Source organism: Mchenga conophoros, linkage group LG3 (genome assembly GCF_057382185.1).
Source record: "Mchenga conophoros isolate Kocher_MC1m ecotype Shallow Benthic linkage group LG3, M_conophoros_male_GT1.1, whole genome shotgun sequence".
Classification (NCBI taxonomy): Eukaryota; Metazoa; Chordata; class Actinopteri; order Cichliformes; family Cichlidae; genus Mchenga; species Mchenga conophoros.
In genome coordinates, this window is record NC_140528.1 from 14,369,268 (window position 1) to 14,431,804 (window position 62,537).

A 62,537-nucleotide genomic window follows, 5' to 3' on the forward strand; every position below is an offset into this window, starting at 1 on the left:
ACATTAACACAAAACTATTGTTTCACCAGAGAAACACACATGAAGAGAGAGAGAGAGACAATAACAGCTACCAAACAGTCGTCATAATTTGTCACACAATGAGAAAAGGACAAATCAACAAGTAACAATGACTAATTAATATTAAAATCTGTAACATAATGTATTGTTTGGAGTTTAGTCTGATTGGTTCAGGATGACCTGCCATTATCCAATCACACGTCTGCTTACCTGCATCTTTTCTCTTTTTTCTAACCTGAGCACCTGATGGCTTTGAACTTTTGTTGTCCATCTTCCATTGGTTTGAATTTTGTGCTCCAGTACAAACACAAATCCCCCAACCCGAGGATCAGCACAATTAACCTAACAGACCTACACCTTAGTTCACAGATTCACTTTGTCTAAGGTTGATTTCTGGGATTTCACACAACCCAGGATTCAGATCGTGAATCCATGATGGGCTTGGATTTACATCATTATAAATGAAATGTGCTCTACTTGGAAGCAGCCGGCCCCGCCCCTTTTGACGGGTTGTGTGAGACTTTAAATCATCAAACTGTAAATTATAAATTAAATTGTTATTGATCCTTTACCCCGAGTCCTAAAGTGTAGATTTATTTTCTTACTCTTCTTATATTTATTGTTTGTTTACTTGCACCGCTGTAACTGCAGCCTCGTCGTCTCGTCTCTCTATATGCTGGACTGTCTGTAGCGGAGATGACAATAAAGTTTACTTTGACTTCAGCAGCGCGCAGGCGCACCGAGGGCTCTCGCGCTCACTTTATAGAATTTAGAAAAAACATCGGTGCAGATTATAAGTCTGTATCATAATATCTGTTTGTTGTGTTGTTTTTATTTTCTTTTGCGAGTTGGTTATTAGATGCCGCTCCAGCCAGCCAGAGACTCCCCGCCGCCCCGCCCTCTCCTCCCTGTGCCGCCAGCAGCAGGCGCACCTCGCAAACGGAGGGCGCCCTTACTCCCAGCAAATGGCTGATAGAAAACCGATCGGTGCCTACGAATTTCCCAATATGCGCTGGCATGACGTCGGGGAAGCATGGGTACGACCGATTCTTTTATTTTTTTCTTGCCAATGCCCGTGATGCCCCCCCCACCACGATGCATTCTATTGGTTTGCACACTTACACACACCCAGCTGTGGTTTCCTGTTTTGCTGGACTCTGGAGAGCCCCGCCTTTAACGCTCTTCTCTCACAGAGAGCAACAGAAAACTTGGAAAAACTCCAGATTGACTGAACTCAGTTCAAAGTTACCTTGACACCTTTAGATGTGAGACGTAGTGATGGTCCGCTTGAAGCTGACGCTCCGGTGCGTGTGTCAGAAAGATCAACGCGCTGCTTCAGAAGCACCGTGTCGAGGCTTGATTCGTTTGGCCAGAGTCACGTGATCAGTGACGTCTGAAGCTTCGTTTAGAACGTACCTTTTTTTAAATCGAACTTTATTGAAACACAATGAGTATACAACATACAAACAGATGAAGTTTACAAAAGAACAGAACATGAACATACAGAACCAGGAGTAAAAAAATGATGATATGAGTAGGCGAAAAAAATCAACATATAAATATTGTTCTGAGAGGCTTTTTGTTGGTTGAGTCTGAAATTGATTGTATGTACAATTCATATCCTTATAAAAAGGCAGAAATATGGTGTTTTATTAATAAACTTACATTCATGGATATAAAATAGCTAAAAGTATTAACAATTTTTTTATAAAAAAACATTTATCATTCTTCCTGGGGACCTTAAAGAAAAGGAATAAAACATTTTCCCATCGTAAAGAAAACTCCCTTAAAATATGGACAATAACAAAACTGCTAAATTCTTCCAGAATCTCTGTGTAGAGGAACCAAAAGAGATGTGCCACAGTTTCTGGATGATCCCCACAGAAAGTTCAATTAGTATTTATGTCTCTTTTAAATGTTACCATATAGTGACTGGCTGGGTCACATTTATGAAGAATTTTATATGAGATTTCCTTCACCTTGTTCACAATTAGATATTTATGGGATCATCCAGACTGTCTTCCAGGTGATATCTGGAACATGTCGGTTCCAGTAAGATATTCTATATATGGGAGAGACATGATATCTTCTTGGAATAAACTACGTATTCTCTTATTGCTGTTACCAAGTTCCTGTGAAAAGCAGATTTTTCCCACTGCTGACTCAGCTGGATCAGGGAGAGTGACTGAGGCAGATATTGAGCTGTCAGTGTTTTTATATAACATTAAAGTCCCTGAGGGTATGGCACCAAGCACCATTGAGAATTCCCCAACACTGACGGGAAAATTATATAGTGTAAGGAATTCATTGTAAGTAAGTAGTGCTCCTTCGTTAAATTTTAAAACTTAGTAGCGGCCGCCATTGTTGGCAGCTGAAATTTGGCTGGGCCGCGCTATGAATTCTGGGATATGGTGGGCCACGAAGGACACACCCGACCCATCCTTCAAACTCGGGGGAATGAAGGACGCATTTGAAGGAGTCGAGGAATCGGGACAGCCTTCGTCGCCTGGCTGTGACGTCATCGGCCTTCAAATGCGGCCTCCGGAGGATGCAGCCGACGTTTTGGGACACAGCTTGTGTCTTTGTTGGTCATGTGACCTCCCAGGGACTACACATGGAAACGAGCAGTTTAGCTCAAATCTGGCAGGTTTCCATCGTCTGTTTTTGTCCTGATGTCCATGAACATGAACACTGTCCCTGTCAAACACGTCCAGATAATCTGATCCAGTGTTGTTCTTCTTCTGTGGTGTTTGTGATGGAGCAGCAGCTGCTGATCCTGATGTCCTCCACCAGGGGGGCAGCAAATTCAGCTGACTGTCATCATTTATTAAAAAGATGTAACAATGTGACATAATGCAATATAATAGTGTCAGTTACACATTGTGGGTTGCACTGTGGCCAGAATGGACATTACCTCCTGCCTAATGGAAGCTGTCAGCCATCCTGCAACCATGAATTAGATAAGCAGAAGTGAAGGGATTGTTAACAACAATTTAATAATAAAATGTAATGTGATAGTTGCACTTTATTAGCTCCCCACAATCGTATGAATAATAACCATGAATGCACTGCATGCTCATAGCAAGTTCTTTAGGTTTAAAGTGAGATCCTGCTTTAAAGGGCGCTTCATCTGCTGGGAATGACATGTTTCTTCTAGTATGTAAGGCTCAGCCCATCTTACTGGGACTTACTTTTGTAGATCCACATGCTCTAAACCTGCTGCTCCATGATTGGTGCAGAAGCTTTAAGCTACTATTAACAAATAATGACCATGGACTTAGTTGTTACTACAATAACTTATCATTGAGCAACTTGTATATTTAATTTTACTTGTAAAACTATGCAAGTAGAATTGAATGGGGCACAGTGAGCTGAGCACAGGCCCACTCTGTGACACTCAGAGGTTTGTGGATATCATACTGAGAGTATTGGACACAGTGCAGCCAGCTTGCAGCCACTTTCCCACCACTTTAGCACAATGTTTACATGAGACTCAGCCACACTAATGTTCCTGGGCAGACATGTGGTGCAGCATGGCTGATGGCACTGTACCTGCAGCTGTCATGGACAAGAACCACTCAATACCTCACCCAAGCCAAGCCTGTGCTGATGTTGTGATCTGAGACCGAGACACTAACCCAGGATCATGATATGATGTTGTGAGAGTTTCACTAAGAATCAGCTCTGATTACAAGATTTCAATCTATCGTAACTCTAATTTGTATTTACTTCAGTTTGTTCATCTTGGAGCTGTGTGCAGCTGAGGACAGTCTTATTATTACCAGGTGAGGATATGTAACAGCCACAGTCTGTAGAGATGATGTCACCATGGAGTGGTGATGTCACTGGAGCTGCCAATATGTGCTCCAGCCAAAGCTACACCAGAGGGTTGTGCTGTGTAATAGGTTGGTGCAGGTGGTGTTATCTACATTTGAACATTAGGCAACAGTCTCATGAAGACACTTTATATTGTTCACTAAAGACCAACAATAACAGAGACAAAGGGAGAGCAGCAGAACTAGTGCTAACAATTAGCACTGCTAGCCTGCCCACCAACACCAGCTAATGTTCTAAAAACGATGATCAATGATTTTGCTGTAACGGCTCCAGCTGTCTGTGTCAGGGACACGTTGGAGATGAAGTGAGTGATCCAGTGACAAAGGTTTGGAAAGCTGCAGTCAGCTGAGACTAAAGGAGTCACCTGACCGAGAGACCAAATGTTTCACTGAGAACGTCCAGATGAACAGAATCAACCTTTGGGATAATCTGTTCCACACATCCATGTTTCACTTACTGCATTATATTTCCTCATTGCTGTGCACACAGGCCTGTGGCTTATAACCAACTCCAAGTTCAGACTCAGAGGCTGCTGAAGCTGTTTTCTGGAACAGAGACGTGTTGGATATAAAACCAACTCTTCTTTATGTGTCAGCACTGAGGAAAGGAGCAGCTTCGTTTCTAAGTGTATGAAGGACTGTAGCAGTGTGTGTGTGAGCTTTATTTCACAGACAGAACCATGTCAAAAACACAACTTCAGGTAAAAACAATACAAAATCAAAGAGTCTGATCAGAAGGATTAAACAGAGGAGTGTGGGACTGTTTTTAACAGACAGCAGGTTAAGCCAGGCTGGAGGAGTAAACTGAGCCTCGGTGTGAGCAGCAGTGTGTTTGACAGGAAGCTGAGATAAACAGTCTGGAGCCCATTTAGTGCTTCATATGAAAGTGTGAGGATTTGAAAGCAAATCTAAAATCAAGCAGGAGTCAGTGTGAGAATGATTTGTGCTTTTCCTCAGTCAGATGCTGGGAGTTTCAGTTCATCCATGTTCAGCGTGCTGTGCTTTGTGTAACAGGAGAATATGACAGTATAAATCAAGTCTTCATGTCACTGAAAGCCTCCACAGTCTGCTATGGAGGTGCATCAGTTTGGATTTACAAGAAGAACATTTCTTAAACCTGCCACAAGATGGCGCTCCAACAGAAGGGATGTCCACAGTGTAACACAGACACACACATACTGTGTGAATGTGTGAGTGAATGGGCTTTCAACACAAGGCTTCTGCTGCTACCTTTAATGACATAATTAGCTAACAAGAACAAACTGTTAATTACCACCAAAGAACGGCTCCAGATTTTAGCTGCTGACCATTTTGTGAAACGTTGATTACATCAGCTTATTGTTGATTTTTCAACCTTAATATCAGCTGCTTTAAAGGAGCCTGGTTCTCTGGCAGTAACACTTTTCTTCACTAGATGCAGTGCAGGCACAGTCTGTGTTTCTAAACTACACACTAATGTTCATTGTTGTGCAGCTAAATCCTCCCTCTGGATGGGAAGAATCCCTGTCAGGCTTCAAACACCTGGCTTGGTGTTCTGGAGCTAATGTGTCACCTGTGAGGACTCTGAGATGAACACACAGCAGACACTTCAGTTCTCCGTCTGTGTGTCCTCAGTTTCCCAGCATGCCTTGGCTGTGGTGGTGGAGGTGAATGAGGGGGAACATGCTGCTCTGTCAGCACTCAGGTTTCATACCTGGTGATCTCAGAGGACAAAGCGGCGTTACAGCAGCGCACGTTGATGAGACCTGATGCTCTGAACAGTTCAGACTTCAGCCTCACTCTGAGAAAACAAACGACTGACTGTCAGCAGCAACTACACCTGCTCCATCAGTGACGGAGAGAAGAACTGAGACTGAGAGACATACAGCTGCAGGTCAAAGGTCAGAAACGCCCGCTCTTTGTACGGGTCAGGAGTTAGTACTGCAGAGGTCAGAGGTCAGCTTGCTGACAAACCATTTGAAACAGTTTGGAGCTAAAAGCACAACAGCAGAGGAAAGAAGAGACACTGCAGAGATGATGCAAAATATTGTGTTTTGTTCTCAGCTGTCAAAAAGTGTAACACACGTGTTCCAGCACAGCCTTTGTGTACTTTCACTTCTCCATACTGTCCATTGGAAATCCTGTTTGTTACTTTTTGATTTCAGTCCATGTGTCCAAAGCAAACTTCTGTCCCACACTTTCTCTGCTGACTCTTCACCGATGCTCAGATGATCTCAGATGATTTCACCAGAACTCATCAAAATTCGGGCTCCACAGAAACCCAGACGTCACTAAACAAGCGTAACAAGCAAAGTGAAAACTGGTCGTTCAGCTTTATTGACCAAAGATAAGCTCACATGTCACCTCATGACACAGACACTTATTTCCACAGCATGCACGAGGACTGACAATAAGTGTCTATAAAGCCACTTCTATCTGCCACACCTGTGCTTCTGTCATGGTTGCTCTCCTCTCACTCTGTCATTTATCCACAGTCTGCCTCCCTCTGCTCCGTCAGCTGACGTCCTCTCTACACCACCTGCTGTGTTTTATCCTGCAAAAACACATTTAAGAAGCGTTGCACCGAGTAACGGGAGGAACTGCTATAAAATACATTTAAAGGAGGTGGTGCTGAGTGCTGTGACTGGGGTCCCACCACTGACATCACGGGTGGAGGACATGTTGGAAAACTGCTACAAAGTGCTGTGCAGCCAGCAGAGCTTACAGTCTGTCCTGTGTGTCATACAGGCTCTCACACTTAGTGTTTCTGTGACACATTGAAGAGAAGTTTGTGTTGTTCACAGTTGTGCTTGTACTGAGTGACAGCTGACATGACCTAACAGGAATAATGTGTCTGTGCTGAATGAGAAGTAACACACAATGAAGTCTTGATGCATCTCAATCATCCAGGAAAGTGAGTCTGTTGCTTCTGTTCATCTGGACGCAGCGTTTTGTGGGAGAAACGTGTCGTCATCATCAGGTGACGTCTTCAGTCTCAGCTGCAGGTTTCAGTCTTACAAACAGGACATTTGCATAAAGACTGAAAGCAGCTGCAGGAACGATGGGCTGGGAGCTCCGTTCCTTCATCTTAATTATGCAGATTCTCAGGACCATTGATCAACAACCACTGATCCATGTCCATGAGTCCCATTCACAGAGATGTGGGAATGGCTGCAGTCACAGCATGTAAGATGGAAATAAATGAGAAGTATTTAGCTGAAGTGGATTTGATTTATGTTAGTTCTTTTCTAACTTGTAGTTCTACATTGGAAGATTATTGTGATATTGAAATATAAAAATACATTTATATTCTATTATTTTCTCAAAATAAGCGTCACACTCGTGGAAGCCGGTGTAGCCGCCGAAACGCCAGCATTTATGGAGACTTTCAGCCCCAGGTAGGCCAGTTATGGATCTTGGATCCACATTATGTCAGCAGCTGTTCTCCACCGTGAACTGTGTTCAAACAAACACGCTCACGCCTCACAGACGACAGCTTACAGTCTGTAGAGATAAAGTGACTTCGTACAGCCCCGTCTTCAGTCTTGTGGAGATGATCTCGACGCTTTGGTGGATGTTACTAGCTCCTGTGCAGTATTTTGTAAAGACATGATTACACCCCGTAAGCGCGTTAAAATTTACGCTAACAATAAGCCATGGGTCACTAAAAGTGTCAAATCCTGTTTAAGGAAAAAGAGACAGGCCTTTAAAGAGGGGCTGTTACCGATTTTCAGACAGCTACCAAGGAAATGAAAATCGAGATCTTGAAAGCAAAACAGACAAAAACCTTCTTGAAAGCAAATTTGCTGCAAAAACTTTTGGGTCTGCCTGGACTTGTATGAAAACCATAGCAGGGTTTCAAAATCCCCAGAGCAGCAGTCAGGTCATTTTAGATGTTTTAATTCAGACAGAGATTTTCAAATGCTTTAAACATGTTTTCTGCTCGTTTTAGTTCTTCTGATTTCAGCGAGGATATTTGGGAACTGAAACAGAAACTGAGAGATACTCAGCACTTTATCATTGAACTCAGCGATGTTAAAAAGGCCTTTCATACAGTCAATGTGAACAAGAGCCAGGGTCCTGATAATATTAGTGGCCGCCTAATTAAATCTGGTGCTGATGAACTCAGTCCTATATTTCAGGTTATTTTTAACAAATCCTTGCAAACACAACATGTGCCCTCTCTTTGCAAAGAAGCAGTCGTGGTTCCTGTCCCTAAATTTAAACGACTTCAGGCCTGTTGCCTCACTTCAGTTGTCATGAAAGTCTTTGAAAAAATCCTCAGAAATGTGATTATGAAGAGACTGAAGGTCAGCTGGATCCAATGCAGTTTGCATACAGGCCCAACAGAGGAGTGGAGGACGCACTTTTGACTTTACTAAATCTGATTCTTAAACATGTAGAGAGTAAAGGGACTTTTGCAAGACTTCTTTTCATTGATTTTTCTTCGGCTTTTAATACAACACAGCCCCATATTTTAATTAAAAGACTTTTAGAACAGTTTGAAATCAGGAAAAACCTGCTGGGCTGGATTTTAGATTTTCTAACTGACAGGTCACAAAGAGTGAGAATAAATGGGGTTCTGTCTGACCCAGTGTTCTCCTCCACAGGTTCTCCTCAAGGCTGCGTCCTATCGCCCTTATTATTCACTCTCTATACAAACATGTGTCAGGGCAGACATGAAAACAGGGTCATTATTAAATATGCAGATGACTCTGTTATTGTCAGCTTACTGAAAGAGGGTGAAACTGACCACGGCCCAGTCATTGATGACTTTGTTCAGTGGTGGGAGGAGTCTTATCTCCAGCTGAACATATCTAAAACAAAAGACATGGTTGTTGATTTTAGGAAACAACAAAATGGGCACGGAGTCACTTTAATTAAAGGTCAGAAAATAGAGCAAGTACAATCATATAAATATCTTGGGACCATAATCAATGAAAAACTGAACTTTGATCAAAATTGCAAATCAGTTTGTAAAAAGGGTCACCAGCACCTTTATTGCCTTAGGAAACTTGTTCATTTCCACATTGACCAAAAAATTTTAACTTTGTTTATCGTTCTTTTATTGAGTCTGTTTTATCCTTTTGTTTGGTGGCATGGTTCGGTCAGACCTCTGTCACAGAGAAAAACTCTCTGAATCAGATAGTGAGATGGTCCAGTCGTCTGATAGGTGAGCCACAGTCTTGTTTAGCCTCCCTGTACTCTGAGCAGGTACAGAGGATGGCTTTATCAATCCTTAAAAATGGTTCCCATCCTCTAAGGGGTGAATTTCAGCTTCTTCCCTCAGGACGGAGGTTTCTATTTCCGAGATGCAGGACAAAGCGTTATAAAAACAGCTTTGTCCCCGTTGCTGTCACTGAATTAAATAAGAACTGTTTTTGATTCGAAATATTAAAGTATGTGTCACAGTGAGCTTTATATATTTACTAGGTATGTGTGTTTTTAAAGGGATGTCAAATGCTGTCATTTGTCTGTAAAGCAAATTTACCTTGCCTTTGGGTATAAATAAAGTTACCTTACCTGCAGACGCTGTGCGCAGAGGTTCAGGAGCAGAAGTCCCGTTGTAAACATATCACGGCAGACCCGACGATGTTTGCATGAACGCGCTTTTTTTAAAAGTCAGGTCAAGGCTCCAAAAGCCCAAAGGCGATATAACAGTTTGTGTTTGCTACATGGATCATTGTAGTTCAGCTTTCCTTTGTTATATTTCTTTAAGAGCTCAAAATGTGTTCATTACATAAATCAAATGTAATTTTCTCTGTAGCACTTCATGGATTTCATAAGCAACACACTGTAGTTGTTCACACAAAGCATAAAGGTAAAAACAATATACACAGTGTTATCTTCATTTTAGATGTCACAAAGTATTTGCGGCTCCCAGTGTTTTCCCGAACCCTGACCCTTTGCGTGGAAACCGGGTCCAAAAGGCTCTTTGGGTGTTAAAGGTTGCTGACCCCTGCACTAGGCCCAACTGACACATATATTTGATTCCAAATACAAAAAATAATGTGTAACCTGCTGGAAGAATGTAGGAGGTTGAGACAGGATCTCAACACTTGGTGTCTGCAACAAAAGACAACAATATGTGGGCCGATCGTGGCTCAAGAGTTGGCAGCTCGTCTTGTAATCGGAAGGTTGCCGGTTCGAGCCCCGGCTTGGACATGTTGTGTCCTTGGGCAAAAAAGCACTTTGGGGTCCTTAGGGACGAGTAAAGCGCTCTACAAATACAGGCCATGTAATGGCAGAAACATTCTCTAGTGTAAATCCTGACTAGTTCATTAACTACAGATCAGTTTCAGTGAACATTATTCACAGAGGGATCTGAGTTCCTTATACCAGACTCTACAGAAACTGTAACACTGTACAGCTCTTCGACTCAACAATATGACAACAATGTAACACACACTAGAATCATCAAATAAAGCCCCACTAACCACTAGAACTAGAACTAACTAACTAGCACTGGACACTTGCATATTAGAGATTTCTACCACCATAGGAGGCGAGATATCATCCTTGAACCAGAGCATCCAGCCCTCAATTTCGGACATAAAAAGCGACGTGGCCAGGCATGATAACACTTTGACTGAACTGCAGGACTGTGCCTCGAACCACTCTGACACCATCGCCACTCTCCAGGCCACTGTGGAGTGTTTGTCTGCGGAGGTAAAGAAGCTAGATGAGAGATGTGGAGCTCTTGAGGCACTCCAGGAGGAATAATTTAAGAACTGCAGGAATACCAGAAGGCACAGAGGGACCCAAGATGACTGAGTTGGTTCACACCTGTTGGCGGAGGCGCTATCTCTCGAGGAGAAGCCACTCATCGATCGAGCACATAGAGTGAATCGCCAGCGTCCCAAACAAAGTCATCTTCCTCGGCCCATCATCTTGAGATTGCACTACTACCACATTGGTGAGGAAATTCTGCTGAAAGCTGCAGAGAACAAGAACCTGATGTATAAGGGTTTTTAAAATAAACATCCTCCCAGATTTCCCTCCCTCTGTTGGAAACGCAGAGCCGCATTTGCAAATATGAGAGGAAGACTACGTGGGATGACCGGCGTCAGGTACAGACTGCTATACCCTGCAAAGCTGTTAGTGACCCATGGTGATGTGAGGAAAAGCTTTACCGATCCCAAAGAGACCGTAGACTACGCGGAGAAGCACCTCTCCCACCCACCTTCAAATGTATTAAAAGCAAGGATATATCTATATGTCTAACACTGACACAGCACTGTGTTTCTTCTTTCCCTTTATATTCCATGTAAAGGTGAATATGGAGCGTTTATGGAGCTCGTTTATTGACCAGCTGTCAGTTAGAAGGTAAGAGTTACTAGGTTAACAGAGGTTAGCAGTAACAGTACGGGGAAGTATATTGTGTTGTTCTTTTGTTGTTTTTATTTTATCGTACTTTACTTTGTTATTTTGATTTTACCTGTTGTGAGTGCTTCCCGTAATTCTCCTTTTTCTTGCGCCGCTGCGGCCAGAGTTCACAACATTACATATTTTTGTATCTATAAACAGGAAGCTGACACTCTCCAGACTTTATCAAAGGTGTGAGCGTCACAGCAGAGGCCTTTGTGTCAACGTAGCTGAAGACAAAACACAGAAACACATGAAGGAGATTTTCCTGGCCTGGATTTTATACAAATATTCTGCAGTACATCAAAAATGAAAGAAAACCATTAGTCAACATATGAACATCACCTCTGAAGTTACAGAGCTTTGATTGGAGACACAGCTGAGCGTTTTGCATTTTGCATAATTAATTACATAATTAATTATGTAACCATAATTAAATGGTTACATCATCTTTAAAGTCCCCAGAGATCAGGAAAAGGGCCTGAGGGTGCTGTGTTTGGAGTCTGCTGGTTACAGTGTGCAGGACCTCACAGGCTGCTGCAGCGTTAGCAGAGGGCGGGACATACACAGCTATCATAATCACGTGTGTAAACTCTCGTGGTAGATAGTACGGTCTCATGCTAACCGCTAGCAGCTCAATGTCCTTACAGCATAGCGTCTCTTTGATAGAGAAATGCCCAGAGTTACACCATCTATCGTTCACAAACACAGCCAGACCCCCTCCTCCCTTCTTACCACTCTCCGCTGTTCTGTCATAAGAGGCTCAGCAGCTAAAGCAGCACACCTGGGTCTCCCAGCCTATTAAAAGCAGCCCTTTGCTTCACCTGCTTCACTAAACATTATTATTTTAAGCAGAGTGGTGTGATTTATGTAGGCATTGCTGTGTGACAGGAGGACTTTTCTTGCACACCCACCAAATGAGGGCGCACATGCTTCCACGCCCACTGGTGACTGCACACATCCTTTCAAGGAAGCATTTCATTCATCCCTAACAAATGGAACAAAACACTGTGCAGCGTGTTCAGGTTTGAACGTGGCCCTGGCCTCTCTCTGCATCCACCTGGCACATGCAACACACATCCACTCCCTGCTGAACTGCTTGTATTTGATGTGTTGAAGTTTTGGTAAAGTTTGAATAAATTCCACTTTATTTATAGGAACATTTCATCTGTGGACTCCTGCTTCCCCTCTCCTTGAGCCAGTTTGTGACGGGAACATGACATAAGAAAAGTAATTTATCCCTTTTTGATTCTGTGTATCTGGCGCTCATCCAGTGAGTTCACACTTGGCAGAAACAGACTGAATTTGTCTGGAGAACTTTGGCTTCAGCCAAGTTAGATAAACACACTGTGTCTCTGTCAAAACAGCAGTGTAGTTGTGGCACCCCTGTGAGGGAATGACCACATGAATATTATTTTGTGTAAAACACTCATGTAACGGGACATTTTTCATTGCTATATGTATTTATTTTCAGTTTCTTTAAGAGGATAGAAAATCCATGTAACAGGGATTCATTTTATGTTAGAAAGCAGTGAGGGCGGAACTTTGGTGCTTGCTCCGGGGTTTCGGGGAGCAGTAAGTGGAGCCCACCTTCCGCTGCTTCCTCAGACACGTTCTGGAGGAAAGCAGAGACGCATCGTGTCTTCCTTACTCTGCTCTTCACCTGCTTTTACAGGTCGGTACACGGTGCTCGCACCGAAAATGTTGTTTATTGTCACCATGGTTACCCACGTTAATGTGAATGGGAGAGTTAAGGCGGTCCGCCAAAGTTATTTATATGTAAACACGGGAGAAAACCAGAGGAGTGTCCCGCGCGACCGCACCGCGAGCCCGCTCGTTAGGTGGAGCGCTCGTGAAGCAGAGTCAGTGCGCTCCTATGCTCTGTGCAAACGTGTTGTAATGCTCCAATCAAATCAGTTCTGTGAGATGTGAATGTTAATAGTTCTGTTAAAGTGACTGAGTAGATTAGCTAGTGTAACACAAGCACTCTGAGCAACTCTGTGTAGCTAACAGAGGCATTCATGGGTTGATTCAACAAGCTGTGTTTCATGATGCACTAAATAGTGATTTTGCCAGTAAATTACTGGAGGGAACAAATGTAATGTATTTACCAATGCTGTTATTGAATAGAACTGTTTAGCCAGTAAGACACTGCAGAAGACAATGTGATGTGTTTATTGATATGATAAAAGGATGTAGCTGTTATGGAAAGAAGTGTGAACTTGAGAAACTGAACCAGTTAAAAAGAGTATATTTCACTGATGTTGTGAAATAAGTAAATGTAATTGATGTGAATGAGGAACCAGCTGAACAGTATATTGAAAGCTCATGTTTAGTGTTTTATAGCATTTATTTGTGTGAAATAAATCAGACTCAGACACGTTCTGGAGGAAAGCAGAGACGCATCGTGTCTTCCTTACTCTGCTCTTCACCTGCTTTTACAGGTAACATATTTGTCATCGAGGTCTTCATCCTTGGGACCCGTAACATAGTAACTTCTTCATTGTTATACTTCTATAGTTTTCCCATTTTGTGAGCTGTGGATGTGGAAAGTGTCTCAGTGACACATCCACATGAAAACGGCGTTACCTTCGTTCATTTGCACGTCAAATGAACGAGCTGTTTGGACTTTAACGTCACAGCTGATGCTTCGATACTCGAACTCAAGAGTTCAGCTTCCACTCAGAGGTACAAGTACACACAGCAAAGATAAACGTGTACACAAGGTGGAACCCACAAGTGCACAGCTCCAACCAGAGATGGGCAGTAATCCGATTACTTTTTTCAAGAAACGAGTAAAGTGAGGGATTACTATTGCAAAAAAGGTAATTAGATTACTGTTACTTTCCCGTAAGCACGCTGCGTTACTGCGTTACTAAAACCGCAGCTGTGTGCAGATGAACAATGGATAATCTATCGAGTGTGGAGAGAGTGTGAGCGTGCAGCGTTTAAAGCGTGGAAGCACTGACCTTACTTTGAGTTTGACTCTGTAAAAAGTGACAAAAACATTAGCATCCGCTGTTCACTGCGTGGGAAGACAACATGCTCACTCACTATGTGTTAATGGGCATGCTTATTTATAACTTTGATAAAATGTCATAAAAATAATTCCATGCCAGCTCACCATTGGTGATCAGGTAGTTTCTGTTCCAGTTCCAGTCCCATAAATCATGAAGCTTGCTGCCAGAAAAGCTTCAAATCTCCTTTGAAAGCTGTTTGTGGTCTTGATTGTGGGAGCTTCAGTTGTCTGACTCCAGCTGCCACACAGTGCTCACTGATATCATTTGCAAAAACCCCAGTGTGACAATATTTATCAGTGAAGCAGAAATCAGGAAGTGACGACTTTTCTTTGAACATTTGCTAAGGCTAAGCTGTGCTTTCTACCACAGTTGGGAATTTCCTGGTTTACAACAAATTATTGTGTCAACACCGCATAAGATTTCAAACTACAGGAAAATCACTGGAGTTATAAGAGGCAGACAACGACACACACACCACATGCATGCTGTTGCTATTTATTGTGGATTAACCTGTCAAGGGCAAGAACAAAATAATTCTGCCTCAAATACAGGAAATCATAGCTTTCCTGTATTTCCTCCATTGTTGGCATGCTGGTTAGTGCTGTTGCTCCACAGTAAGAAGGTCCTGGGCTAAATTATCCATGAATGTAAACGGCTGTGTGTTTCTATCTGATAGACTGGTGAGCTGTCCAGGGTGTACCCTGCCTGGTAACCTATCACTTCAGGGTTATTTCCCAGCCCTGCTGCAACCAGGATAGAGATAGGAGGATGGTAGTTGTTGTAGACCCATTCAATTTCAATTGAAGGATTAAAATGTTCCAGGAGCTCAACTTACTCCATCTGAACATGTTTCAATCGTGTTTTATGAACACAACATGCAGCTTTACTGAATATGAAAAGGTTGTGTTGATTTAACTCAGTTGTTTAAGTTTCTGCCAAAGCAAAACCTTTGTGTGCAACCAGTGTCCACTATTGAATCAAGTAAATCCAACATGTTTTTGTCAGTGCAAAAAGGAGTTACGGTGCCTGTATTCCTGCACAATATTGTCCCGGGAGGGAGGAAAACTTTCTGGTGAAATTTTGGTTGATTTTTGGGTTTTGCTTGACACTAGGTTGATTTTATCAGTGAGGTTTGGATTGTTTTCTTTCTCTAAGAGAGAGAAAGATGGTTTTATGCTTGGACATGTTTGCAATGGGCCCCAGTATTTGTTACTTTATTAGTATTTTATTGGTTGCGTTTGTTTGTGCTTTTGTTACAGTGCACTGAGATAAGAACATCTGAGAGGTGTGATCCACTGCTGGTGATATTTTGGTATTTTGTGAGTTCCCGATTTAACAAATCAGCTCTTTAATCCAGACCTGAGAGGTTGAACTTTAAAGCGCTATAAAATATTCTTACTGGAAACAGTGGCAAAGTGTTTTTCTCCATGATTATAATGGGCTTGGGAGAAATTCACTTATATGGGACATTGATCACATGAGAAGTCCTGAGCCTAAAAGGATTGCAGCGAGTCAATCCAGTCCAAAAACAAGGAGCTGTTTTCCTTTAAAATGATGACGTCATCTTGCTGGTGATGGAGGCTCGAATAGGCTGCGCGTGAAACTCCATTATCAGCAATATCTGGTATGAATGTGTGTGGATGTATGCATGTGACTGGACTGTGACGGACTGACGACTAAAAGTTTAACTGACTTGATACTGAGACAAAAACGGTGCCGACTTTAGGATTAGTGAATGTCCACAACAATTCACCCAGCCTGTAGAAGAAGGGTGGAGGTTTTGTCTTGCTTTGTTTGTGCAGGAGCAGAAGGATGACAGAGACTAAAGGGGGAGGCTGTAGCTTCACATGAGTGTGAGCTGCAGACTGAACCCTTTGGTTGCTAATGTTGAGTCACTGATGTTTGCATTAAGAAAATTGTTTTTTATTAGCTGTGTTTTAATTAAGGTATCACATTATATTGTTGGGAATGTTAAATGCTAAAGTGAAGAAAAGCTTTGATTTCACTCATGACTGAACATGTTATTATTAACCATAGCAGGCCACTGTAAAGAGTCAATTAGCTTTTATAGAGGAAAAAAAGGCCAAAAACTCTGTTAATACCTATGAATAACAGGCAATGATAGACTTGTCACATTCAAAATAGAGATATGTAATAACAAACACAGGTCCGTGTCATTTAGGTTCTCCATTGAAATAGTCAATCATTTAGAAAAGTAGAATATATATATATATGTCTCAACGCTGTTTCTCAATAATATTAAAAACCTAAAAACTATTGTTGTGGAAGATAGAAGTCACTGTGACAGCCCTCTGACTGTGGAGGACGTTTGTAATCCTATTTCTGCACTTAAGGCCAACAAATCTCCCGGCACAGATGGTTTAACTGCAGAGTTTTATGAATCATTTTCTAATCTCCTGGCTCCGTTCTTACTGCAGCTTTTCATAGGAAGTGTAGAGAATAACATCCTCCCTCCTACTCTTACTCAGGGTCTCATAACACTTATTCCAAAGCCAAACAAAGACTTACTTCTTATTGATAATTGGAGACCCATCTGTCTGCTCAATGATGACTATGAGATTATGGCTTTAGTACTTGCTAACAGAATGAAAGAGTTCTTGGACACAATTATCGATGAGACACAATCAGGCTTTATGAGAAACAGACACCTTTCTAAGAACATGAGACTGGTTTTAGATCTACTTGATTACTCTGATTTGGTATCTGACTATAGCTTCATTCTCTTCCTGGATTTTTAAAAGGCTTTTGATACAATTGAACATCAATTTATTTTCCACTCTTTGGAAAAATTTGGCATTTTTCTGTAAAGCTATCAAAACCTTGTACACGAATGGCAATAGCTCAATTAAAATGATTAAGACTCCACCCCGAGATTTGACCTGTTATACAAGGACTCACCACAGCTGATAAGGAGCTCATCATCAGCCAGCTAGCTGATGACACCACACTCTTCTTGAAGAATGCAAATCAAATCCGTCCAGCCCTTAGTGTTATTAGTGATTTCTCTGAGGCATGTTAATACTTTTAGCTATTTTATATCCATAAATGTAAGTTTATTAATAAAACACCATATTTCTGCCTTTTTATAAGGATATGAATTGTACATACAATCAATTTCAGACTCAACCAACAAAAAGCCTCAGAACAATATTTATATTGTAACAGTTGCTATTGTAATGCAGTGTATCACCACATGGCGGCGCCTCCTGTCTCACGACTGGTGTCACCCCCTTTTTGTTCTTCTTTGCACTCCTCCTGTAATGGATGCTCCCGTGTGTACGCTGACTAGTGTGCTCTTTAGTAATGTGTGGTAGAGGTAGCACTTTTATTTTTGATATTGTAAATAAATGAGTACTTTTTGGAAAGTCAGAAGCTGTTGCTCATTCGCTATCCACCTGCACACCTCCGCGGCTGGCTTCATCTCCACTGCACGTTACAATATGTTGATTTTTTTCGCCTACTCATATCATAATTTTTTTACTCCTGGTTCTGTATGTTCATGTTCTGTTCTTTTGTAAACCTCATCTGTTTGTATGTTGTATACTCATTGTGTTTCAATAAAGTTCGATTTAATAAAAGGTACGTTCTAAACGAAGCTTCAGACGTCACTGATCACGTGACTCTGGCCAAACGAATCAAGCCTCGACACGGTGCTTCTGAAGCAGCGCGTTAATCTTTCTGACACACGCACCGGAGCGTCAGCTTCAAGCGGACCATCACTACGTCTCACATCTAAAGGTGTCAAGGTAACTTTGAACTGAGTTCAGTCAATCTGGAGTTTTTCCAAGTTTTCTGTTGCTCTCTGTGAGAGAAGAGCGTTAAAGGCGGGGCTCTCCAGAGTCCAGCAAAACAGGAAACCACAGCTGGGTGTGTGTAAGTGTGCAAACCAATAGAATGCATCGTGGTGGGGGGGGCATCACGGGCAAGAAAAAAATAAAATAATCGGTCGTACCCATGCTTCCCCGACGTCATGCCAGCGCATATTGGGAAATTCGTAGGCACCGATCGGTTTTCTATCAGCCATTTGCTGGGAGTAAGGGCGCCCTCTGTTTGCGAGGTGCGCCTGCTGCTGGCGGCACAGGGAGGAGAGGGCGGGGCGGCGGGGAGTCTCTGGCTGGCTGGAGCGGCATCTAATAACCAACTCGCAAAACAAAATAAAAACAACACAACAAACAGATATTATGATACAGATTTATAATCTGCACTGATGTTTTTTCTAAATTCTATAAAGTGAGCGCGAGAGCCCTCGGTGCGCCTGCGCGCTGCTGAAGTCAAAGTAAACTTTATTGTCATCTCCGCTACAGACAGTCCAGCATATAGAGAGACGAGACGACGAGGCTGCAGTTACAGCGGTGCAAGTAAACAAACAATAAATATAAGAAGAGTAAGAAAATAAATCTACACTTTAGGACTCGGGGTAAAGGATCAATAACAATTTAATTTATAATTTACAGTTTGATGATTTAAAGTCTCACACAAGCCGTCAAAAGGGGCGGGGCCGGCTGCTTCCAAGTAGAGCACATTTCATTTATAATGATGTAAATCCAAGCCCATCATGGATTCACGATCTGAATCCTGGGTTGTGTGAAATCCCAGAAATCAACCTTAGACAAAGTGAATCTGTGAACTAAGGTGTAGGTCTGTTAGGTTAATTGTGCTGATCCTCGGGTTGGGGGATTTGTGTTTGTACTGGAGCGCAAAATTCAAACCAATGGAAGATGGACAACAAAAGTTCAAAGCCATCAGGTGCTCAGGTTAGAAAAAAGAGAAAAGATGCAGGTAAGCAGACGTGTGATTGGATAATGGCAGGTCATCCTGAACCAATCAGACTAAACTCCAAACAATACATTATGTTACAGATTTTTAATATTAATTAGTCATTGTTACTTGTTGATTTGTCCTTTTCTCATTGTGTGACGAATTATGACGACTGTTTGGTAGCTGTTATTGTCTCTCTCTCTCTCTTCATGTTTGTTTCTCTGGTGAAACAATAGTTTTGTGTTAATGTTAGGGCTGCACGATTTTGCATAAAATGAGAATCACGATTTTTTGGCTTAGAATTGAGATCATGATTCTCTCATAACAATAAATAAACATAAAACAACAAATGTCTCACGTTTTGTTGTTGCAGCAAAATGTTGTCCTGCTTGAAATTCCGTCTCCACCGTTGCTCGACGCTGCGTGTACAGAGCAGGTAGTGCAACAATAGAAAAATAGTTGTGGGACGGCACTGTGTAGCGTTTGTCTAGGGTGTTGATCGTTTTCCTAAATCCCTCGTTTTGCACAGTGTTGATGGAGCCATATCTTTGGTCAGGTGATAAGTGATAGCCTCCGTGATGTCTTTGTGCCTGCGGGAGTTCGACGTGTATAGGGAAGCGCTGTATAAGGTTCCCGTTATTAATGTTTGGGTGGTTGACCGGGACGGATTTTCTCCTGTCACTTTCTCGTCATCCCTGACGTGCTCTCCGTTGTTGTTTCCCTGCTAATTTTAGCATCACACGGCACAGCTTCTGTATCACGTGGTATAAGGCTCCGCCCTTGTCATTTGTTGAGCAGGAAGAGTGAGCGCTTGTTTTCATGCAGAGTACGTCCCGGATCAAAATGTGAAGTTTTACAAATCACCACTTCTTTAGTTAATATCATTTCAGTCTCAGACAATCTCGTTTCTCTTAGAGAGGTTGAATGCACCTTCTGCGGATGGCGGTACCACACAGTGTGCGTGGACTTCCCCTGCACAGAAGGCAACTACAAATGCTGTGAATGCTAAATAAACAGAAACAAATGATCCCTGTTGTCTTTGCTTGATGATTGGTTTGAGTCTTGACAATCCACATTGCTGGCGTTGCATCTTTCAATGGCAGCAATGGCAGGTATCAGTGCTCAAACCTTTTGTGTTTGTTTCCAACAAGTTGCCCACCTCGGGAAACAAAAATGTGTTCTTTTACTTGTCAGATGAACATATGAGCCACTTTGACTCTTCAGTGCAGTGTGGAGCCTAACAAAGATCTGTTTTGTGTCCCAGCTGATCAGCAGGAGGAGGAGAGTCTGACGGAGCAGCAGAGGAACATTTTCAGCTACTTGGACTCAGCTCAGCCACTACAGAGGAAACAATGAGCTCAACACAGAAGGTGACAGACAGAGCAGGACCATATGACCAAAGATATTTATCACCATATACATTTGAACATTTGCCATAACGATGTAGCTGACGATAGAATTGACACCAGACAAAATACTTTACAGCTCCACAACTTTATTAAAAACCCATCAATGTATTTTCACTGAAACAAGCAGCTGTTGTTTATGTGCATTAAAGTTATATAAAAATGTAACAGTGCAAATGCAAATTCCTCGCTGACAGTTTAACCAAAAGGCGTTTCCAGTGGAAACTGGCCGACACATCCTGAGCATAACCATGTATAATATCCACTAAACTTCAGAAGAGGTTATACAGTCGTGGCCAAAAGGTTTGAGAATTGCATAAATATTGGAACCTGGAGAAGTTGCTGCTTAAGTTTTTATAATAGCATTTTGCCTGCACTCCAGAATGTTATGAGGAGTGATCAGATGAACTGCATCGTCCTTCTTTGCCATGAAAACGAACTTAATCCCCAAAAAGCCTTACCACTGCATTTCATTGCTGTCATCAAAGGACCTGCTGAGACCATTTCAGTGATCGTCTTTGATAGGTTTTAGAGTATAAACCTATTCGCTGGAACGTTGAAGACAATATAATTACACTGCAAAAGCAAGACACTTGTAGGCAAGCTTCTTCATGTTACTCGTGCACGGGAGAGAACTGGACAACCGCTTGACTCCAGTTGGTCTCGTCCGTCCTCCCATACCACTGTCCTTTTATTGAGGTTACATGAATATGCATAGGTTCATTAACATATGACGTCCACATACACACAAAGAGTACCTTGCCTGTGTGTGTGTGTGTGTGTGTGTGTGTGTGTGTGTGTGTGTGTGTGTGTGTGAGGTACTGCTGATCAAAGGGTCATAAAAGCACACAAGCAAACATCCTTGGTCAGGAAGAGGGTAGACTAGACCCCCCCCCCCCCCCCCCCCCCCCCCGGTAAGGAAGTCCAGCAGGTCATCTGAACAGAAAAGCACTCAGACTAGAACAGACATAGCTACGTTAATCCTACCATAAATCAGCAAGGGAAGATACGATCTCTCCTCTCTTCATGCTACACAGAGTTGTTACAGACCTCTTAGGATGAGACATTCTTTAAATCTACAAATGATTATATACTTCTAAGCATATGTGAGTAAATGTTTCTAAGCATAAATGACAATCAACAATACAACTCTAACAGTCTTCTTAACTCAGGTGAGAATGTTGGCGAGCACGAGGCTGGAGATCATCATGGCTGTATCCCGATTCAGGTTCTGCAGCTTTAAAGTCCTCAAGGGCCGCGTACTCAAAGACCGCTAAGGCCGAAGTGCGAGGCTCGTAGGCTCGTGAAATGGGACGTCTAGCCTCCGTCGCGCTGCCCAGGTTGCCTAGCAACCATGATACTAACAGCTGGAAACGTTTCATACAGCTTTGTTTGACAGAAATGAAGGAGAACATATTTAGTTCATTTGTTTCTACATGAGCTCTGTGTGATTTGATGAGTATCTGAGGCTGAGACCACAGGACTGTGAAACATGATTGTTGGGCTTCATTTCTGTGCTGAACAGTCGTTTAAGATTAGCTGTAAATAACAATTAGCTGATGTTGTTCATGAGACTAAAGTCATCTCACTGTGGTAATGTAAATATAATATGACCAATATTATAGTTATTATATTAATCACTTCACTCACAGACAAGTATCTGTGACAGCGTGTATATAGATGTATCATATATAAGAGACAAATATTGTTCATTTAATATGTTGGTACTAAATTTGGCTCAGTGCTTACATATATGTGTAAAAAGCAAATGTAGGAGCTGTGATAACTGTGTCTGATAGAATGAAGAGTAGACTGATATATGAAATATTCCTTTATTGGGTGAGAAAATCAGACCATGTCATAACTGCTTTAAGTCACACAGAATAGATATCAGAGCCTTAAACAGGCTGACTTCTGCTAAATGGGTCAAACTGGGCAGAAAGTCTACAAACACATAACATCCTTATAGAATATGATGTAACACTATAGATCAACTTAGCTCAGAATATATAAAGCATATAAACAGTTACAGCAATACGTTGGCGATTCTGTTCTCAGACATGTGAAGCTAGAGACACCGGCAACCATAGTCAATTGTCTTCCAGGGGCCAGAGCAGGCGACATTGAAGGAAATTTAAAACTGCTGGCTAAGGGTAAACATAAATTCAGTAAAATCATAATTCACGTCGGCAGTAATGACACCCGGTTACGCCAATCGGAGGTCACTAAAATCAATATTGAATCGGTGTGCAACTTTGCCAAAACAATGTCGGACTCTGTAGTTTTCTCTGGTCCCCTCCCCAATCAGACCAGGAGTGACATGTTTAGCCGCATGTTCTCCTTAAATTGCTGGCTGTCTGAGTGGTGTCCCAGAAACGATGTGGGCTTCATAGATAATTGGCAAACCTTCTGGAGGAAACCTGGTCTTGTTACGAGAGACGGCATCCATCCCACTTTGGATGGAGCAGCTCTCATTTCTAGAAATATGGACAAATTTATTAAACCCCCCCAAAATATGACTATCCAGAGTTGGGACCAGGAAGCAGAGTTGCAGTCTTACACGCTTCTCTGCAGCTTCTCTCCTCCTGCTACCCCCCCCCCCCCAAAAAAAAAAACCCCATCTCCATAGAGACTGTGTCAGCTTCCAAAAAGACAAAAAACAAACTAAAAACCAGCAACAAACAACTTAAACATAAACAATTTCAAAGAAAGAACAATACAGTATCCACATCTGAACCAAAGAGTAAAACAGTGAAATGTGGATTATTAAATATTAGGTCTCTCTCCTCCAAGTCTCTGTTAGTACATGACTTAATAATTGATCAACAAATTGATTTACTCTGCCTTACAGAAACCTGGTTGCAGCAGGATGATTATGTTAGTTTAAATGAATCAACACCCCCGAGTCATTCTAACTACCAGAAATCTCGAAGCACAGGCTGAGGGGGCGGTGTGGCAGCAATTTTTCACACCAGCCTATTAATTAATGAAAGACCAAAACTAGGGATGGGTATTGATAAGATTTTAACGATTCCGATTAGAGCAGGGCGATATGGCCAAAAATATTTATCACGATATATATTTGAAAATTTGCGATAACGATATAACTGACGATATAATTGATGCGAGACAAAATACAACTCCACAACATTACTAGCGCAAAAAGACAACCTTCCATTTATTTTCACTTAAACAAGAAGCTGGTTTTTATGTACATTAAAGCTTTATAAAAATGTAACAGTGCAAATGCAAATTCCTTGCTGAAAGTTTAACCAAAAGGCATTTCCAGTAGAAATGGGCTGACATATCCTGAGCATAACCATGTATAATATCGACTGAAGTTAAAAAGAGGTGCTTTGCAACATTAAACTGCAGTGTGCAGTACGTATTTTTCGGACCATAAGGTGCACGTGATTATAAGGCACATTAAGCGAAACAAAGCAGTCAGATAAATCAAACTTTATTAAACTCATTCTTCTTGCTTCCTCCACTTCTGTACCATTGATTCATTAATGTTGAATTCTCTGGCAGCTGTTCTATTCCCATGTTGTTGCAGTATATTAATGACTAACCTTGTATTGTGGATGGATTATCTCAGTTGTTCTCCTGACTGAAGTTTGGTCCGTTTACAGCATCCTGCCATGCGATTGCATTTGTCTCTAACTATCAGGCACGTTAACTTTTCTAAGTGGAAAAGTGTTGGTGTTCGTCCTCCAGCTTCACTGTTTATGTTATGCTAACATAGCTGTGTTGCTAGCGATCACGTAGCATATCGTTATATACCAGTTAGCCCACCTTCAGTAACCCTACAAACGTCACTGCTGTTTAGTTTCCTGTCTTCATTTATGTTGGAAGTGATAGCAGAGCTGTACGTTTGAATTTTTCCAGAAATCTCTGTCAGAACATGCTATATCATGCTTGGGTATCTAGCAAAACTAGTGAGCTAACTTCCGCTAGCTTCCTGCTAACTTCTAACTCCGTTAAATGTAATAACTTTTGTTTTCATGGATGCCTGGAAGCTAAACTTCATAGTTACACCTGGTAAAGCAGCAATGCTGATCGTTTTATTAAAGATGAAAGAATTTAGACAGTTTTTAAGTCTAGGTGATGCTGCAGTGTTCGTTTGACCTATAGCATACGGAGTTTAGGACCCAGATTACTCCCAGATTTAAGAGCATCTTAGTCCGACAAATACGACAATAACGACGGCCGCTTGCATGTTCTGCAAAAAATGTGCTTTGTGTATCTGACGGACAAACACCAAACCAGTTCCACATCACTGAAGTTGCACCATTTTTACAAACCAATTCTGGTTCATTTGTTTCACTCAACAATCGGCCATGTGCGTATGAAAACAAAGGCACTGCGCATGCGCGTTTTACTCATATTCTATCGCGATATTTCATTTTCCTATCGTTGCCTAACTTTATACCGGTATTACCGTGAACGGTATAATATGGCCCAGCCCTAATTCCGATTCCATTTTCGATTCTGTTTAACGATTCGATTCTTTATCGATTCTCTTATCGATTCTTATTTTTAAAAAAGGAGAACACTGAGGTCGATTAGCTTAGAACTTTATTTTTTATCTTCTCTTTGAACAAGATAGAAATTTAGGAGTAACATGGCCTTACAAACCCAACAGTGAGATCTTAAGAGATCCAGCCTGCGGCTCTTGAATGGGGTGTCACAGGGTCCCCAGGAAAAAAATGTAAATGTAAAATAATAAAATAAATATTCTCCTGTAGCAATAACAAAGTGTAACATAAATTATTCTGTAGCAATTACACAAGAATATCCAGTAATGTCCCTGCCTACAATTAAACACATTCACTTACCAAAGTGAAATCGGGGGCATCTGCTGTGGCAAACGGGTGCAAGCCTTTGACCACAAACTCAGTCACTGCTCGGTGACATTCGTCTATCCTGGCCTGAAAGGAGACGCTACCGGTAGACTGCAGTGAGAACTGCCAGCATCTGAGCCAGCCAGACTCTGTCTGTCTCATCACGGTCCCCTAAATGCACAGTAATGGCAGGTTTGTAATAAGGCAGATCGCGCTAACATAATATGCACTGTTAGTTGATTATTTACCTGCCGCATTAACGGGAGAGGACGTGCAAACGTTACTGCTGCTGCTGGGTTGAGATTCACGAGTCCGGAGCGGAATTAAAAACACGACATTCATTTAAGGTTATCACGTGTTTTGTGAGCAAATGCTTTTGCATATTCGTAGTGTTTCCTCCCTTAAATGAAATATCTACTTTGCAAGTATTGCAAGTTGCCCTGTTGTCATCCGTTCTCGTAAAGTATAACCAAGCTTTTGAGCATTTGAGCCGCTGGCGCCGTGTTTCCTGCCAGGTAAATGACGCTCCGCAACGTGGTGACGTCATTCGGGGCGACTGGAATCGATAAGGGAATCGTTTGCAAAAATGGCAAACGATTCCAAGGAATTGAAACAGTGGGAACCGGTTCTCAACAAGAACCGGGTTTCGATACCCATCCCTAACCAAGACAGACTTTTAATTCATTTGAAAGCCTGATGCTTAACATTGTCCACCCCAGCTGTGAAACTCAGAAACCAGTCTTACTTGTTATCATCTATCGTCCACCTGGGCCTTACACAGAGTTTCTGTCTGATTTCTCAGACTGTATATCTAATTTAGTTCTGAGCTCAGATAAAATAATTATTGTGGGTGATTTTAACATCCATGTAGATGCGAAGAATGACAGCCTCAACATGGCATTTAATCTGTTATTAGACTCAATTGGTTTCTCTCAAAATGTAAAAGAACCCACCCACCACTTTAATCACACTCTAGATCTTGTTTTAACATATGGCATCGAACCTGAACATTTAACAGTGTTTCCTGAAAACCCTCTCCTGTCTGATCATTTCCTGATAACATTTACTTTTACAATAATTGATTACACAGCGGTGGAGAGTAGACTTTATCAAAGTAGATGTCTTTCTGAAAGCACTGTAACTAAGTTTAAGAATATAATCCACCCACTGTTATCATCTCCAATGCCCTGTACCAACACAGAGCAGAGCAGCTATCTGAACGCTACCCCAACAGAGGTCGATTATCTTGTTAATAATTTCACCTCCTCACTACGTACGACTCTGGATACTGTAGCTCCTGTGAAAACTAAGGCCTCAAATCAGAAGTACCTGACTCCGTGGTATAATTCTCAAACACGTACCCTAAAGCAGATGACTCGTAATCTGGAGAGGAAATGGCGTGTCACAAATCTAGAGGATCATCATTTAGCCTGGAGAAATAGTTTGCTGCTTTATAAGAAAGCCCTCCGCAAAGCCAGAACATCTTACTATTCATCACTGATTGAAGAAAATAAGAACAACCCCAGGTTTCTCTTCAGCACTGTAGCCAGGCTGACAAAAAGTCAGAGCTCTTTTGAGCCAACCATCCCTTTAACGTTAACTAGTAATGACTTCATGAACTTCTTCACAAATAAAATTTTTATCATTAGAGAAAAAATTACCAATAATCATCCCACAGATGTAATATTATCTACAGTTACTCTTAGTACCATTGATTTTAAGTTAGACTCTTTTTCTCCAATTGATCTTTCTGAGTTAACTTCAATAATTACTTCCTCCAAACCATCAACGTGTCTTTTAGACCCCATTCCTACAAAACTGCTCAAAGAAGTCCTGCCATTAATTAATTCTTCGATCTTAAATATGATCAACCTATCTCTAATAATCGGCTATGTACCACAGGCCTTCAAGCTGGCTGTAGTTAAACCTTTACTCAAAAAGCCATCTCTAGACCCAGCAGTCTAGCTAATTATAGGCCAATCTCCAACCTTCCTTTCATATCAAAAATCCTTGAAAGAGTAGTTGTCAAACAGCTAACAGATCATCTGCAGAGGAATTGTTTATTTGAAGAGTTTCAGTCAGGTTTCAGAGCTCAGCACAGCACAGAAACAGCTTTAGTGAAGGTTACAAATGATCTTCTTATGGCCTCTGACAGTGGACTCATCTCTGTGCTTGTCCTGCTAGACCTCAGTGCAGCGTTCGATACTGTTGACCATAATATCCTATTAGAGCGATTAGAACATGCTGTAGGTATTACAAGTACTGCGCTGCAGTGGTTTGTATCATATCTATCTAATAGACTCCAATTTGTGCATGTAAATGGAGAGTCCTCTTCACACACTGAGGTTAATTATGGAGTTCCACAGGGTTCAGTGCTAGGACCAATTCTGTTTACATTATACATGCTTCCCTTAGGCAGTATCATTAGAAGACATAGCATACATTTTCACTGCTATGCAGATGACACCCAGCTCTATCTGTCCATGAAGCCAGATAACACACAACAATTAGTTAAACTGCAGGAATGTCTTAAAGACATTGTTGGGGGAAAACTCTGTAAAAGACCCAGGAGAAATAAAGACACAATGAGACAAAGTTACTTTCTTTATCAAACGTGTACACGGGTGAGCTGCTAAGAACAACTCACACCATGCACAGTGGCTTGGTAATTTTTATAGGAAAGACAGTGAGAACAGGATAAGAAAATACAAAACAAATAAAATAAACAACTCCATATGTGGCGCTAGTCTCGTCAGCAGAGAGCTGGGAGAAGGCTGTGAGAGATAAAACAATCTAAAACAATATGTCCCAAAACAGTATGTCTTTGCTGGGAAAGTCTAAAAAGATTATTCTAAACTAACCTAACCATAGGCAAAGGGCAGACAAAAGGCATCTTTGTACATTTAAAAGAAGGTAAAGAAACATAGAATCATTTTTCCTGTAACATTCCCCCCTGTTTAACTTATTTTAAATGTATACAACAATTGTCTATGAAAATCATTTATTAAGTATCTTAGGCAATTTTTAATTTCCAAAATCTTCAAAATGTCAGCATAGCAGAAATGGCAGTCATTTGGTCTAAAGAATAAAACAAAAGAAAATAATAAAAAGAAAAACATAATAAAACAAAAGAAAATAAAAAGAAAAACATAACAAGTGGAAAAAACAAGAAAAAATAATAAAACTACAAAAAATAAAGGATAAAAACCTTATATTTTAAAACGAAAACTTACAAAAAAGAAAAGGATGAAAAGTAAAATGAAAACTTTATAGTTGAAAATGATGAAAACCTAATATGTAAAATGAGAACTTCAAAAAATACAAGGATGAAAACCTTATATTTAAAATGATGCAAACCTTAAATTGAAAACTTTATATGTAAAATAATGAAAACTTCATGTTTAAAATGAAAACTTCAAAGAAAAGAAAAGCATGAAAACCTGCATAAACTACTAATGTTTTAATCAGTGCATGATCACTTGACAAGTCATTTTTAATCACCACGTCATTTATTAGCAGCTAGTACAAGTTCTCCTCTAACAGAATTGCAACGGGATGTTGTTCTTCTTGAGGCACGGCAACATAAGCAGTCATTGTAGTTGTTATCATCTTTGAAATCATTACTCTTAGGCATGGCAACACACACAACACTAATATGAGCAGTGCTATCATGATGAGACCTAGAAGAAAAAATGGCTTTGCTACAGCAGCCATCCATGAACCGCTGAACAGCCAGTCAAGCCAGCCTTGTGCTGTAGCTGCTCCAGGTGTGTGGTCAGTGACATATTTTTGCAGAGCGGTCAAATTCTGCAAAGCTTCATAAATGTCTCCTCCAGTTTCGTATCCATCAGGGATAAAAGTGCAACATGTTTCCCCGATCAGCTTGCAAACTCCTCCTTGTGATGCTGTTAGCAGGTCTAGTGTCAGTCTGTTCTGCAGCACCATCGTTCTGATGGCCTGCTGTTCTCCTGCTAAGGCGGTTCCCAGGGTCTTAGTCAAGTTGATGTGTCGTAGCAGAGCATATCGGTTGATCTCCACGTGATCTCGCACCTCGGCAACTCCAATGCCGGGGATCAAGCTCTGTAAGAATTTCACTCCTCCTCCCCAGATGCGAAACTCTCCCGGCACTCCAGTGTCCACGGTAATGCCGAAAGAATTGGGGGAGGCGATGTCCACTTCACGTCTCTGCCGGCTGCTTGGGTGATGTGCAACACTTTGCATGAAGAAAACATGATCTGATAATTCCACCAGGGCGCACAGACCTCCCCAACCTTCAGGGAGTGACAGATAAGCCTTGTTGCCACATAGGAAGTACCAGTCAGCCAAAACTCTGGTTCCTCTGCTGCTGGGTGCCGTCCGTGCACATCCTGTCTGGTACTGAGTCTTTGTTTGTAGTGGCATTCGGTAGCTGTAGTCAGAGCGACAGTTTAGGCCCATCAGCGTCGTGTCACTGGCACAGGTGGCGTTGATTGAACAGGCCATACACTTCCTCTCGTTCCTTGGTGGGCAGAAAGTGTATATGGACTTACATAGGTGAGTAGGCAGCTCCCCCACTGCCCGCGATCCATTGTTCATCACACATACTGGCAGTTGTGATGCGTTCAGTTTGTTCAGTAGAATTACATCAGGCAGTGGGTCTGAGACTTGGGGCCAGGTAAGTAGGTAGGTCTGTCCGGAACAGTTCACATTTGTGAGTGATGATGACCTCCAGGTTGCTTTTGCTGGGATGCTGTAGTTGGCTTTGGACCAAAGAGTACCGTAGCCTGGATGTGTTGCCAGGCCCAACAGACACCAACTGCGATCTTCAGGTATGCTGTACGGCCACAGGCCAGACGTCTGTGAGGATAGGGGCATATGGGTACATGCATAGCAGTCAGTTTTGTTATTCAAGTGAGCTGTAGTGTTCATAAACTGCCACCAGAAGTTAGTGGCGTAGCCATGGGGAAACTTGGTGTACTTTCCTTTGTCATACAGTGTCTGCCTTTTCTCCATATAGCGTGACTTGTTGTCCCTCATGGAAGCAAAGGTGAGGAGCCCGGCCATGGTCAGGGCCGCTGCAGTTATTAGGAGCCACCACCTCATGACAACAGGACACACCCTCCTGTCGTGAGTAGACCCCCCGGCCAGAAAGGCTGTTCCCTCCACCGGGCGAGATCACAACAATTGGGCGAGCCTGTGTCGGCTGAGTTTAGATGGCTTCACTTACTCGCCTGCAGTGACTCTGATGGATCCAGGATGGTCGTTCCGCAATTTTGCAAGCGGTCGGTGTAGTGAGGAGGACTTGGTATGGCCCCTCCCACCTGGGTGTGCTCCAGTTTTTCCTTTGGAGCACCTTGATCAGAACCCAGTCACCGGGCTTTAGTCTGCAAGACACTGGAGAAACATCATCAGGTTGTTGATTATGTACAACGATCTCTTTGTTTTCTAACAGCTTAGACATCCACTCTGCTAATGTGTTTTCTCTGATTGCTTTGTCTATTGGTTGACTGGTAATAGGCAGTGGAAACGGCCTACCATGAATGATTTCAAATGGAGTTAGTTTATGGGAGCCTTGTGTTAAGCGCATCCACATTTTCACTAAACCCAAACATTCAGGCCACGGCCTTCCTGTTTCTGCCATGCATTTCCTGAGCCTTTGTTTTATAGTGCCGTTAGTTCTCTCTACAAGGCCTGCACTCTGAGGGTGATAAGCACAGTGGTGTTTTATGCTGAAACCGAGTGCTTCAGAGACCTTAGTGATGACATCATTTACAAAATGAGTGCCGTTGTCTGACCGTATCAAAGCTGGGATGCCATATGTGGGTATGAAGTGATTGCACAGGCACTTTGCTACTGAAATTGCATCTGCCTTTTTCACTGGATAGATTTCCGGCCACTTTGAGAACACGTCTATAACCACTAGGGCGTATTTTGACCCTTGACATTCGCTTAGTTCAATAAAATCCATATGAATTGTGTGAAAAGGATGAGGCGGAGTTGGAAAACGGCCTCTTTGTGGTCGCAGGTTACCCTGAGCATTATATTTTTGACACGTCATGCACGTTCTGACAAATTGTTTTGCTGAAGTTTCAAAATTTACAGTGTAAAAATGAGTGTTGACAATACAGGTCATTCCCCCCGATGACAAATGCGTACAGCCATGAGTCACTAATGCCGCCATTTTGTGGAGCGATTCTGGCAACACTGGCTTGCCATAACACATCATTAAATCGTTTGTCAGAACTGCACCGTGTTTTAGCCATTTTGCCTGCTCTGCTGTGCTTGCTGCTTTTTGTTCACTTTGCAACACATCCAGTGGAATCTGATGTGTGTTTACTGCCATCAATGTCATGTTTGTTTTTTGTGCCGCCTGTTTTGCGGCTCTGTCAGCAAAATTGTTGCCTGTAGTAATAAAAGAGCCATCAGTTTTGTGTGCTGCACATTTACACAATGCGAGTTGTTGTGGTAAATGTATTACAGTCAGCAGGCGTTGTAAGAGGCTTGCATGCTGGACTGGTTTACCGGTTGATGTAATCATTCCTCTGTTTTGCCAGAGCTTTGCGAAATGATGCACAGCAGAGAAAACATACTGGCTGTCTGTATGTATGTTTATTAGTTTGTCTTTGTGTATTTAGCTTTCGCGTATTACAGCTATCAGCTCAGCGCTCTGTGCAGAACATGAAGAAGAAAATGGTTTTGCTTCTATTATTTTACTATCTGTGGTTACTGCGTAACCTACACAATTTCGGCCTGTGCTGTAAAGTCAAATGCTGTTCTCCTAGCTTCCACACTTGCTGATCATAAGGTGGATCTGGGCCTGGAGTTTGTTTAAATCTCAGAATGTTGTGATACTCGGTCGGTTTCTGGCACTCAGGTGTAATACCAGAAAAGAATGGCATGACTGCTATCTTAAGTTTTGTCAGAGCGTCTCTACCTAGCAAATTTACTGGACACAACGGGTCATATATGCATTTAATAAAGCACCTGCGGCCACTTGCTGTGTGTACTAGTTCTAAAAGGGCAGTTAATTGTTGTACAGTTGTGTGGCCTGAAGCTGACTTTACAACTAATTTGTCCTCTACTCCTACAATCTCGTGGGAAGTGACCTTCCTCTCCACGGTTCTAGCAGGCGTTGTCTCTATGTTATCTGCTGTTTCTGCGTGGCTGTCTGCAGCCTTAGTGTTTGTGACTTTGCTCGCCTCTCTGTTCCTGATAGCCACCTGTGGATTAGTGTTTTAGTCTATTGTCAACAGTCAGCCTTATTTTGAAGTTACAGAAAGCTTCTTCTTTTTTGTTCGTCTTGGTTTGGGAGAATAGATGCAACACTACATTTTCACTTAAGGCAGTTTTGAATAATTTCTAGTTTTTCAAACAATTCATGGATCTCACACATTTCAAACTTTCAAGTTAGGGTTGTTTCCCATTTATACATATATATATTTAACTTTGCATTGCTCACAGCTCATAGCTCACAGCTCTAAACCTAGGCATTTTTCAATCATATGCCTAATCACTATGTGTCACTGTTATTCTCAAGTATTGTCACAAGTTCGTTTAAATTCGTTTCCAAAACCAACAAAATAATCAAACAAAAACAAAAAACATAAACGTGTCAGGACACAAAAGAAAAAAGAAAAATGCTGCCACCCGAACAAGGCAGAAGTCTGCATATGTTGGCTTGTAATAGCATGCAGCTTGTAACATGGTAGACTAATGTGCCTGTGTTAATTCAGCTCCATATTATTGGGTGAAGTTGCACTGGGTTGGGAGTGGTTTTGTGTGTGTCACATTTTTGGTGAGCCAATGGCTGGAATGAGGTTGGACTAATTAGAGGCAGGTGTACTTGATTGCACTGATACACTGGTCTACATATAGCCCACACTACAAACACTGCTGTTTTGTTTTGTCTCTCTGTGCAGGTATGTAATGTGATGAAATCAGATATGATTGGGATGGATTGGTTTTGCGCTATGAATTTTATATTAAGTGTGTCGTTTTGTCTCTCTGTGCAGTCCAGGACCTATTATATGCCACAGCCTAAAGGCAGCAGAGTTGCAGAGGCTTGAGTGACCACTGACTATATGCTTGCAGGGTGGTGGGTCTCCAAGGACAACTTCTAACCCTGTTAAAGGCAACATGTGGGGTGCAACTTGGCTGTGTGGCATAGCTGGCTCTGGCCTTGGGACTGTGTGTTTTTATACAATTCTTAAGTGGGACACTGGACTGTTTTATCTTTTATCTCTTGATATAGTTTTTGTCAATAAATTATCTTTTAGAATTTTATTGACTGACATCTTTTTGCCCACGACTGAGACGGTTGGTCAGACCTAGAGTCTTTCTTTGGGTGTGTTACAGCAGCTTCTGCTCTAAAAGAAACAAATAAATAAAAAGAAAAGAAAATGTGGAACATGTTCATCAGCTTAGCAGTGTCTACATATTTAATTCAGCTTCTCAATCCTGTAGTTTTAGCTGTTGTCTACAGGGTTTTGCTTATTGGTTGTTATTATAGGTGTGCTCTATATCTCAGCAATGTGTCATTCTAGGATGATAGGTTTCAAGCTGGTCAAGTGCCTCTATGCACTTCATTAGTTTAGTTATTCTCCGTATTGTCTTCATCTCACATGTCATTACACTGAGTTTCAGCAAACCTTAAGCTTGATGCAGACTACTGCTTAACAATTATTCACCTCACATCATAACAGATTAAGGTGCCTCTTCATATTAATATTGTCATTGTTAATATTATCCTCTTTGTCTTATATGACAGCAATGGTATATTATAATATTTTATCAGTGTGTACCACTATACTACTACTGAGCCAATTTGATAGTTAGGATCATCTTATTCAGCAAACAGATAATTTTGAATTCATCCAATCTGCAGTCACATTTGTTCTCTCTGTTGCATGGCGGACCAGGCAGTTCTATTATAATATATTATTTATATTTTATTTTGTATCCATCAAGGGCTTCAGATGACCTGCAGAATCATCCTTTTCCCAAGGTGGAGACAGTTACCTTTTCACACACTGTCCTTGGCTGAACAGTGACACAGCCTTAATATACCTTATTTATTTTATTAAAATATTTTCGTGTGAATTATTTGCTTTATATTCATTTTATACATGCTGGGCATGGTCATCATGCCAACTGTGTTTCATTGATAATATCACTTTACAGGTTGTTACCCTTGCTATTATTAATTTCAAATACTCTAAAGATAATTTCTACTGTAATTTTCCCTTCATCTTTATTTCGTACTTTTTATATTTATATCTACTCAGTGGGGTCTGTTTTCAACCCTTTTAAACTACAAAACTACTGTGATCTCTAGTTTTCACTTAATAAGGGATTATTATGTTCTTCCTGATATGGGTGGTGCTGCAGATGCGGCTGCAGGAGTGAGTGATGGTTTACTAAAAGGATTGTGGGAACTGCACAGTGTCTCGTCTTCTGGTTTTACTAAACTGGCAGTTGAGTTCTGTTCTTCTGACTGTTTATATTTTGTTTTCTTAAATCTCTCAGTTTACAGACACTGTTTTTGTCCGGCGTCTGGGCTTTTCTTTTCTCACCACTGCTCGTCAGCAGGAGTGAGTTTTAATTTCACTTGCGTGATTACCCATCTTATTTATGTATTTACTTATTTTTGTTTAAGTAATATATACACAATACAGCTGCTATCACCTTCGCTGGTATTAGAGACGAGAGTGGTTGCTCACACGCCCTTCTACTTTCGGACTATTTCCAAAAGCGGTGTGAACTTTACGAGACGGAACTCGACCGTTCTCTCAACTCACCAGCACGTCAGTGAATAGCAGTAAAAGAAAAACACAGTAGGAGCAGCTCAGTCTCTTATTGGACCGTGAAAATTCAGCTTGCTCCGTTAATTAAAACAATACACACACACACACATTCACATTCACAGCTTCGACGCGCGCGACCGGAACCCTTATAATAAGGGGAGCTCCCAGAGCTACTTACTCCCTAGACCCAGTCTAGACCCAGCTGGGGGAGCTACCCAGAGCTCCAAAGCTACCAGTCGACGAGCTTCCAAAGCTTCCAGTCGACGAGCTACGCTACCAGTCGACGAGCTCCCAGAGCTACCAGTCGACGAGCTACTTCCGCTATTTTAAATTCCCTGAATTCAAAATGCGCTTTTACGCAAGATTGTGTCAGTGTGTCTGTATCTACCTGGTCAGTGTCGCCGGGTCTGGTCCACCTCGATCGGGTCCCACCACCGTGGGTCGCTTTCTAAGACGTTGGCCAAGACCCGAATTTAACGCTCTTGGTCTTTTTCCACACACCTGGTGTGTGGGCTGTCGACAGGCGAACAACGTGGACTGGTCACGGAGATGGGACACGATGGAGGTGATCCGGCTGTCGAAGGACCAAGAAATGTTGGGGGAAAACTCTGTAAAAGACCCAGGAGAAATAAAGACACAATGAGACAAAGTTACTTTCTTTATCAAACGTGTACACGGGTGAGCTGCTAAGAACAACTCACACCATGCACAGTGGCTTGGTAATTTTTATAGGAAAGACAGTGAGAACAGGATAAGAAAATACAAAACAAATAAAATAAACAACTCCATATGTGGCGCTAGTCTCGTCAGCAGAGAGCTGGGAGAAGGCTGTGAGAGATAAAACAATCTAAAACAATATGTCCCAAAACAGTATGTCTTTGCTGGGAAAGTCTAAAAAGATTATTCTAAACTAATCTAACCATAGGCAAAGGGCAGACAAAAGGCATCTTTGTACATTTAAAAGAAGGTAAAGAAACATAGAATCATTTTTCCTGTAACAGACATAAAGACCTGGATGGCCGCTAACCTTCTGCTTCTTAATTCAGATAAAACTGAGGTTATTGTACTCGGCCCTGAAAATCTTAGAAATATGGTATCTAACCAGATTCTTACTCTGGATGGCATTACCTTGGCCTCCAGTAACGCGGTGAGGAACCTTGGAGTCATTTTTGACCAGGACATGTCCTTCAACGCACATATTAAACAAATATGTAAGACTGCTTTCTTCCATTTGTGCAACATCTCTAAAATTAGAAATATCCTGTCTCAGAGCGATGCTGAAAAACTAGTTCATGCATTTATTACTTCCAGGCTGGACGACTGTAATTCATTATTATCAGGATGTCCAAAAAACTCACTGAAAAGCCTTCAGCTAATCCAAAATGCTGCAGCAAGAGTACTGACAGGGACTAGAAAGAGAGAGCATATTTCTCCTGTTTTGGCTTCCCTTCATTGGCTTCCTGTTAAATCCAGAATTGAATTCAAAATCCTGCTCCTCACATACAAGGTCTTAAATAATCAGGCCCCATCTTATCTTAATGACCTTGTAGTACCATATCACCCTATTAGAGCGCTCCGCTCTCGCTCTGCAGGCCTACTTGTTGTTCCTAGAGTATTTAAGAGTAGAATGGGAGGGAGAGCCTTCAGTTTTCAGGCCCCTCTTCTGTGGAACCAGCTTCCAGTTTGGATTCGGGAGACAGACACTATCTCTACTTTCAAGATTAGGCTTCAAACTTTCCTTTTTGCTAAAGCATATAGTTAGGGCTGGACCAGGTGACCCTGAATCCTCCCTTAGTTATGCTGCAATAGATGTAGGCTGCCGGGCGATTCCCATGATGCATTGAGTTTTTCCTTTCCAGTCACCTTTCTCACTCACTATGTATTAATAGACCTCTCTGCATTGAATCATATCTGTTATTAACCTCTGTCTCTCTTCCACAGCATGTCTTTATCCTGTCTTCCTTCTCTCACCCCAACCGGTCGCAGCAGATGGCCGCCCCTCCCTGAGCCTGGTTCTGCCGGAGGTTTCTTCCTGTTAAAAGGGAGTTTTTCCTTCCCACTGTCGCCAAAGTGCTTGCTCATAGGGGGTCATATGATTGTTGGGTTTTTTCTCTGTATCTATGAAGCGCCTTGAGGCGACTTTTGTTGTGATTTGGCGCTATATAAATAAAATTGAATTGATTTAAATTGAATTGATGCAACAAACACAGCAGCTACTGATCCAAAATACTCAAAGCTTCATAGAACTGAAACCAACATTTATTTTTAGCTCCATTCTGCTGCTGATACAGACTTTAGGTTTCTGAACATTAAACTTGTTGCTGCCTTTTATAGTGTGTAACTTGAAGGCCCTGAGTACTTTCTCCCACACTGGAAACACTGGGATGATCACATTATTTGAACATTACCTAATAAGACTCAGGACAGACAGTTATGTTAAACTTTCCTAGCAGTCCTTCACAAACAGGGAACAGTCTGTCTATTCTCTCCATCTGTCAGCTGCTGCTGGCTCTTCCTCCTCCTCTTCCTCAGACACTGCTGAGTTTGTCCTGGTGGATCATCAGGGCTGCAAAGCCTCACAGATGATGTGCAGCAGTGGCTCCCTCAGTCTGTCCTCACTCTGGACACTTGCAGTCGTCACACATGGAAATCAAATGTGTGATGAGCTGCAGGATTCAAACACAAGTGTAACTTATAAACACATGTTCATACTTTTATTCCACAATCAGAGAAAAAGAAACAGAGAGAGAGTGCAGGACAGACAGGTGACAGTCTCAGGTGTACACACTGCTACACAACAGCACCAGAGAAGCAGGATTTAGTGTTTGTGTTATTACGAGTGTAAACAAGAAGAGTTCCAGATGGTGCAGTGGACACATGTGTGACTGCTGTGATTAAAGCATCTTTCTTTCAGCTTAACGAGTGAACCGTCAGCTCGTTCAAACACACGTTAAAGTGCGTTTGGCTCGACACCAGCGAACAGAGGCAGCAATATAACACAGCTAACATTAACAGTGCAGTGGATCCTGCTTGTGCCGTGATGTTCAGGACTGCAAACCGAGCAGCATCACTGACTTTCTGCTTGTTGTGTTTGTGGATATATGACTGACTTTAATTATCCACAAAATCATCACATTCTCTGTCAGATTAAGGTCGACTATTGAACGGCGTATATTTTAAAGGCTTTAAAACCAAGTTAACGCTGAAAGTACAAACATCACTAATGTCACATAACTCTGCCGACAAGGCATAGCTATGGCTATGAAATGCTCTTTGTGTATCACTTCTTCATTATGAAAGATGTCATTAATGCACTAGTAATGTCTCATCTGGAGTATTGTTCAATCATTTGGTCAGCAGCTAATAAGACAGATCTTAACAGACTTCAGTTAGTCCAGAATAAGGCGTCCAGATTAGTGTGAAGATGTTCATACTATACTAATATTGATAAAATGCATAATAACCTTTCTTGGCTTCCTGTACAGGCTAAAATATTCTATGGCTTACTTGTAGTTCTAAAAAAAAGCAATTCTATTAAACACACCACATTTATTCTGCTCAGCTGCAGTATCCAGATAAAATACATCATCATATTTTTTTTTTTTGTCCCGTTTGGATCTATAGCCATCAGAATTGTTGTCTTAAGGCCAAGAAAGATGCCAAGCGGATTTATTTTACCAAGTGGATCATCATGACCTTGCCATATTGGTCCATTTGATTGACCTTTATTATAATTATGAATTTATTTTATTTTCAGTTGCTACAAACGGGACAGACATGACTGTGCGATAGGACAGGGGGAAAGAATGAAAGAAAGAGAGGGAGAGAAAGAAAGAAAACCAAAGGGGAGAAGAGACTGTGAGAAGGGGGGGAAGAGAGAAAAAAAACAAACAAATAAAAAAACAAAACTCCTGAGTCACCTGTATGGAGAAAAAAAAACAGAGGAGAAAGCAAACAACAAAGAGCAACATAATAAGAAAAAAAAAGCACCATCACAATAAACTAGCTAGCAATAAATCTCCATGTAATGATCTGCTAGGGAGTGTGGGGAGCCACAGCCCTGTGCTCTATGGTATCAAGCAGGTATGGAGGAGATCAAAACTCCAGACATCCAGAGGCCCCCAGAACACAAGAGACCAAGGAAGACCCACAGAGGGGCAGCCGCACCACTGTCCCAGTAAGAGCTAAGGAGAGTCCCAGATGAGGGCTCACTCAGCAGCCGCGGAGCAGAAGCCAGGGGGAGTTGCAGCGACGCGTCTGTGAGGTCCGCCGGCAGCCAGCTGTGCCTGAGTGACCGAGCCCCAGGCCGAGAGGCTGGGGGCACCCCACCTCCGAAGTGGCCCGAGCGAGCCCCAATAAGCGGCCGCTAAGGAGTGAGCCGGTGTGTTCCCGGACGCCCACCCCCAGATACAAAGAACCACCAACGCACCGACACCTGAGGGAGTCCGCTACCGGCAGAGGAAGTGGTGGTGGGTGGAGATAGGCCTCCAAACCTTGGAGGGCCCGAGATGTCCCCAGAGAGGTGGCGTCTGATACCCAACCTGACATATAGACACAGACAATAATAATAATAATAATAATGGATACTTTATTGATCCCCATGGGGAAATTACTTGTTTTTCTCTGCATTTGACCCATTCACTCAGTGAAGCAGTGGGCAGCCCACTAAGCAGGCGCCCGGGGAGCAGTGTGTAGGGACGGTACCTTGCTCAGGGGTACCTCAGGGTAGCCGTTAAGTGGATTCGAACCGCCGACCTTCCGATCATGGGGCGACCACTTTACCTACTGAGCTAACCCTGCCCACATACAGGCACACACAGACACAAACATCTATTCCCACCCTCATGCTCTCATATGCACTTCACACTCAACCGACGTGGAGACAGACATAAAGAGACGCTGTACACACGATCACACTCCCCAAGCGTACTCTACAAACCGGGTCTAGGTACCCTTGCCCCTGGAGGGGGGAACTGCAGCACCCAGACCCAGGTGGTGTTACCCTTTTCCCTGCGGTGGGGAGAGGCAGACTGCCCCGACTCCGCAGCAGCAGGGAGGCCCCACACCCCAGACCGCAGTCGGACGGCCAACTCCTCCTAGCCCCCCCGCTCCAGCAGGCCGGAGAGAATGGGGGTGAGAGAAGACTCCAAACCGCTTATAGTAGTGTTGATGCATGTGTGTTCTAAGGTGCAATTAAAACCCAGGAGGGCATGGAGCTACCTGCCAGAGAGCAGCAGGTAAGCGCATAGTCCCTCCTGCTAGCCCTCAATGTCTACGTGTATTTAATATTGAGAGGTGGGCAACGATGCCAGGTGTGAGGTGTACACCCTGATGGTAACTTGGACTCCGTGTATCGTGCCCACCCCCAAGATCCTATATGTATGTGTAATGAGGGTGTGAGTAATGTGAATGTCTAAGTTGTGGGATAAAATTGAGGCAGAGGCAGCCAGAAGGGGACAGAGGGGGGTAGCCTCCTCTGCACCCTGGTGACATACCCCTACTCCAAGGCCCTGCATGTGTGGGTGGTTGTGGTGGAGCGGGAAGAGGGAGGCAGCTGGAGATGGGGAGGGAAGGAAGGGAGGGGCAGGTGACCCCTCCCTGGGGCCAGCTCCCCCACTGACCCCAGTAGGCACTCCCATACTCCGCGACCCACCAGGGAAAGGGGGCTCAGGCCCATCCAGACCGGGGCCCAGCGCAGCAGCGCCCCCCCGGCCCCACAGAGCCCGGGACAGTCCACCTAAACCCACCATAGAGAAAACTGCACCCACCCCACCATCCACTCATCTTCCAGACTACATGAGACAATAGACACCCAGGCTGAGATCTTCCTTCACTTCTCCTGTATCTCCCCCTCCTGCAGAGAGTTCCTGAGGAGAGGAAAGCTCCTGCAAGGTGTGACAATCTTCCCCACCGGTTGAAGAGCCCCACAGGTGGCTCGACACACCGGCAGCACCCTGCGCCAGGGATGGGCCCCCATGCACCCACCCGCCCACAACCCCGGCAACACACAAACCAGGACCCAAGGCCCCGAGGCCCGGCCAGGGCCCCGGCCCAGAGACGGCGCGCCCCCAGACCCTCACGCCCATCCCGGACCCACCCAGGGGCAGACAGGCTACCAGGTCAGTAACCCACGTCCATCAGCACAGACCCTCCCCTAGCCCCGCTGCACGCAGCCACGAGGAAATAGTCAGAAAAGCCCCCAACCGGACATGACCGCTACCCCGGGTTGAGCCCCCCAACGAAGATGCCTCCGGGGAAACCCCCGACGCCCTAAGCCTGTCCCTACCCCCACACCAATCACAACATTGAAGGCTGGACCAAACTATGACCCCCCACCCCCACTAGGTGATGGAGCTGATCAAAGGAGCCCAGAGCAATTGATCTGATGTGGTGGCAGAGGCTGTATCAAAACTAATGTAATCTAATAGATAATTTCTATATTGGTTAGAATTAAGATTGTTTTTATTTTTCCAGTTCATGAGGACAGTTTTCTTGGCTATGCATAGGGCAGGGAAAACCATATGGGCTATATTCTTTTCTGAAGTGACATTATCTAAGCTGCCCAACAAACACACTAAGGGGGAAGTTGGAATGTTACATTTCAGACACTTTGATAAGTCTTCACATATCTCGCGCCAAAACTTCTGCACTGGTGGACAGAACCAAAGAGCGTGAATGTAATTGTCTGGTGTATTGCTTTGACAGTATGAGCAGTTGTTTGAAGATGTAAAGCCCATCTTGAACATCCGATGACCTGTATAGTGCACTCTATGTAGTATTTTGTATTGTATTAATTGCAGACTGGGATTTTTAATCAATTTAAAGGTTTTTAAGCATACCTGAGACCAGAAGTTTTGGTCTATACTGACTGATAAATCTGCTTCCCACTTTGCAATAGGAAGTGATATTGATTCATCTAATTTAGAAAGTGTTCTGTATATTTTAGATAATAATTTGGGGGATTTAAGAGTAAGGAAATGTGCCGCACTTGGTGGTGTTTGTAATTCAACTTGACTGAGGTTGAATTTCTTTTTTATTATGGATTTAATTTGTTGATATTCTAAAAATCTTTTCTTGTTGATCCCATATTGTGCAACTAGTCTGTCAAATGGGATAAATTCTGTTCCCTCTAATATATGTTCTAAGTATTTAATTCCTTTACAACTCCATTCTGGGAAATTAATCATATTATTGTTTTGTAATATGTCAGGGTTATTCCAGATAGGTGTACGTTTGCATGGGATTAATGAAGACTCCGTTATTTTTAGAAACTCCCACCATGCTGTCAGAGAGAAGCTGATGTTGATACTTTTAAAGCATTCATGTCTTTTGATGTTTGAGCTAATAAATGGTAGGTCTGAAATCTCTAGATCCTTGCATAGTGCCTGTTCAACATCTAGCCAGGGCTCATCTAAGAAGGTATGTTTTGACCATTCTGAGATGAACTGAAGCCTGTTGGCTAAGAAGTATTGGTGAAAATTAGGCAGATCTAATCCTCCTCTATCCTTGGTTCTTTGTAGCGTTTTTAAGCTGATATGCGGAGGTTTATTTTTCCAAAGGAATTTGGAAATATATGAATCCAGAGATCTGAACCAATCTTGTGATGGTTTGTTAGGGATCATCAAAAATAAGTAATTTATTTTTGGCAAGATCATTTTTATAGTGGCGACCCTTCCCATGAGTGATATGGGTAAAGATTTCCATCTAGTCAGATCGCCTTCTACTTTCTTTAGAAGTGGGATGTGATTTAATTTAGTTAAGTCTGAAAGCTTAGGAGAAACATTAATACCTAAATGTTTAATATTTTCGGATTGCAGTGGGGCAGAGGAAGAATTATGGAAGGAGCAGTTAATGGGGAGAACTGTAGATTTTGGCCAGTTAATTGAATAATCTGAAACTCTTGAAAACCAGTTTATTAGAGTAATTACCTCAGAGAGGTTGGTTTGTGTGTTTTGCAGAAAAAGCAACACATTATCCGCATAGAGACTGATTTTATGCTCTATGTTCTTACATTTTATGCCCTTAATTGTTGTAGCCTGTCTAAATGCTGCTGCTAGAGGTTCGATAAAAATTGCAAAAAGTGAAGGGGAGAGTGGGCATCCCTGTCTGGTGCCCCTCAGGAGACAGAAGCTGGAGGATGTCTGGTCATTTGTTCTGATACGAGCTGTTGGGGAATTGTATAATATTCTTATCCAGTTTATAAAAGAGTTTCCGAAACCAAATTTGTGTAAAGTTGCGAATAAAAATTTCCAGTTAACTCTGTCAAATGCTTTTTCTGCATCTAAAGAAAATATTATGGTTTCGATGTTTTTATTGTATGAGTAGTCTATTAAATTAAGTAATCTACGAGTGTTTGTTGAGGAGTGCCGACCTTTTATGAAACCAGTTTGGTCAGGATGAATTAAGAGGGGGGTTATTTTCTCTAATCTCTTTGAGAGAGCTTTGCAGATTATTTTAAGGTCTACATTTAAAAGAGAAATTGGACGATAGCTTGAGGGAAATAAAGGGTCTTTGCCTGGTTTTAGCAGGAGACTAATGTTGGCAGAATTCATATTTGGTGGTAGTCTGCCATTTTCCTCGATTTCCTGCAACATGCTGTGGAATACTGGTGCCAGGATTGTCCAGAATTCTTTGTAGAATTCTGCAGGGAAGCCGTCTGGACCTGGAGCCTTATTATTGGGCATACTTATCAGGGCTTCCTGGAATTCACTTGGCGTCAGTGGCGAATCCAGTTCCATTGCTTGACTGTCTAGTAATTTTGGGAGAGTTACGTTGTCAAGAAACCGATCAATTTCATTTTTAGATGGGTTTATTTGTGGTGAGTATAAAGTTTCATAGAAATCCCTAAAAATGTTGTTTATTCTTCCAGGGTCATATATTGTGTTCCCCGATAAATCTTTAGCAGCACATATAGTTGTTTTTTCTTTATTTATTTTTAACTGGTTAGCTAGAAATCGGCCTGATTTGTTACTGTGTTCAAAATTCTGCAAGCGAAGTCTTTGTATAAGGAATTGTGGTTTTTTTTATTAATAGTTTCATTTAATTCTAGTTTTGTCTTGCATATTTTGTTCAATGTTTCCTGATCTTGGTCGCACGCATAGGCTTCTTCTAGTGATTTTATGTTTTTTTCTAATTCCTGAATATTTTTGTTTTCTTCTTTCTTTTTGTGTGATGAGAAAGAAATTATTTTACCTCTCATCACAGCTTTCCCTGCTTCCCATAGAACAGAAGCAGATATTCCGGGAGTGTCATTAAAGTCTAAATATGAAGTCCATTCCTTTTTAAAATATGTAATAAAGTCTTCATCTTTAAGCAGTGATGTATTAAATCTCCAGTTTTTACTTAGCGTAGTATTATTCTTGTGCATTAGTGTTAAAGATACAGGAGCATGATCGCTGACAGCTATAGGATGAATCTCAGTGTCTGAAATGTCACTCAGCAGTGAGCTGGTGACCAAAAAATAATCCAGACGAGAGTAAGAGTGATGAACATGCGAGAAAAAAGTATATTCCTTACTGTTGGGGTGAAGGGAGCGCCATGCATCGCGAAGGCCAAAGTCGCTCATATACTGTTTGATTATATTTGTGGATTGCCAATTGCGCTGAGTTCCTGTTGTGTTGAGCCTATCCATTTCTTCATTTAGTCCAAGGTTGAGGTCACCGCCAAGAATGAGTGTGCAATCAAGGTGTTCAGAGAGTGCACTAAAAAATCCGTGGAAGAATGAGGGTTCATCAACATTTGGACCATATATACTTACAATACATAGTTTTTTGTTCAATATTGATAGTTTAATAATTAGAAATCTACCCTCTGGATCTATAACTGTATCGAGTACTGTAAAATTAACATTTTTATGTATTAAAATTGCTACTCCCCGTTGTCTAGAATTATAACAGGCTGCAAACACGTTAGGAAACTCAGGTGTTTTAAGTTCGTTTAAACCTGTGACAGGTCTGTGAGTTTCTTGTAATAAAACATCTGCCTGTAGTTTTTTAAGCTGGTTAAATATCTTTAACCTCTTTCCTCTGGTGCCAGCTCCATTTACATTCCATGTGACAAACCTCAGCATGCCCATAATTGTGTGTGTATGTCGAATGATGTACGCTGGGTGTTTCGTTTAGACAGGTGGAGAGAGTGTGGAAACATCCCTTGTTTGTAAATAGAAAGAGAGAGAGAGAAAAAAAAGTGTGGTGAGAGGCTCCATAAGTCTGACTATGTGTGAATATTCACTAATATGAACAAGCGTGGCTTGCTTATGTGTCCTGCAAGTCTGTGCGTGCTGTGAGGCTGTTGTGAATGTGCTGCCGTTGAGCGGATGTGTTTGCGTGATCGTGGTGTGAAAATATGGAGGAAATAGAGGGTGTTGTTTGTAGGTGAGTGGGGAAGTAGGTGATCACAGCAGTGAAAGACAAGAGAAAGAAAGAAACCACATGAACTGTGAGCAACAACAAAAAAAAGAAACGAAACGGAAACATTCCAATTAAAGCAATGACGGAGGGTGACGGTGTTATATCTGCTATGACATCATATTGATATTACTAGGTTAAACCCATGTTAAAGGAGAAAGTGTGAATGAATAAGAAAAGAGTGTAGCGGGTTCTTATCTGGAGTGCAGTCAGTATAACCACAGTGTGGTGCCGGGGTCGCGGTACAGCTGTCCGTCCACGTAGAGCCGGTCCACGGCGATGACAGCACGGGAGCCTTTCTGGATGAAGCTACGTCGAACTGGGAACAGGACCTTGCGTCGTTCCAGGATCTCTTTGGGGAACTGGTCGTTCACGCTGAAGTCCGTTCCTTTCAGCTCTCTGCCGCGACTCTTCACCTGTTCCTTCTGTTTGAATTGCCCGAATTTGGCCACAATAGGCCGTGGTCTCCCGGTCCGCGACCTCACGCCCCCCAAGCGATGTACTCTATCGAAGTCGATGTTCTTTACGGTGTCCTCCAGCAGCATCAGGTGGATTTTGATGAAGCTTTTCACCTTTGCCTCCGCATCCTCTCCGACAGATTCTGGAATACCAGAGAACACAAGATTATCTCTCATGCTACGGGCTTGTAGATCGATAACGGACTCTTTTATTTTTTTATTTTCAATGTTTAGCTGGGTCACGTTATCGGTGAGAGATTTGACCGACTCCCGTAGCGTGGCATTTTCAGCGGCAAGCGTTTCCACCTGCTGCTGGCTGAATTCCAGGGATTCTCTCAGAGATTTAAATTCCCGGTGTAAAATCTCCACCAGGGCCAGCCTCGCATCGAAACTGGACAATCGCTTGTCGATTGACTCCAGGATGTCTGCGATGTCTTTGCCGGCAGGCGATGTTGTACCGGGGGAGTCTGCCGGGCGACATCTCTTCGATGACGGCGTCTCAATTTTGGTCGGGGAGGATGCACTGAGGGCCTTCTTCATTACTAGATCTTGAAAACAGCGGTCGATGTAATCTTGGAGAGTGTCTAAACTCTCCCCGTTGTCCTCCAGGGTGTTAGAGATGATAGAACAGATGTTGTTAGTTATATGACAATCGATTAGTATATTTGGTAATACTGAAGCTTGAAAAACCTTTGTTAAACTCTGTGCTACCATTTGCTTTTTTTTTATTCCGCCAAATCTCCGGCCTCTGACGTCACCTACAACATGGGTCGCTTACCTTACTCGTCACTCCGCTTACCTTACTCGTCACTTCCGTCACTTATTGATTGCTTATATTTGAACAATTGTGAAACCTCACTGTGGATGTAAGAGTGAAATTATGTGGATATCTTGAATCCACTTTATTGTGTAATATTTTATGTGAGTATTTGACGGAAGACGAGCAACATCTGTTGTGGAAGCTAACGGGGTTCCTTTAAAATAAACAAACATAGGATTTATTATCACTGAATAATTCTGTATAAATCTATACAAATTATAGAAATATGTAATAGGAAACAACAAAATAATCTAAATTATAAAATAATGTGTGTGTGTGTGTGTGTGTGTGTGTGTGTGTGTGTGTGTGTGTGTGTGTGTGTGTGTGTGTGTGTGTGTGTGTGCATGATTTTAGTGTTTGAACAGTCATGAATTATCTTTAACAGCAGGTTGGATGTAATGTGTTAGAACTACCAGCAGGTGGGGATAAGAGACCTTTAAGGTGTTTGGTGCCACGCTCCACCTTCAGGTTTAAAACTAGTGTTAATGGAGTTTGAAGGTTGAGTTTGTTCCACGACTGCATTTCACTCACTGCCTCTGTTTGTATCTCTGTCACTGCAGGACCAACATGGAGCCAGAAGTCAGCGCTCTCAGGAGGCCGACAAACCTCACAGAAGAAAGGGAGAGAAAAAACACACCTGTGACGAGTGTGGGAAGGGTTTTACTGTGAGGGCTAAACTAAAACAGCATCAGGTCATCCACACTGGAGTTAAAGCGTACAGCTGTGACGAGTGTGGGAAGGGTTTTACTGAGAAGGCTTCACTAAAACAGCATCAGGTCATCCACACTGGAGAGAGACCGTTCAGCTGTGACTTGTGTGGAAAGTCTTTTTCCTTGAAGGGTTACCTAAAAAAACACCAACTCATCCACAGTGGAGTTAAAGCGTACAGCTGTGATCAGTGTGGCAGAGCTTTTACTCACAGTAGCCACTTACAGAGGCATCTAGTTACCCACTCTGGAATTAAGCCATACAGCTGTGACGAGTGTGGGAAGGGTTTTACTGTGAGGGCTAAACTAAAACAGCATCAGGTCATCCACACTGGAGTTAAAGCGTACAGCTGTGACGAGTGTGGGAAGGGTTTTACTGAGAAGGCTTCACTAAAACAGCATCAGGTCATCCACACTGGAGAGAGACCGTTCAGCTGTGACTTGTGTGGAAAGTCTTTTTCCTTGAAGGGTTACCTAAAAAAACACCAACTCATGCACAGTGGAGTTAAAGCGTACAGCTGTGATCAGTGTGGCAGAGCTTTTACTCGCAGTAGCAACTTACAGAGTCATCTAGTTACCCACTCTGGAATTAAGCCATACAGCTGTGACGAGTGTGGGATGGAGTTTACTCTGAAGGCTTCACTAAAACAGCATCAGGTCATCCACACTGGAGAGAGACCGTTCAGCTGTGACTTGTGTGGAAAGTCTTTTTCCTGGAAGGATTCTCTAAAAAAACACCAACTCATCCACAGTGGAGTTAAAGCGTACAGCTGTGATCAGTGTGGCAGAGCTTTTACTCACAGTAGCAGCTTACAGAGGCATCTAGTTACCCACTCTGGAATTAAGGCATACAGCTGTGACATCTGTGGAAAAACTTTCAGCCGGAGAGGAAGCCGAAATACACACCTACGCATTCACACCAGACATGATGTGTACTGCTGTGAACAGTGTGGCAAACAGTTTACAACAGACTCAGTCTTACAACGACACATGTTTACCCACACTGAGGAGAGACCTTATCGATGTGACCTGTGTGAGAAGACTTTTAAAGCTCCACGTTACCTGAGAGAACACCAACAGATCCACACCAGAAAGAGACTCTACAAGTGCAGCTACTGTGAGGTATGTATTTATATTGTTATCTTGTCATTTTAGCCTGACTGTTTGGAACAACTCTGCTCATTAAACTGTGTTAGCATGTTAGCAATTCTACTGCATGGAAAAGCACCTCTGAGTGATTATTCAGATTTTCCTTTCAGTTATGATTTTAGTATTACTGTAGTATTATGGTGGTAGTATTGTAGTTATTGCAGCCCAGTAAACTGAGTGTGTTAACTGAAACAGTCAAATGTAGTTGGACGTCTGCAGAGATGCTCTTTATTTCAGGCGACGTTCAGGATACAAATGTTGAAGGACTGACTTACACTGTCTTTGTGTCTTTGTTTAGAAGCAGAGCGACACAGATGGATCCAGTTCTCAACCCTGTCATCACTGTGGTGGTGGGAAAGACTTTCATTGTGACCTCTGTGGAAAAACTTTCAGTCAGCAAAAGACCCTAAAACTACATCAACGTAGACACACTGGAGACAAACTGAAATACTGCAAAGAATGTGGGAGAAGCTTCACCACACCAAGTGAGTTAAAACGACATGAACTGATTCACAGTGGGGTTAAAAAGCACCTCTGTGATCAGTGTGGGTCATCCTTCACCACTGAAGGTCATCTTAAATCACACGAACGAGTCCACACAGGAGAGAAACCACACAAGTGCAGACACTGTGAGAGAAGCTTCTCACATTCAGGTCATCGTAACATTCATGAACGTACACACATGGAAGGAAACTACAGCTGTGACCAGTGTGACAAGAGCTTCAGGAATCTCAGTTCATACTCTGCACACAAACGATCCCACGTTACTAATAAACTGTTTCACTGTTACCAATGTGCCCAAACATTCACCTCATTGTCTGCTCTGTGCAAACATCAGCGCGATCACTCAGGGCTGAAATCACTCCCATCACTGGATCACAGTGAATCTGAAGACACAGAAAGATCCTCTGGTTTCTGTGTCAGACTCAAAAAGCTTGAGATCAGGCTCCACAGAGTTCAGATAGAATCATTTAAACTTGTGTTGAACTGAACTGGTTGCTGGGCTGAACTTCTACATAATACAGATCTACATGGGATCTTCTTTTCTGTTGTTTTACTGAGTCAGTTTTGTCCTTTTTTCTCTGTCCTGGTTTTGCTCGTCTGTAAATGATTGAAACTCAGTCAAATAGTTCATTGTTCTCCAGCAAAACGTTTTGGAAACTCATGTTTAACCTTTAAAACTCTGACATGTTTTAGCACACAAGGCTTCATCGGGGAGTTCACTCATGATTGGACCATGAGAACAAAGGTTTTTAGTTCTTTCAAAGAGAGTCTTGGAGATGTTTGATGTTTCTGTTTTTCTGAAACCACCTGAAAGAAAAACCATTTTTCTTGCTTTATGTAGTGTGGAAGTTTTTAATGTTTCTTCATCTGTGATGTTCTTGAATGTGTTTATGTGAAGATGGTACAAATAAACTGTCCTTTCAGCTTTAGCTCCTAATTTATTCATTATTTATGGATGTAGCACAGCAGCCGTCTCTTGATTAACACATGGAGGGCTCGGGATCTGATGGTGTCGTCTCCCTAATTTGCCCACTCAGTAAATCTCACTCATGGCCAAGAAATTGAAATAAACCTTGTTTCCCTGCTGGATAGTGATCCACTGTAACTCTGCTCCTCCTTCCTGTTTAGGATTTCTGTGGCTGAAGTAAAATTCCCTCCATCCATCACTTATCCCAGCTAACCCAAAGTGAAATAAAGTTTTGCTCGTCTTAAAAAAGCATTACAATAATGGGCATTACCAATGCAAACTGAATGATACAGAAGATGAAAGAAGAGACTTTGATCAGTTAATAAAGCTCATGATCTGGATTCATTGTGGCTGCTACACAGATACTTCTGGGTCACTTCTCTCAGTTAGGAACCTTCCTCACCAAACTGACTGTTGGACCACACCCCTGGTTTCATGAGAAATTGTTTCAGCCATGATTTCTCTTCCTGTATTTCAGAGTAAAGACTGAAGTGACAAATGGAAGCATGTTTAAAAAACACAATGTGAGAGACGTTGAGGTCCTTAGAAGTTACCCTGGGTTTTTCTGTCACCCTGCTAGATGTTACACACCTTGTTATTGGACTGATTTCTACTGCTGGACTACTCCTGCGGAGAGTAACAATACTCTTACTAATTAGCTCCCTTTCACAGCTTTGGGGATATTTATTTTTGTGTTTGCAGCGCTGTGAGCCAGAACAGCGAGAGAAAAATCTGCAACAGCGACGAGCCGAATGCTTACGTGAATCGCAGCAGCTGCACATGTGCTACGCTGAATTAGAGGATATCTTTGCTCTGGATTTCTATTTCTACTTTTTCATTTCTATATGATTCTTCTTGCATCTAAACAAAGATGATTCAATTTGCTAAATGTTGATGGCTCTTCGTGCTCAGGTGTAAATGAGACGTAATATTTGCTCTTGGTTTGGTTCTCCTGTACAGAACCTTGCAGTACAACAGAAACCTAAAAACATTATTTGTACACTGTAAAAAAAAAAACGTTGCTAAAACTTAAAAACTCAAGGCAACCGACTGCATTTACGTTTTTAGGTTCTGATGGATAACTTATAATTTCAAGTTTAGGAGATAAGTTGCTTTAGCTAATGTTTTTGTGTTGACAAAATTAATAATTGTCCTTTTTCTCAACTCATATTTTATTGTTTTTGCAACGTATTTCCTAAAGTTTACACAAGGTATTAGTTTTAGTTTCGGCAACGTATTTCCTAAAGTTTACACAAGGTATTAGTTTTAGTTTCGGCAACGTATTTCCTAAAGTTTACAAAAGGTATTAGTTTTAGTTTCGGCAACGTATTTCCTAAAGTTTACAAAAGGTATTAGTTTTAGTTTCGGCAACGTATTTCCTAAAGTTTACACAACATATTTTTTTTTGTTTTGCCAATCAATTTCCTAAAGTTTAGAAAAAGTATCTTTCATAGTTTTCATGAGGTGCTCCCTGTTGTACCAATGAATGTTTACACAGTTGATTTTCAAATAACTTTGTGTTCAAACACAACTGCACCACTGACAATGTTGACTTTTGAGATCAGCCATTTTTAACATACTGACAACATTCAGCCACAAATAAAGTCCTTCCAAAAACACAAAAAAAGTCAAATTTTTGTAACAAATGTTACTCATCCAATTTTAAAGGTGGTGTTGTCAGACAGAATATCAAACCTATCTTGATAGATAGTCACTAACAAACGGATTCAAAACATCAGATGGCAGGATGTGAACAACTTCTATCTGGTTTCCATACAGCAAACAACTTTCAAACAAATTTTTCCACCACTTGTCTTTTAATAGTAATCAACACTCCAATTTCCTGTGAAGTTCAGTATCGCGCCACATTTGTTATAAAACTAATACAAATGTACCTAAAACCAGATTATAAAATTTTTTTAAAACAGCTCAAGTTAGAATAAAACCTTTCAACATTTTATAATAACATGTTATACATGAAATCTGCAATCAGTCATGCAAGCCACATTAAGTAAAGTTAGAACAGAAGACATTGATTCAGAACTTTCTGCACCTTAGTTTTCTTAAAGACAGAAATGAACTTTTTTCAGAGCAACTTGCCACAAAACCCAAAAACTGTAAATCAAAACAAATTGCTGCATTCTGTTTTACACAAGTTGTATTTGAGTTGAACATGTTGTCAAATAGGTTAGACTTTGGTTAAGAGCTTGGTTTTGAAGCTTCTTATCCTCTGGGAACAGGTAGATGTCAACTCCATAAAAATGTGTTGCACAGCTTCAAATGTGTACTTGAGTTCTTTGGGAAACTCCATGTTGAGCCCATAAAGTAGGCCAAACAAGTAGGCAAAGGCAGTGGGAAGGTCTGGCAGATCATCAAGAATAATGTCCTCTTCCAAAACAATGGCAGTGTTGACCACTGTGGACTGCGAGTTGGGTCCCACGTAGTCCTCCAGAACAGTGAGGATGCCCACCGTAACACCTCGGGTTGCCCTCTCAACTGGATCTGTATCCTATGCAAAATAAAAACAACAGTACATATAAGTCTCTGAAAACCAAAACTGAAGATTGAGTAGATTTGCATACTCACCAGACATGTTAAGAAGAGTTTGGTCTCGTCGTCGCGAACAAATATCGGTAACCCTTCCAAACTGATGGTTCGTCGATGCTGGACTATGTTTGAGACCTAAAACAAGGAAATCAAATAAGACTCAGTCTCATTTATAAACCTACCATTTTGTTTTTAAAACACATTAAGTGTTGTTGCTCAAAATACAGCCTTAAGAAATAAGATGTTGAAATGAGTTATTACAGATAATTGGTCATGTTTTTGTCAGATTTTTTTTATTTATTTATTTTTTAAGTAATTTTGATGTGCAACAAATGTAGCACACTTATTACAACATTTATAACAAAAAGTGCCATGAGTGGGATGAGAGTTGAACTGTCTGTCATGACCTGCAATCTGCCAAACACAGCGCTGCTTGTTAGCTTATAATCCCATTCAGGACACACTTTTTGAAAACTAACAATTTTTACATCAATTTAGTAAATATTTAATAAAGTATCTTTCGTTACAGTGGGAACTTCAGGTTCCTCATAAACCAGACACAAATACATTTTTATATATTACCTGTTCATCAAACTTCTGCAACAGGGAATCCATGTCATTGTGGAAAGCAGCTTTTCTAATTCGATACAGCTTAATCAGCCGAAGTGAGTAAGTGTCGAGGGCAGTCAAGAAGGTCCCCATGAGATCCTTGGTGGTAATGCGTGAGAATTCCGCACAAATCTACAAAGCAACAAAAAAAATATAGAAGAAAACTTTTAAAGGTACATTATATAAAAATCACATTGTTTTCAAATTTGGTTAAAAGAGCTTAATTTCAAAACATTTAGTCTCGGTTGATCTATTGGTCAGGCCTTGATTGGATTTTTTTTTTTTCCTTTAGTGGTAGTGGTGGTACAAATTATAACTGACGTATTAAAAAAAACAAAAAAAAAAAACCCAAGAAAAATCTGATCGGCAGATCTTACAGTAAGTCTATAGAATACCTAATCAAATGTTGATAAGACAAAATAATGGTTTCAATTGTTACAGGATTCATTGCAGAAAAGAAATAAATCAATAAATTGTATTTTAAATTCATTGAAAAAATTCCATTAATTTTATAGTTATGTAGGAATGAAGTAAGAATAACATCCTGTGGTCAAATTTGTATACTTTCATAACACGTAAGTGACTTTCTCAATCCTGTTCTGTGAGTTTCATGGCTGTTGCCTGCTAAGGGTCAGCACCAAAAGATTCTAGATGCCCAGTGAAGACACGTCATTGCGGCGACCGTGGTTCAGGGGGTTGGGAAGCTCATCTGTAACCGGAAGGATGCTGGTTCTATCCCCAGCTCTCTCTGTCCTGGTCGTTGTGTCCTTGGGCAAGACCCTTTACCCTACCGCTTACTGGTGTTGGCCAGAGGCGCGATATGGCAGCGTCACTTCTGTCAGTCTACCCCAGGGCAGCTGTGGCTACAACTGTGGTTTCCCTGCACCGATGTGTGAATGTGAGAGTGAGTGAGTAGTGGAATTGTAAAGCGCTTTGGGTGCCCAGAGAAGAGCGAAATAAAAGCAATCCGTTATTATACACAGCAAGTTGACAAGTAAATAGATTTCACTTCAATAGTTGTTGGTAATACCAAAATTAGCTTCATATTTTTAGAGCCAAGTATTTTTTTTATATTTTACCACTAGCATTGTTAGCTCATCGCGAGCCTTCAACCTTTTCTACAAGATATTGGAGTGATACAAACAGATGCTTTTAAAGGTCCTATATCATGTAAAATCAACTTTTTGGAGCTTTTAAACACATTTTAATGTTATTTCCTTAGATTAAAAACCCTCCAGAGTGGTTTTTGGCTTAATTCAGGCATTTCTTAGTTGTCTCAGTGAATCCTTTCCCCATAACCGTGGCTCAGCTCTCTCTTGCAAAACGACTGACTCGTAACATTGGGATTAAAATTTCTTTCTAACAACTCCAAATGCCTTGAAATTTTTCTGGGTGAATAAATGAACGTTTTCCATTTTAGAAATAAGACCACACTGGGGAAAAAGGGAAGAAGAAAAAAAAAAAACGGAAGTTTTCCTTTAAATATTTAAGAGATTATCTTACCTGTTCTTTCAAGAAGAGAGCTGGCCATCTGAGCTGCATTTCCTTGACCAAGGGCTGCATCTCCACAACTTCTTTCCTCCTGAGAGAGAATGTGATGTCCATCTTTTGGGTGATGAGTGCCATGTTCTTATCCCTCTTCTTCATTTCATCTTCCAAAATGCATCTTTCATTTTCAAGAGACTCATCATTGTAGTTTTCTGGGCCATCAGGGATAAAGTTGACTTCACCTCGCTTTGGTTTCTTTAAGGAAAATCTATTTGAGCCACTGTCATCTTCTTCCCCTCTTCTTTTTCGATTGACTGCAACTTCACTACATCCAGCTTTACTTAGCTTGGAACGGTAGTTGCCAAGCTTGAACTTAATGCTTGTTGCCCAACCATCATATCCTGTGCCATTGCCAGGCTCTTTGAGGCAGGGATGTTTGGAAACTAGCTCCTGTGCAACAGATGTTATTTCATTCTTGTCAGGGTACGCTTTGATTGCAAACATTTCTTGTGCCAACTTGTCTAGAATTTCCATCTTGATGTCTCTTGTTACACTTAAATTTGCCCCTGCTTTCTCATATACCTCATTGCCCTTGCGAAGTTTTAACGCTACATCATAGGAAAAGGTTGGGATAGGAAATGGATTTGGCCACTGTGAAGTGCTACGCATGTAGGTCTTTGTGGATGAGGATGGGCTGAAAGAAGATGCTGAACTCACACTGGCTGTATCAATAGATGAGATAGCGCTATGATCAGATGGAGTCTGTGGTGGCGAGGCTGATGCATTTTCCTCCCAAATGAGGTGCAACACTGCCCGTCCAGCAGGTAGCTCCTTAATATCCATCAGGTTGCAAAGTGCGTTCCCAAAATCTGGGTCTTCATATTGTATTGCAAAGTCACCTTCAAGTCCAAGCTTTGCTTGTAGTTCATCTTGAAGCTGCTTCACAGATTCTGGAACAGTGGACAGTTGGATTTTTCTGATAAGTTTTGGACTGACGTGGACTCGCAGTAACAGGGCCTGTGAAGACAAACCAAAAAAAAAGGGCGCAATTCTAAATAATTGACAAATTCAAAGTAATCAACTGAAAACTATTTATGAATAATACATACCATCACTTTCAATGCAGGAGGCACGTAACAGGTGTCACCATCAGTTGTCCATCTACGCAGTATTCAGCTAAAGGGTGGTAATCATTCAAATCTTCTGGGTCAAGTATTTCCAGATCTTTGTAGCTGCTGTCAAGCCGATATGATCTGTAGTGTTCCATAAACCAAGAGGAGAGCTTTGTAGCAACAAATGACACTTTCCCAGAGTCTACCAAAATGTTCAGTATCTTGTAGAATTCAGGTAGTCCACTCAGTTGTCCTGATGAAATGATCATGCCTTTAACATACTGGGTCCCATACAGATAAACACATTTAGCAAATGACACAGCTTTTACCTGTGGATATTTCAGTTTCAAGCACTTCTGAAGATTTTCATTCAAGAAACAGATGTCAACTGTGTCAATATTATCAACATGCAGACTTGGTTTAAAAAGACTGTGACCATCTAACAAGTATGCCATCATTTGTTGATGCTTTGAAGAAAGTGTTAGTAGTATATTCTTAAAACATTGGACATCATGCACAGTTTTCTTGAAAAAGTTGTGCTTAGATTCAAATCGAATAGTCCACAAATCAACTAAGGGACCAAAACAACGCACAAGATGACTATAATGTTCAATATAGTGGTGTTTTGGCTTCAAATTAAAATCAGGAAAAGTCTCTATCAGTAATCGTCGATGATCCAATATTTTGGTGTCCAAGTATGACAATATTTCTTCTGATAGAGTTGTCGAGACAACAATTTCAACAAGCTCCTTAAGGTCCATCAATACTTCCCATGATGGCTCATGTTCTGGTATACGGGTCCCAATGATAAAAGGCAGCAAACGCAAAAGTGTCCAGTTTTCATGTCCATTGCCACTCACTCTTCCTGTTCCAAAACTGGCTTTTGTAATTTGTTGTGGCTTGTTGAGATTATCAGAGAATTTATATGGAAATGATTTTATACGTTTGTTTAATCCTTCAAATGTAATAAAACCCTTTCTGATTAAATCTTGAAGACACAAACACAATTCCACAGGGACAACACCTTCAAAGAAATCATGTAATATATCTGGAGGAAATCCAGTGACTGGATGAAAATAGGACAACGCACTTAAGGCACAGGAACCTTTGACACCACACACACTTTGTCTTTGACCATCCTCAAGCTCTTCTAGAAAAATGTTATGCTGTTCCACAGTTCTTAATGGAAATTCTGTAGGATCAAGAGCTGCAATCTGATGTTTATCAATACTACAAAATCGACAAAATTTGTCGACATTAAAGGACTCCAAAAAGCCTGCAAGGCTGTGAGCCCCAAGGTTATCTGCACAGACACAAAATACAGTTCCCTTTAAAAAACTATTTAAAGATTCAACATACACCCCTGTGCTTTCAAGACATTTTAAATCCTCAATGAGTGGATAAAGAAAAGCATCATACCCAAACTGTTTAACGTCTACACTTTTACCAAGAAGAGCAAGCTGTATTGAGTGTAATGTAGAACGAAACCTTGCAGATAAGTTGAGTACAACCCAATAGACAGCAGTTATTTTATGAATTTTTCGAGATGTTCCTAAAGGGTTGCATATTTCAAAGTCGTCAATATACAAAGCTAAACTAATGCAAGTATCTTGCAATCCTAAAAGCTTGTTGTTTTTGAAATACTGCCCATCTCTAAATGATCTGTAACCTTCACTAATTTCTTTATCAAATGCTAACTTTTCAAAGAAACTTTTCTCTTTCAATAAGTTCTCCAAGACCTGGTTTACTGAGACATAAACAAATGTATTTCTAGTTCTCGCTTTGTAGATGTACTCTGTAGGCTCAATTACATGAAAATTATTCTTGAAATAAATATTTCTCTTGTAATCAGTAGATAATGCACCTTTTGGTTCTGTTGAGATAATTAATGGGTTGGTTTTGAAAAGTGCATCATTTATATTTTTAATTACATCATCATCTGCCTCAATGTTCTGTTCAGCAAGCACCTGTTTGATTCTTTGAAATGAATGAACCTGAGAAAATTTTAAAATGTCACTAATTTCCTCAATAATTCTCTGCAAAGCACTTTTAGAAACATGTAACAATGTTTGCATGCATAGAAAAAGTCTAGCTATTTTATGTTCAAGACATTGGTAATCTACAAACTCATTGTCCTCTTTATCACTTGATGCTACACCTGAACCACTTGGTAATGTCTCTGGCTCCTGAGAGGTATTTAAGGATTTATCAGGGGAGCTACTTTCACTAGGACATGCATTTGCATGAGAAATCAGTCTAATACAGTTTTTTATATCTTTTGAGTTTTTGTGCTTTCTGCTTGTGTGTGACGTAAAGGTTGTTAAATTGTTGGTAGCATAGTCACATTTTTGGAAAGGACAGGATACAGTCTGATTTTTTTTTAAGTGCCTTAAAATATGTGAAATAAATGTATGCTGTGAGCAGTTTTCCTTAAATTCACAAAAATCACAAAAAAATGTTGAGATCTCCTGCCTTTTCTTAGCCCTGTTGTGTGATCTGCTAAGGTGAGACTTCAATGCCCCTCGTGTCCTGAACGAACAGACGCAGTCACTGTAAACACAGGGCAAATGAAATCCTCTTCTATGTCGTAGCTGGTGATGTCTTAAGAGTACTTCTTGGCTTGAACAGACAAAAGAGCAGAACTGGCACTGCATACAAAAGCTATAATGAGAAGAGAGGAGAGGACAGTGTCAACAATTCAAAAGAAACCTGAATTAATCTCAAATTACCAAAGTTACATTACCTGATAATGTGTTTGGGGCGGGGGGCAGGCACTCCTGTTCTGATTCCTCTCCTTACCAACTCCTCATCAGTCCCTCATAAATCAGGACAAGCAGTGGTCTGGAGTTGGCTTTTAATTCTCTAAATAAATAAAAATAGCAATTAGTTTTAAAATAAAATACCAGCTTCCTGACATTACTTAAGAATTTTTTTCTCCTGTCCTAATTTTTTTGGCTCACTAAAGTGAGCTGATTCTGCCTTGTAAAATGCCATGTGAAACACAGTAAAACAAATAATTTACAAAACATACATTACATCAAATGTTTAATTTATTTAATTTATTATTAACAAATTGTATTCTACATGGAATGCACCAACAGTATACTGGGATGTATTATGTAAGCCAAGGATAATTTTGTGTGATTGGTTTTACAACTTAGAATGACAAACATTGGATTGAGAGTATGAGTGGGATAAAACTCCTGAAGCATCTGTTTAAATTATCAGTGCATTTATTAATGGTGCTCCATAAATAAACCAAAACAATGTTGTTTTGTGCATAACAAAAAGCTCACAATTGTGCAGTCAAAATGTAAAATAAAAGATGCTGAGCATAATAACAAAGACAGATTTTGCAGCTGCTCTGTTTCCAAGTTCTACTGCGCAACTGACAGCCTGGAGTTTGAAATCCTCTTTGTAACCGTGTCTCTTACAGGTGCCATTTATGGTCCTTACACGCATAATATGGTAATATTACGTTGAAGCAGAGTACGTATCACTCTGCGAGGCTCCTCGGTAGCCGTAATGCTCCAACAATCCATCAAGCAGTGCAGCTTCATAGCTTACCAAAGTCGTACCAAAACATTTTTTGACATATTTTTTTAAGCTGTGTACCACATAAAATTGGTTCGAGGTCAGTAAGCACAACCAGAATTCATACATAAGGCAGACTGTCGATTTTTGAGATGAAAGGATTTTAGGCCGTGCGTCAACGCGTTAGCCCGGTTAGCTCACTAACGCCACCCAGCCCCACGCACGGGGTGATCCGCGGTAACTAGTTAACGGAGATTTGCCCCGTTAATGCAGTTATGGCATTAACTTTACGCTGACAGTACTAAAATAGTAATCTTCAAATGTTTTCTTTTTACCGACCAGCTCCTCTTTGATAGCTGCCGTGTCCATCTTGTCGTTGCCTGCAGGTGAAGCGATGGGGGAGGGGGAGTTGTGTTCAGTGAAGGAGAGAGGCGGAGTAACACAGCGTAGAGACAAAAGTGGACGAAAGAGAGGCAAACTTGCGGCTCCACGAGTATAATGATAATGTAGACTATATCGATATAAACTATATTGTCACATCTCATATTTCATTTAGTGGAGCTCGCTGGCCATGAGGACTCCACCACCCCGTTCACACAGAAACTAAAGCACACATTTTATTGGCTAGATGTGATTCGAACAAATTAAACGACATGGCAGCAGGCGCCCCCGAACTTTATTTTATTTTATTTAAATAGCGGTGGGGGGTTGCTGCCGTTGGTCATGAGTGAGCCAGCCTATTTTGTTTCGTTCGGTGGTATGGCGGCCACAGACTGCACTTCATGAAATACGCATAGGGGGTGTCGCGGAGGCTTGTCAGATATGAGCGCGACTCTTTAGTAGCGAAGTTTGTCGGATTTTCATTGTTTTGTGACATGGCACGTAGTTTGTGACATGGAATCTTAAATGATATAGTAAACACATACCCATAAGCCACAAGGCTTCTTAGCCAAGAAAGTAATGCTATGCTAAGTTTCGGAAAAATACGAAGAACTTCAGTTGTGATATTTCTAACAGACAAATTGAGACTGTTCAAACATATACTGTCTGATATAATAAAAGAAACATTACTTGCCTTTAGAAACTTGAGATGAACAGCTCCTAGCCTCACGTTCTCATTAAGGCAGACGGGCAGGTGGCTTTCAGTCCTTGCAAAAGCGCAAAGTAGACCCCGTAGCATCCAAAAATATGAGATGCGCATGCGTACTCAGGCACAGAAAGGCGCCAACAGCTTCAACTCATGTAAAACTTGAATTCATTCATTTTGCCAGCAATAAATTTCATCTGAGACCAACTTTTGCTCCAAAACGTTAAATGATTAGTTGAAACCCTTAATGTATTTGAGTTTATGGGCCAACTGAACTTTTATTGTTGAATTGTGAAAGAAATGACTGTAAGCTCAACAACTGCAAGTTTGATTTTTTACAGTGTGTTATTCTTAGTTGTTCTGCTGCCTAAATACCACAGGGTCTGATTATGAAGTTATTGAGCTGCACATACGTTACGACCTGCTTAAGTTCGAGGTCACAGCGTCTGTAGAGCAGCTGGAACATAATGAAGTCTACAAGGTTAAAGTTTTCTCTTCAGTTATTGTTCTTTCTGCTGCTTGGTTTGATGGACCTGAGAGCTTTTGTTTTTATTATTGTTATTATAATTATCATGAATATTTTACTCTCTAGAAGCTTTAAAATAGTGTTTGTGTTTGAAAAAATTGATTTAAGAATTGAACAGAAACATCTGTCCTTCTGAAAATCGCCCAAAGGCACGGAGACAAAGTCAAAGGATGCAACCTGTAACTTTCTCTTCCTTCATGTCAGGACCATCATCCATGATTTATATAAAATGCATATAGCAACAGTAGCACTTTAGTTTGGACTTTATGATTTCTGTAACTGGAAAATATTATTTTGTTTAAAGACAGAAGTGACCGCATAGTTGCAACATCAAAGGGAAATATTAATTAATTAGCATCAAGTATATTTGTTGCTTAAGCGTTTGCACTATAACTTAAGTAGGATTATAACTTTTAAGGAAGGAATGTTGTATGTTATGTTGTATCACTCCCTGCCCCACTCTATGGGTTCCAGGTTCATCTGGTAGATGCCCTCAACCCAGCCAGGGTTCGCAACCCTTGCCACTATCTTTACCAACAATCCTCTAACACAAGGAATGATACAACAACCAGCGATGACCAATATTCCCAAAAATACAGCCAATGAGCACATCACTGATATAGCCACACCTTTCCATTGATCACCGTGACGTCTGCCGTCTGATCCACCGATCCGGCCTCAACCTTCGCCGACAACAAACACCTGAACCTCGTTCTACTGGTCTTCAGTTGCCCGCATTCTCCACCAAATGTTGCGAGATTGATCAACTTTAGACCAGACAACAAACTACGGAGGCTCCGGAAAAGTGCAATCAAACGATGAGTTTTATTGTCACAGGAGAACAACCAACCGTCAGCATACAGAATGGGTTGCTCTGACAAGAATACATTGGGTTCTGGTTTTATAGGGTAAAATATCACACCTACGTCAATACAGTTCAAAAATACATGGTGACAGACGGGCAAAAGTTCAACCCGTGCAGACAAGGGTACATCACGTACATATAACCTTACACCGACATATAACTTCTCCTTTCTACATTACTTGCCTTTTAAGGTAATAACTTCAGGTCTTAGCATCTCTGAGAGCTAATAATGGACCCTCGTCATTAATCACTAAGTAGTAAGTACTTTTGCAGCCAGTCTCAAACTGAAGTAGAAGACGCTTAGGCCTTCACGCAGACCTACTACTAAATTAATATGTGTATTGTAAGCGTGCATGCAATTAACCTGCTATGTTCTCATCTCCCCTCAGCATGTATCATCTGGACACTCTCACCAGTGAAGCTTAAAACCTTCTGGAATGGAACATCAACTCTAACCAAGCACATTCATGCATTGTGTATAAAATGAACTCAATCTGTAAAAATAGAAAGGTCAATGTGACGACAGACATATTCAATGCAATATAAACCCCGTAGGAAATATTACTGATAAATGATACTGTGAAACATGTTATTAATACATTCTTCATAAGGCAAATTATATGGTATCAATAAAAGAATCCCTGAATCTCAACAGGAGCCTGATCCTTTATTATGAAAACATGACGAGTATTTTTCTTGTCAGTTGGGAAGAAGTTGGTCTTTTTTTCC

General features: G+C 41.4%; 3 protein-coding genes and 1 long non-coding RNA gene across 5 annotated transcripts; 2 read left to right on the top strand and 2 right to left on the bottom strand.

Annotated features, from left to right (window-relative positions):
• The first annotated feature begins 17,870 nt into the window (after nucleotides 1–17,870).
• Nucleotides 17,871–20,857, top strand: LOC146577362 (uncharacterized). Its single transcript, XR_014889410.1, has 2 exons — nucleotides 17,871–17,985; nucleotides 20,262–20,857. It is a non-coding gene; the product is annotated as an uncharacterized LOC146577362 (long non-coding RNA).
• Nucleotides 20,858–28,397: 7,540 nt separating this feature from the next.
• On the bottom strand, nucleotides 28,398–30,395 carry LOC146577363 (uncharacterized). The gene has a single exon (XM_085253608.1). It carries the CDS (start codon nucleotides 30,327–30,329, stop codon nucleotides 28,767–28,769), a length of 1,563 nt encoding a protein of 520 aa, XP_085109734.1. The 5' UTR covers nucleotides 30,330–30,395; the 3' UTR covers nucleotides 28,398–28,766.
• Nucleotides 30,396–38,041: 7,646 nt separating this feature from the next.
• LOC146577364 (uncharacterized) lies at nucleotides 38,042–49,136 on the top strand. The gene is made up of 4 exons (XM_085267657.1): nucleotides 38,042–41,148; nucleotides 47,274–48,542; nucleotides 48,868–49,030; nucleotides 49,114–49,136. The coding sequence occupies exons 1-4, from the start codon at nucleotides 41,005–41,007 to the stop codon at nucleotides 49,134–49,136; spliced, it is 1,599 nt and encodes a 532-aa protein (XP_085123783.1). The 5' UTR covers nucleotides 38,042–41,004.
• Nucleotides 49,137–51,045: 1,909 nt separating this feature from the next.
• Nucleotides 51,046–60,109, bottom strand: LOC146577365 (uncharacterized). Of its 2 annotated transcripts, XM_085253630.1 has the most exons (8): nucleotides 59,670–60,109; nucleotides 58,540–58,658; nucleotides 58,269–58,457; nucleotides 55,794–55,937; nucleotides 54,700–55,701; nucleotides 53,170–53,328; nucleotides 52,627–52,722; nucleotides 51,046–52,549 (listed from the first exon to the last, which is right to left on the bottom strand). In XM_085253630.1, the coding sequence occupies exons 4-8, from the start codon at nucleotides 55,794–55,796 to the stop codon at nucleotides 52,229–52,231; spliced, it is 1,581 nt and encodes a 526-aa protein (XP_085109756.1). In that variant the 5' UTR covers nucleotides 55,797–55,937; nucleotides 58,269–58,457; nucleotides 58,540–58,658; nucleotides 59,670–60,109; the 3' UTR covers nucleotides 51,046–52,228. The 2 variants fall into 2 exon arrangements, with proteins under 2 accessions (XP_085109756.1, XP_085109747.1); XM_085253621.1 differs by having other exon boundaries at nucleotides 55,794–58,457.
• Between the last annotated feature and the right edge of the window lie 2,428 nt (nucleotides 60,110–62,537).

Bases quoted from the DNA above. Each gene is read 5' to 3' on its own strand.
- LOC146577363 (XM_085253608.1), bottom strand. From the start codon at position 30,329: ATGAGGTGGTGGCTCCTAATAACTGCAGCGGCCCTGACCATGGCCGGG.
- LOC146577364 (XM_085267657.1), top strand. From the start codon at position 41,005: ATGCACCCACCCGCCCACAACCCCGGCAACACACAAACCAGGACCCAA. The intron at 41,149-47,273 runs GTCAGTAACCCA...CTGTCACTGCAG, and splicing joins AGGGGCAGACAGGCTACCAG to GACCAACATGGAGCCAGAAG. The intron at 48,543-48,867 runs GTATGTATTTAT...GTCTTTGTTTAG, and splicing joins ACAAGTGCAGCTACTGTGAG to AAGCAGAGCGACACAGATGG.
- LOC146577365 (XM_085253630.1), bottom strand. The intron at 53,329-54,699 runs GTAAGATAATCT...GTTGCTTTGTAG, and splicing joins CTCTCTTCTTGAAAGAACAG to ATTTGTGCGGAATTCTCACG. The intron at 52,550-52,626 runs GTGAGTATGCAA...TATTTTGCATAG, and splicing joins AACTCTTCTTAACATGTCTG to GATACAGATCCAGTTGAGAG.